General features: G+C 33.3%; 4 protein-coding genes across 8 annotated transcripts in view; all 4 read left to right on the forward strand.

Moving 5' to 3' along the window:
• Positions 1 to 4,808: 4,808 nt before the first annotated feature.
• On the forward strand, positions 4,809 to 14,385 carry LOC124542002 (26S proteasome non-ATPase regulatory subunit 13). The gene is made up of 10 exons (XM_047119954.1): positions 4,809 to 4,960; positions 5,034 to 5,147; positions 5,861 to 5,996; positions 6,311 to 6,459; positions 7,060 to 7,219; positions 8,492 to 8,598; positions 9,456 to 9,534; positions 11,477 to 11,617; positions 13,517 to 13,668; positions 14,289 to 14,385. The coding sequence occupies exons 1-10, from the start codon at positions 4,845 to 4,847 to the stop codon at positions 14,290 to 14,292; spliced, it is 1,158 nt and encodes a 385-aa protein (XP_046975910.1). The 5' UTR covers positions 4,809 to 4,844; the 3' UTR covers positions 14,293 to 14,385.
• A 2,110-nt stretch (positions 14,386 to 16,495) lies between these two features.
• On the forward strand, positions 16,496 to 50,051 carry LOC124541897 (protein bric-a-brac 2). Of its 5 annotated transcripts, none has more exons than XM_047119815.1 (12): positions 16,820 to 16,985; positions 21,079 to 21,415; positions 21,817 to 21,989; positions 22,969 to 23,078; positions 25,410 to 25,517; positions 26,615 to 26,775; positions 27,427 to 27,472; positions 41,649 to 41,788; positions 42,489 to 42,596; positions 43,818 to 44,029; positions 44,835 to 44,896; positions 49,947 to 50,051. In XM_047119815.1, the coding sequence occupies exons 2-12, from the start codon at positions 21,356 to 21,358 to the stop codon at positions 49,961 to 49,963; spliced, it is 1,197 nt and encodes a 398-aa protein (XP_046975771.1). In that variant the 5' UTR covers positions 16,820 to 16,985; positions 21,079 to 21,355; the 3' UTR covers positions 49,964 to 50,051. The 5 variants fall into 5 exon arrangements, with proteins under 5 accessions (XP_046975768.1, XP_046975771.1, XP_046975770.1 ...); XM_047119814.1 differs by having other exon boundaries at positions 44,835 to 44,892; XM_047119812.1 differs by lacking the exons at positions 16,820 to 16,985; positions 41,649 to 41,788; positions 42,489 to 42,596; ... (1 more) ...; positions 44,835 to 44,896; positions 49,947 to 50,051 and adding exons at positions 16,496 to 16,643; positions 27,915 to 28,500; positions 29,767 to 31,053.
• A 17,311-nt stretch (positions 50,052 to 67,362) lies between these two features.
• LOC124541938 (protein ALP1-like) lies at positions 67,363 to 70,292 on the forward strand. Its single transcript, XM_047119877.1, has 2 exons — positions 67,363 to 67,869; positions 68,792 to 70,292. Exons 1-2 carry the CDS (start codon positions 67,574 to 67,576, stop codon positions 69,675 to 69,677), a joined length of 1,182 nt encoding a protein of 393 aa, XP_046975833.1. The 5' UTR covers positions 67,363 to 67,573; the 3' UTR covers positions 69,678 to 70,292.
• A 329-nt stretch (positions 70,293 to 70,621) lies between these two features.
• LOC124541944 (ets DNA-binding protein pokkuri) overlaps positions 70,622 to 72,089 on the forward strand; it is a 10,074-nt gene continuing 8,606 nt past the window's right edge. Inside the window, exon 1 of the mRNA XM_047119883.1 lies at positions 70,622 to 70,781. The gene's annotated coding sequence lies outside the window, so the exon portion shown is untranslated. The remainder of the gene's footprint in view (positions 70,782 to 72,089) is intronic.

The following is a 72,089-nucleotide window of genomic DNA, read 5'->3' on the forward strand; positions in this document are numbered from 1 at the left end:
CTGACAAACTTACTTAGTATTGGTGTGTTCCGGTTAAAAAGGTTGAGTGAGCCAGTGGAGTCATACGCAAAACGGACATCAAATCTTAGTTTCGAAAGAAACGCCATCCTATCTATCTATATTATAAAAAAAAACTGTTTTGTTATTTTTTAAAATAACATTTCATTGAATTTGTATGGAATTTATTATATGTTATAAGTACCTAATTAACTTATTTTAATTTTCGTTGATGTCTTGTGATGGTAGTGTGTGTCTTGTGATCAGTTATGGGGATATAAGTACTTATATATTCTTGTTTCGTTTTTTTTTTTTAATCCAGTGACAATAAAAAATAAAATAAATCTTACTTTGTAACGTATATAATTTAACATTCAGATATTTTTTAATATATTTTTTTTTCTGCCAACGAATGCTTTAATCATTATTCCATAATAAGGGTTGTAAAACTAATAGAATATTAAATAATTAATACCGAATTATAAAAAGTTCCTATAATTCATTGTTGTTTTAAATTATTCAGTTTAAAAAATAGATTATCACTGATCTTTTATTTATGTCTCATTTAAGGTTTTATATATTGTTTTTAGTATGGCTAAGTTTTATTAAAATCGCTAAATAATTGAATCTACTACATCACTTAAATCACATAATTATTGAAAGATTAATTTATATAACTTTCATACAACCTTTTTAATTATATATCAATGAAAATACAACCGAATTCGAATTCTGTATTTCCAAATTTAATTTCAAAGTGTAAAATACATTTAAAAAAAAAAACAAAAGTTTCAAAAATAAGGACATAATGAGTTCACTTATTTTATATACAATATGCATGTAAGGTAGGCTTTAATTAATTATACCTACTTTTATAGGAAAGATTCCTAATCTAATGTTCTGACCTATTTCGAAAATAGACACATGAAAGAATTTTAAAATGATCTAAGCTAAGTATAATAATCATTTACTTAATACTTTATATATTAAATTAATTTAAATTTGAATATTTAGTCATTCATTATTGTAGGCATAAATTGTTAGGTTTAAGTCAATATAAAATGAAAGAAAAATTTAATAGGTATGTAGGCATAAAATCGTTGGCGAATTAACTAAATGTCACATAAGTGAATAAATAATGATTTTTTTATATAATAATATACAATGTACTTAATAAGCAATAAATATAAAATAATAATAATTTGCTTTATTTTGAATTTATATTAAAGGTCATATGTTAATAACTTTCATTTGGTACGAAAGCTGTTCAATTTTTTTATGTCTAATAAAAAAACGTAATTCGAAAAATTAATAAGAAGGAATCAATTTATTTACATTAATTTAATTTCGTTTACAAAACTGATTTCCAAAAGAAAAAATCGTTTCAAAGTTTGTGCTTTTGATGAACGCTAGTGGTTCATTTTGTAAACGTGGACAAAAATAAAAAAAAAAATTAAACCCACTTACGTCATTCTGAGTCACGTGGCAATTGTCTTTGGAATTCCAAAAATTTACAATATTATGACGATTTTATATCTTTTCACATTGCAATTGTCATTTGTCTGTGGTCTTTCGTAATGGCGGAATAACGCACAAAATGGTCGTATTGGCATTCGGAATATGAAGTAATAAAACTATTTTTATGTTGTGTTGAGTATCATAAACTAGAAAGTTTTTGTAACTAATCATTACTCTATAAATTAATCGTATATGTTTGGTAGTTTAATTTCTATATACTTAATATGCCATAGGCTAAAAAACCTTAAATAATACTACACAATATACGAAAAAGAATTCAGAGAGCCCCAAGTAGCTTTAACCTAAACATAACTAAAGTAAAAAAAAAAAAAAAAATATCGCATTATTGTTTTCAATATCTTAGCTGTCGTGTTAAAGTACAATTTAAACAAAAATATTTAAATTACAAAATAAAAACTAAATAATCCCTAGAGCACTTACATAACTGAAAATAATAATATAAAATTAAAGTAAATTAAAAATAAATAATTATAGGTACAGAAAAAAATTATAGTATTCTTTTTTTAATTACTACACCTAAAAAGTAATTTAGTTTAGTTACAATTAATCAAATTAAACTGGTGAATTTTTTATATTCTAACTTTAAATCATAGCCAGAATTAATAAAAAGTATTATTAAAACCATAGATTAAATACATTAATAGTTACAGATTACTGTCATTATAAACAGCTGGCGACTTTTAAAACTTGAGCTTTTACAGTAAAGTATTATGACAGTCAACCTTTTTAATGCAATTTTTAAATGTAGTTGAGGTAACTAATTAATTTGTAATAATTTTCAGTTATTTTATTTAATTCGAAACAAATATAGTAATCATTCGTTCATACATTCATTTATTGAATTTTGGCATAATGTTTTATACTCTATCATTAATCTAGTCATTCTTCAGCCCTCATTCATTCCATGCATTATATAATTAATTCTAATTAATAGATTAGAACAATTGTATGTAATTAATACAGACTATCACTATTTAAGATGGTTTAGAACGGTAAATTAAGTACCTATATAAGTTTCAAGAAACTATTTAATCATTTGGCCTCAATAAATATTACTTAGAAATTTGAATAGTGTAAAAATAACATGTCATAGTTAAATTTAACTACACTTAGTCTAGAACATATCTCCATATATATTTCTGTTATTAATAAGGATTCTGCATAATTTGGAATTTTACATACAGTGTATTATAAATTAAAAAAAAGAAAATAGTAGCAGAGCGTTGTATAAACTTCTTGGTAGGTACCACTTGTCAGTTGTTTTATTTATAAATTAAAATATTTTAATTTCATATTTCCTATTATATAATAATTAATATTTGAATAAAAATATTATTAAAAAAATATTTTTAAAAGGTTATTATAAGATGTATAATAACGTCTGAACGTCGTATTACAGAATGAAATTGAGTTTGAAGCCTCATTTCGCAATATCCAGTGTATAAAACGGTAAGATCTATAGTTACTCTTTTTGCCAAATAAAATACTTATAAAGATAACTTGACTTAAAGGAATTGTTTTTAAAGTCTATGGCGGAAGTGATCGATCATAAGTTTGACCATTTTTGCGATTGCATTTCTGTTCTAAATTTAAATTTATGTTTTTTTTTTCATTTATAACAACTAGGATGGGCAAAACACAAATCTGAATTGAATAGAAATATTTACAGAGACAAACAAAATATTTTTAATTTTAATGTTTGTAAATAGAAAATAAATACAATACAGAAATAAAAATATTGATACTTAATACATAGCATATTGAAAAAAGGAAACAGAAAATTTGTCAATATAAGGATTTATGTAAAAATCTGTACAAATTTAAAAAAAAAATTTAAAAAATCATCCTTCAAAACTACACCCGTTTCGAACCAAATATAACATTCTGTTACATAGTATGCGTTATTAAATACATATAATATTTATATATTATCATATGCCAAGTAAAAGCTGCAAACAAAGTTGATTATTGAAAATCAATCGGATGTGTGAAACTGGTTTAATAAGACTTGACTCACACTTATTAAAATATAACACATTTACATAAAGTGCATATTTTTAGTGGGTCTAAAAACGACCCTAATATCATATAGGGGTTAATAATTAGTAAGTCAAAGAACTGTCAAATTACATGGTTACCGATTTTTTTTTATTCGATAGGCAAAGAAAACAAAACTGCAGGCTTCCGCAGATAGTCTAATATATCAACGCAATTAAAATACTTATTCGATATATCTCGTTGATGGATATATTCCATATTAAATACCATAACAAGGAGTTATTAACCCGGAAATAGGATAACTAACGAGCAATTATCGAGGACCTAAAAATAGTAAAGTTATATGTACATTACATTCGTCTTAATTTTCTTGACGATAGCGATGTATTCTCGTCTGTGTTGCCACCATTCATCACTCATTCCACTGTCAAACTAAAGAGTAATTCTCAGTATTACTGTGTTCCGGTTTGAAGAAAAAAATGTTCTTCAAGCAAAAAAGACATTCCCAAGGTTGTTTGTCATTCGCAAAGTCAGGAACGGTTAATATTTCTTACAGTGACTATTGTTAATATAGCTAAGTATCCAAATTTATAAGAAAATACTAAAATACTGCGATGTGCTTGTAAACGTATATATTAGGTAATTACAAAGGGTCGAGAGGCCCAGAGACATAGCCTAGAGGCCCGACATGTTAATCCAACCCTCGCACCACCCCCTTCACCCCATTATTCGTAATGTTTTGCATAACGGGTGAGTAAGCCAGAGTATAACATCTTAGATCACAGGGTTGGCAGTGAATCGACTAACTAACGTATGAACCAATTACAATGCCAGTGTATGAGCACAGAAGCGATAATTTAACACTAAATAGCCTGTTTGCATTCCTGCTAAAAATATCTACTTAATAAATATGCATACCCTACGACATTTTGTTTTAAGATATTTCTGAACTTACTTTTCATTTATTTTTATGACAGAACATTTATTTGCAATTGCAGTACGAAAATACAATCATTTGCTATTGCGTACTGTAAGATTAAAACTTTTGAAAGAATGTGGATCGTAAAATAAATGAAGTAAAATAATTTCATTTGGTAACGTTTTATGTAGAGCTTAATAATTGAAAGAGCAATAGTACTGCCATCTAGTGTTTCATCTGTGTCAATAATTCGCTTCTATTCGACGCAAGATGTCGTTGAAAACAGGCTGAATGGATAATACCTTTGCATAGTAATTTAAAAAGTCATAGCGATGACACTTTATTTTATTTACAGCTAACTTCAGATCATTACGCGAAACAATTTTGAAACATGGCCTCCGTAAAGTTTGCGGTAGTTGATGTAAATGATTTCCTTTCTAAAAAACAAACTGCTGAGCCTGAATTGGCTGCAGACTGGGCTAAGTTAGAAGAGCTATACAATAAGAAGTAAGTATCTCTTCCGTTTCGTGTACACTCGTATTTGTTTCATGTGATGATTGTACTATGTCATTGTTTTCAGATTATGGCACCAACTTACGCTAAAACTACTGGAATTAGTGAAACATCCTTCATTACAGGCCGGCGACAATCTAATACAGCTATACAATAACTTTTTAACTATATTCGAAAACAAGTAAGTAATTTGCAAGTCATAAAATATATAACAACGTAAACGCTTCAAAACTTCTAATTGTTACTTACAAACAATTCAAATCGCTTAGTAATTTGTACAATATTCTACAAATTATATGTGCAAGAACTCTCAAATTCTTTTATCGTATACATTTCTTGAAAATACCATTTATTCAAGAGACAAAACTAACCCTTTTGTACTTGTCTTGCTTTGGACATTAGTTATAGAACTTTACAAGTAGTAAAAGACCAAAGATTGTCAAAAGTGTGTGAAATTGTTATATGTTATTATTGATTTGTATAATATCATTTGCAAAGATATGCTGTTCATGATTAAACTAATATACTAAAAAGCATGATATATGTATAGTATACTCCAGACAACAGAAGGAGTTGTTAATAGCTCAACTATATTGCAATGCAAACAGTTCTTGATTAATATATATTTATTAATACAACACCATTCCTATTAACTACTGATTAACACTTAAATTTTACAACCAAATTTCTGCTATCAATTTTGCCAATATAATTATTACCATTATTTCCAAAGTCATAACAAATATTATAGATTATGTAAGATCTCCATCAATATCATGTTAATTTGATGCCAATCCTTATTTATCTTTACCGAACTGAGTTTGAAATATATATATAAGAAGGAATTTGTATGTAAAGTACAGATTAACAATTATACAATGTGATTTTTTTCAGAATCAATCCATTGTCACTCGTTGAAATAGTAGCGCACATCGTCCAGCAATACACAGATAAGAAGGAAGCTATTGCATTCCTGCAGAAAGTGGAGACTAAGGTTAAGATGAACGATGAGGCACTGGCTCTGTGTAAGGTAATACAAATGACTTAGAAATCTAATTATATTGCATTTATGTTGGCTTTAAAAGGACTTATGAATCATCATTCATCTTTAGTCCATAATACTTCAAATATATTCAGTTTTAAAATATCTTTATTTTGAACATGAGTAACAGGCTTATTTGTGTAAGAAGTATAAGATGCTTATCCAATTACACTTCGGAAGTTTAATGATAGATCTATGAATTTATTTTATTGATGAATACAACCAAAACGCAGGTCTCGTTAAATACAACTGAAACAGTTCAAGTTTTAATTACTTATGTGTAAAATAAACTATATTTTCAGGTATTACAAGGGCAGATATATTTGGAAAACCTAAATGATCTCGACGCAACAGAGAAGATTATCGAGGATCTAGAGAACACATTGGAGGATGCTGACGGAGTTACCCCGGTCCATGGCAGATTTTACAAACTCGCTTCCGAGTACTATAGGTATTTGTAGTAAATTTGTGTTGATGACTTTGTTTTTGCCTTGATATTAATTGATGATAATAAATATTCGAAAACATCAATAATCTATAATACACTAGTTTTCGCCCGCGGTTTCGCTCGCTTTTTAGGGTGTTGGTTGTCATGTGTTAGGCAAAAAAAGTAGCCTGTGTGCTTTCTTGGAGCTCAAGTTTGCTTCATACTAAATTCATCAAATTCGGTTTAGCGATTTGGTAGTGAAAGAGCGACAGAGATAAGACAGACAGACAGAGTTTTTTCCATATTTATATTAATAGTATAGATTATGCTAATGAAGTGAGGAAAAATAATGATGCATGTTAAATGACATTCAAAACCAAAACAGAGTGAGTGTGTACACCTATTTTCATCGGTACGCTACTCCGAGGTCCTGGATTCGATTCCCGACCGAGTTGATGTAGAAAATTCATTAATTCTCTACATTGTCTTGGGTCCGGATGCTTGTGGTGCGTTTCTTCTGATCTTCCATAACACAAGTGCTTCAGCTACTTACATTGGGATCAGAATAATGTATGTGATGTTGTCCAATATTTGTTTATTAAATAAGCTAATGTTGGTATACAGGGTGCGCGGGCCGACGGCGCGCTACTACCGCGCGGCGCTCCGTTACGTGGGGTGCGCGGGCGGAGGCGCCGAGCTGCGCGTAGACGAGCGCCGCGCATGCGCACTGCGCCTCGCCCTCGCAGCCGTGCTCGCGCCCACCGTCTACGACCTCGGAGAACTGGTAACACCCCCCCCCCCATATACCATTACTCGGTGGTAGGGCTTTGTGCAAGCCCGTCTGGGTAGGTACCACCCACTCATCAGTTATTCTACCGCCAAATAACAGTACTCAGTATTGTTGTGCGTTGAAGGGTGAGTGAGCCAGTGTAACAGGCACAAGGGACATAGCGTCTTAGTTCCCAAGGTTGATGGCGCATTGACGATGTAAGGGATAGTTAATAATTCTTACAGCGTCAATGTCTATGGGCGATGGTGACCACTTACCATCAGGTGGCCCATATGCTCGTCCGCCAAACTATAACATAAAAAAAAAAAAATACCTACGACCCCTCCCCTCCATAGATATTTATAACTTTGTGTTTTTAAATATATTACGTGAAGCTACCACAGGTTCGGAATGTAAGTTCTACCAGAAGAGAAGACCCTGCAAGAAACTCAGTAGTTACTCTTTTTTGTGGAAGGCTCAATTGTTAATAAAGAGTAATCACTGAGTATATTCTGAACCGGTAGTAGTTACACTTAAAATAGTTGTTAAATAACGATCGATTGTCGCTGTATATATCGATAACGGTAATGTTTTGATTTAAAGTGACGTCATAAAGTGTAAAAACAATAGGGAAGATGCAATATATTTATTTTTGTATTTATTTTAAAGAACTCCATATAACATAGACCACAAGTATATTAAAAATCTAAAACATTGTAATTTACATAAGAAAGTGTGGTTTCAAAATGTCAATTCAAATTTTCGCCCGAAAACGGATCTTAATTTCGTATGACGTCACTTCTGTCTGTCACTGGTCCATTGATCGTACTTGTCCTCACTGGCTTTCATACTTATGCACTTTTTCTCGACCTTTGGGAAAATTTTTTGGAAAAATTTAAAACGGACTATCTATACTCCGAAAAAAAGCTTTTTTGACGTATGTTTTGTGTCAATGTGACCTTCTGACACAAAACTGAGATAAAAGTGGTTTCAAGCTGAAAAGAGGACTCTGGATTCTGCTCTGACAAACCCAACTTCCTTTTTATTCGAAAAACGCAATTAATTTTCGTTTCAATGTTTACTTTTTAACAACTATAACCTCAAATAATTAGTCATAACAGGAGTGACGTCACTGAAGGCCAATTAGTGTCTTAGATATTGAATCACACCAACTGTTTAATCAATATAAAAGCCAGCGTCTACTACAATACAAAATATCTTGACAATGTTTAGAAATATTCTACACCATACTATATCTTATATCATTAAATTATATATGTACTGCAGCTAGCCCATCCAATCCTGGAGTCTCTCGAAGGAACACCTGATGCCTGGGCATGCGAGTTGGTTCGGGCCGTCGCTTCTGGAGACGTCCTCGCATTTGAAAAGATACGGTAATAACTATTGACAATTATGACTATATTTTTTTGCATATTACAAATATTATAAAGTTAAATATGCTGAGAGGTGTTTTGGTTAAATTACAACTGTTATTAATCAGTCAATACGAGGAGAAAAGCCAAATATAGCAAACAAAAAACAGCCTGTAAATTCCCACTGCTGGGCTAAAGACCTCCTCTCCCTTTGAGGAGAAGGTTTGCAACATATTCCACAACGCTGTTCCAATGCGGGTTGGTGGAATACACATGTGGCAGAATTTCTATCAAATTTGTCACATGCAGGTTTCCTCACGATGTATTCCTTCACCGCTGAGCACGAGATGAATTTTAAACACAAATTAAGCACATGAATTAGTGTTGTTTGTCTGTGTTTGAACCCGCAATCATCGGTTAAGATGCACGCGTTCTAACCAAAGAACTATCTCGACTCTTAAATATAGCAAAATATAGCATCTGACAGCAAATTGACGCAATACCATTAGTAGGGAGCTTGATTAATCTATGATATTCACTAATGTTTGTGTTGTTCTAGGTTAAGGATTAACAAGGAAATTACTACTACTATGCTAGTCTTCAAAATTTAATTGAGTTTGTTTCCTCAACTGTTCCGATCAATCTCTTTCGTGTCATCTCCATCCTACGTGACATTGGCGAAATAATCTGTGCCCTATCGGCACAACTAAAAGCCATTAAACCAAGAATTGAATTGAATTAATCATAAATTCTTAGCAGTGCACAATATAGCAGTTTGTTTATCTTTATTCCTATTTCAATTGGAACTGGCTATATGCAAGCGTTAGTTTATATGTTTAATATTTCATTGTTTTTAAATTTCTTATATATATTTCCAGCGCTCAATCTCCTCACCAAGAGTTACACCGGGCTGATCGTCAGTTGAGGCAAAAGATTGCGATTCTGTGCCTTATGGAGGTAACATATTGATTCACTAGCCCTATCTTATTTCACAAATACTGACAACAAAATTAACAATGGCTTTCCTCGCTACCAAATTTTTGTGCAAGCTCGTTTGGTTATGACCAGCTTATTGGATATTGTAATACAATTCAGCAATGTTCAGTTATGTTGTGTACAATAGCTATTTGACAATGCTATACTAATAAAGTGTCAATTTTTGTAATCAGTATATATTATGAGTTTAAAAATGGTTATTTTTTTTAAAGAAACTTGAAAATAATACCTAATTAATTCAAAAATCTTTTAAACATTTGTCACGTGACACAAAACGCACCTGATTGGCCGGGCTTATGATGAAGTCACTTTCTTTGTTAACCTTGCTTTTATATATGTACCACAGATTAAAATACAGACAAGTGACGTCACCGACCCCATTGAAGCGCCATATTGTCCAAGTAGCGTTTTTCGCTCTATTTAAATATGGAATTTTTAATATGATATTTTTCGGCAAATATGTACTAGAAATAAAAAATCTACTTTTGCTGGGTTCCTTAAACTCTAAATAATATTAAATGAATTTTAAAAACCTACCAAATAGCCTATTCTCAGTCAAAAGAAATAGTTTTGAAGTGTTTTGTGCGCCATTCCTGAGCGCTCTCTAGTAGGCAGTTAAGTTAAATCAAGTCATGGTGCTTTTCTGCTTGCTAGCTTATTTATTTATTTATTAAATAAATATAGCACCCACTTACTACAAAAAATTACAATTTTTCTAACCAAAAGTTGTAAGAGGTTCTACAGGCCTTATCGCTAAGCAGTGATCTCTTCCAGGCAACCTTTGGGCAGAGGATCATAATATATACATAACATTTACGTGTATGTGTGTACAGAGATTTCACTTATGTCTAGAACACTCTGTAGTACTCTTTGTTAAGATTAGTTGTCGTAACAGAAATTCTGTCAAAACTTTGACATTTTTTTTTTTTATAGTATAGGTTGGTGGACGAGCTTATGGGCCACCTGATGGTAAGTGGTCACCAACACCCATAGACAATGACGCTGTAAGAAATATTAACTATTCCTTACATCGTCAATGTGCCACCAACCTTGGGAACTAAGATGTTATGTCCCTTGTGCCTGTAGTTACACTGGCTCACTCACCCTTCAGACCGGAACACAACAATACTGAGTACTGTTATTTGGCGGTAGAATAACTGATGAGTGGGTGGTACCTACCCAGACGGGCTAGCACAAAGCCCTACCACCAAGTAAATATAAATAAAATAAAATAAAAATAAATTTATTGACATGAAAATTTAACATAGTCGCAAAACATCCAGTGGTCCCGCACTAGGCAAGCCTGTGTTGCGGGTACCAGCTACCGGTTACAATTTCAAGTTATTAACAGAAGCTCGGACTATATTCTACGATCCCATATCTAATTATATAATAATACAACATATATATATATAAGAAATAGAAAAATATGTAATACCGAAAGAAATAAAAACAATAATAGAAACAAAAATAAATATTATATCCGTATTTTAATCATAATATAAAAAAATACACACACACACACACATGCACACATACTTTTATAGCAACCATGGGCTTTTTCAGCAATACGATTATTCTTTGAAATTTATTATAATATCTTATACTTATGTTCAAAATTTTGTTTAATAACGAATAAGTTTGTAAATGTACAATTCATATCAGTCTTGCTTCGTCAAAAATGTTCTGTATACCTACTGTATTTTTGCTGTGCATTTTTTCTTTTCTTCAGGAACTTACTTACTGTCCTTAGTTTACCATAACTGATAAGCATTAAAAATGTAAATCCGAAATTGGCTTCTGTTTGGACAATGTATTTTTCTTTTATTAATTACTTTTGTATAAGCTGTGGATTTTGTTACAAATAAATAAATAAATAAATAAATAATGTCTATGTTCACAGATGGCCTTCAACCGTACGTCAGCCCAGCGTCGTTTGACATTCAGCGAGATCGCAAGGGAGGCTCGCGTGCCTCCCGCCGACGTGGAACTGTTGGTGATGAAAGCTCTTGCTGATAAGCTGATCCGGGGTCACATTGATCAGGTACATTGATATAGGGGGTTTTGACCAAATATTTATGGTGTAAAGCAATCGAGAACTTAAAGATAATGTATAGTCTATATTTAAACTACTTTTATGAGAAAAACAATAAATAAACAACATTTGTGGAATAGGCTATTTGACAATGCGAAAAATAAATTGTGAATTATTGTAATCAGTGTATATTATGAGTTTAAAAATGGTTATTTACTAATGAAACTTGAAAATAATACTTTGTTTATTCAAAAATCAACGCTCCCGATTGGCCGGGCTTATGATGAAGTCACTTTCTTGTAAACCTTGCTTTTCTACTATATGTACCACAGATTAAAATACAGCAGTGACGTCACCGACCCCATCGCAGCGCCATATTGTCCAAGTTGCGTTTTCGCGTGTTATTTAAATATGGAATTTTTAATACGATATTTTTCGGCAAATAGGCACTAGAACTATAAAAACACAATTTTTACGGGGTTCCTTAACTTCTACTAAATAATATAAAATGGATTTTAAAAACCAGTCAAATAGCCTATTAGTATTAATTACTCATATCCCATAGAAAAAAAGAAAAATGCTAATAAAATTGTTAAAAGATACCAAGTTTAATTCGTACACATTACATTATGTTTATATGTTTGAGCTTTATAGATAGAAAAAATGAGAGAGAAAAAATGAAATGAAAACTTCAAACTACCTAAATAGGAAACTGATTTAATACAAATTTTAATGTTATGTCTGTGGTTGCATTTCTTGTATGTTATTTATTTATTTATGTACCAACAGAGTATACAGAAAATTATATAAATGAAAAATGTATACAAAGGGATAACTTATCTCTAACAAGAGATCTCTTCCAGAAACCCTGAATCTAGTGGAGGTTATTTGTAATACATATTTATGGTGTAGGTACAATATCAATTAGTTTTATATTATAAAATTCAAGAGGACTTAACGATAAATGAATATATTACACACTAAATACATATAAATACATAAATATATACCATTATCTATAACATATATATATATACCTACATCCAATTGTTACCTGTCATATTTTGTCAATTTTTTTACAAAACATCAGTTGCCGACCTCTTATCTAGAGTTTTAATAATCTGTAATATTCTATTAAGTTACTATCCAAACTTTGTAAGTTAAATTAAAGTGGATGTAATTAGTTGAATGGATTATTGCTGTCTTATAAATAAAGTTATATTAATCAGGGTAGTGCACAAAATGACCAAACTATTAGAAAGTCGCATGTATTGGATACGTAAATTTAATTAATGTTTTATTTCTTCTTCGATTAGAATGGACTATACGAAAATTGGTCTTATCCCTTAAATAGTAATCTATATATTTAAATAGAGGATATAGAAAGTTGAGTGATTAGAATTTTGAGTTTAAATTAAATGAAATGGTGAGGTATAAAATAATCCACTTAAATATACTATTGTAATGTTAACTATGTATACTAGTTTAAATAATATAGAATGTAAAAACAGCTGAGATTCCAGTAGCTATTGTCATGATACATAGAAATTTAATCACTACATTAAAGTATCCAAAGTAAAGTAAAGTAACAGCCTGTAAATTTCCCACTGCCTGAGATAAGGCCTCCTCTTCCATTAAGGAGAGAGATTGGAACATATTCCACCACACTGTTCCAATGCGGGTTGGTGGAATGCACATGTGACAGAATTAGACACATGCAGGTTTCCTCACGATGTTTTCCTTCACCGCCGAGCACGAGATGAATTATAAACACAAATTAAGCACATATATATAGTGGTGCTTGCCTGGGTTTGAACCTGTAATCATCGGTTAAGATGCACGCGTTCTAACCACTGGATAGCACTGGAAAGCATATATTAATGACTCCTCTCGTGTGCGCGTGCGCAGGTGCAAGAAACGGTGACGGTGACGTGGGTGCGTGCGCGTGCGCTGGGCCGTGCGGGTGCGGGTGCGCTGGCGCAGCGCCTCGACGCGTGGTGCGCGGCCGCCAGCGACGCCGCGCTGCTACTCAACCGCGCTGCGCCCGACCTGCTCACGCTGTACGTAACGCGATTTGTGAAGACTTTGACCCCCCCCCATTCACGCCAAATTGCGTCGTTACCTAATACTTCTAACGGCTGCCTATATAGTTTTTGTCAAAAAATCTCGCTATTGGTTCAATCAATGGAGTAGTAATAAAGTAGTGGCTAGATACAGCTAGATACATACAACATTATACATATGTATGCATATAAATAGCATAAATTTATATATAAATAATAAATATCATATATTAACGTATCTATAAATATCATAAAATTATAACCATCCAGATCAGGACAATCCAGAAAATACTTTCCGAGCTAATAGAAAATACTACATTTATTGCCCCATATGTAAGATGCTGTATGTATCTTGCGGTATCCAGCCACAACTATATTACTTCTCCATAGATCGAACCAATAGTGAGATTTTTTGACAAAAACATCTTAGTTGATTTTCTACAGTTGGTTAATCCTGTTCTTGTATATCAGGGATTGGAGTCAAGGCTTAATTTAATCTTGCTTTATATCAAATTTAGTTGAGTGGTTTGGCTGTGAAAGAGCAAACAAGACCCAGAAATAGTTCCTTTCTCATTTATAATACATAAGGAAATAATATCTTATATTACTTTTTTTAGGTAACCACACAAAAGCATGCAGAGATCTAGAAGACCTGAAGTAAATGGTGTTATATTAAATGTATGTCTGAAAGTAAATAAATTTAATTTAAATTTCTATGTATTTTCATTTTTCTATGACCTTTCTATGAGTTTTCATAATAAAAAGTTATATTAACTTTTGGCTTTACTTGATGAATACTTTAGATCCCTAAGAATAAAAACATAATTAAAAAGTGTTAGAAATATGTTATGGTTTTATAGTATATATAGCACTATTTTCTAAAAAATATGTTGATATACTCATTTTGAAACACTTGTTAAAGCTGTTTTTCTGCAACTATTACTGATTAGAAATACATGGATACTGAAAATTGTACATTTATTTAACTAACTTTTTATTTGAAAAGAACTATATCTAACTATCCAATTTTTATTTGGTGGTAGAACTATGTAACTAATAAATAGATCAATGGGAATATGTAACATTTATCTTGCTAATTCTACTTCAGAACTAGCTAGAATTATGTACAATATAGGTAAACATATTATAAATAAGCATCAGTAAATAACATAGTATAATTATTGAAGTATATAAATATTTTTGAAATCTACCAGATCAAAATAGTCGACTAAGTGACTCAGCTCTTAAAATGAGAGTAAAAAAAACTGCAATCTCAGTAGAAACTATTTATTCATCTGAGGGTAAGTAAGCCAGTGTAACTACAGACACAAAGGATATAACATCTTAGCTCTCTAAGTTGGTAGGTGGCAGCCACCACATACAATCCAATGGCTCTTTTGCCAGTCCACCTATCTATAAAATAAAATAAAAGGCAGTCGGATCTTGCATGTGTGAAAAATAATTTTATAAGACGCAGCTTTTTTGACCACACCAAGTACACAGACAGAGTAATGTTTTAATTTAAACAATTTGTGTGAATTGAAAATGATTGAGGAGTGATATCTCCTTGCATTTTTAAACCTACAAAACAAGCCTGGAGATTTTTTCACACCTCCTGTAAATGTAGTATTTTATATTGGCTCGGAAAGTATCATCTGGACAGTCCTGATCTCGGGAATGGTATGAAATTATTTCACTGACCAGTACAGTGCCTTAGAGGATCCCAACTGTTCTTATTAAAAAGTAAAATATTTGATAGACTAGTTTTTATTTACAAATTAAAGTTTCCCTCAAATGATAATTATTTTATTTCAAAGAATTCCTTTAATGCCCTATAACTAAGTATATATAAACAAAAATAAATATTTCGATAAATATTGAATAGACAATGCATTGTCCTTTCCATTTTAGAAGTAATTAGTTAATTCATAAAAGCAAAAGTTTTATATATAATACTGTAATAATAAATTTAATTACAAGATTGCAAAAGGTGAACCTGTATGTCAGATGCAAATCTGTTACATATGTTTATATACCACTTCTCTAAAGGAAAGGAGGTCTAAAATTAAAGATGTATTTATTATTTACTGTCTTCGGAGCAATTTTTTATGCAAATATATTAGATTTGATCAAAGAGACTTTCCCAGGGTCGAAGGTACATTATTGACTATAATGTAAATACTATCATCTTAAAAGTCATTGAGCGGTCTTGTGCGATTTACGTGCGAATTATTGGAATATAAAATATAATATAGTAAAAATCTATATAAAAAACCATAGGGACTCCCATAAATTCATCAATAAAAAAAAATCTCAATGCTATCGTATTTACATAACGAACATGCCTTAAATGTTCATTATAGAGCCAAAATGGATATTGTTATCAAACATTTTTCTATAAAATGAAAAATATCATTGTAACCTCAGTTCTCGTAACTAAGTGATTTATCTTGTATTTTATAGGTAAATATGAAACTGTAATATGCGAGAAACTGTAATATTCCGTACTAAAAACTTAATGCACTAAAGAAATTAACTATTGCTCTATGTTTTTGCATGAAAAAAAGTGAAAATTAAAAAATAAAAACTATTTTTTTCAATTCGTAATAATTCGGATCCGACAGCTTCATGAATGTTGCCAGAAAAGAAAATTATGTATTATCTTTTATCGATTTGTAATCGATACAAGATAATACATGTATAACTTTATTTTATTTATTTCTGTTTTGTTATATTTACCATACAATAAAGTATTGTAATTCACCACATTTCTTTTATAATTTTATGGCAACTATGAATATTTCAGACGTCACATTTACAGACGTGAAATAGCTGAGTGCATGATTAAAAATGCTATTGTAAAATGTAAATGGCGACCGTGTGACGGATGGTTGCTTGCCGTCAAAATGCATTCGCAATATTATAAAAATGTTAAAAAATCTAAACAATATATCTAAATATTACTTTATATGGTGAGTAAACATTAACTTAGGCACATAATTAGTGAATTACGTAATGATTAATGTATTTGTTGTATTCTCGAGGCTATTACCCATCTCACTCGTTTATTATGATTCTTTTCTGTCATTATTTACAATCGACGACGTATATGCATCTCTTTCATTCACAGTTTTCTTGCAATAGGTTTTTCATTTTTAAGTGTCCGCGCGACTGAGACCGCGGGAGGAAAGCAGGGTCTGTTGGAAAATATGAACAAATTTGTGCTCTTAAAAATTATTGATTTTTCATAGTTAAAAAACATCAGACGCCGCTAATTGCATACGTGATGTGGTTCCGCGCGGTCGCTCACTCCTGTGAGTATATGTCTATTTTAGCATATTTGTCTTATTAGAGGTTGTGGTCGTGAAAAGTCACATTTTTCAGCACATGATAGACGACCATTTCGTTGGCTTGTGTTGTTCGCGTTGCATTAGACCCTTTCTCGGTATCTAAACATAGAATTGAGTAATTGTTTAAATATTGATTTTTTTTATTGGGGGCTTGCATGTGTGAGTCAATCGCTCATGCACGAATGTTTATAACATTAGTTGGGGCCTGCGATATACTATTTTGGGATCGGCCAAATGTTGGCTTTGTGCTCATGTTTTAACCATTATGCTTTCGTATAGCGCTCAAGAGTGCATGGAGTTATTCGTTAATCTGAAGGATATTACAGTGCCCTTTGTGCTTCTAATTTTTCATGTGTTATAAATGAATAATTGATGATAAATATGGATACCGATTTACCTGTCCGGTGAGTTTCGTCCTTGTCGTTATATTTTTTTAGTTGTTAACTCTTTATCGGTCAAATGACCAAACCTAATGTTTACAGCGTCGTGGAACGTAAAAACTCTGATAAGATTATTTCGAACACACCTCAGGTTTTTGTATTTTTCGTCTCTACATATTGTGATTTTCCGACTCTATATAAGTTTAAATTACTTACGTATAAGGTAAATTTATATCAATAAGAACTTTAAGATAGATAAGCATTGAATGTTAGGCATTGAATAGATCGCAGATATTAGATATCGTTTGTTAAAGTCGCATGATTCACAAATCACGAGCGGTGGAGCATGTTCAACATCTTCGAGAAATTTAAGTCGGCAATTTGATTCTTTTACTATCTCACGTTGACATCATATTCTTAGAAACATAATGGATAAAATATATAAATCTATAGATATACATATTATGCTTGTGTAATATTTTTATGTCTGTTCAAATAACGATGTAATTATATTAAAATATTTTAAGTGCGTTGACGCAAAATTTGTAATACAACTTCAGTTTTGCTAGTTAAGGCTAATTAGAATCCATTATTATGATAATAATGTATGTGAAGTTTCAAATCACGTGTAACATTGTTTATATACTGGCTTGTCGATCATACACCGTTTTTAACCACTTTCCAAAATTGAGGTTACGTATTCGACCTATTTTTATTGAAACTCTTTTAGATATTTTAAAAAATATAATTAGAACTTTTTTTTAAATTACATAGAAACACTGGTAGTCATTTAAACAGTTTCGCTAATTATTTCTGACCTCTGTAGCTAATCGATGTTGATCCGTTTATTTTTAATTATATACCAAATAATTACTTCTGTATATAAAAATGTCATGCAGAGTATTTTTTCTTTATGATGTCGTAAAATAAATATATTTTTGTTATTACAACAAAAGGTATGAAATATGACGTAGAACTGTATTATCTTTGCTTTTTATGATTTATTATGAATATGATATTTATTATTATTACGCTTTAGAAATATTTAGCTTCGGTCTGTATTATGGGGATTAGAGCATCATTTCATATCATACGACAGTGATACCTTTTTTGCTTTAGTTATAGAGCTTAAAAAAATACGTTTCATTAGTTCATCATTAAATTAAATACCATTAACCATTATAAATTGTAATTATAATGAAAATATTTAAAGTTTGCCAGTTGTAAAAATACCAATTTTGTTTTTTTTTGACATTGAATTGATGAATTGAATATTAAATTAATTGAAATCAGATGATAAATGATATATATAATTAATAAGAAAAGGCGTGTGACCATATCGTATAGCACGATGGTCTCACAATTGTCTTAAGAGGTCATTTAGCAACACGTTAAACCGTAATAAAACGAAACGTATTTCTGAGAAAAAATACTGGCCTCAAAATGTTTCCAAATATAAACGATTCATACCGCGCTCAGGCTACAGACCCCCGCGCGGACTATTTCGGGCGCGCCCCTAGGGTCGTTGGCCGATGCCCTGCCAGACCCCCCGCTAGGGAGTTTTTTTGCTTATCTTATAGATATCGCTCCCTTCTGATGCTTCAAGAGTTTCATTCGATATGTCTACTTCGATTTTACATTTCTGCCCAATACTTCATCACTGAAGAATTGCTCAAAATAATTCGTACGGTTAATTTGCAGATTATGAAATTGTTTCTAGTACTGAATTTCTGAAACTCGGCTTATATAAACATCTGTTTTAAAATATAATTTGAATCTATCATCAAATTGAGTCTCATTTTAACGAGAGACGGATGTCAAATGTCCAATTTTGATTGGATCTTATTTTAGATGAGGCGATTTAATCTGCGCAAACATGTAATCTTATATTTAAATTAAGAACAGTTTGATTTATTACATACAATAATTTAGAATTGCATTTTTTCCCCTTTAATTACGGTATATTTTGTTCTTCTTACAAATTTTCCTATTGGAATATTGTGAAGAAATTATATTCCATTTCATTTCCGTAACCATTATAATGATGGTTAAGATTTGTGGATGTTTTTTGATGAGAGTTACGAATGCCCATTTCTTTCTTAAGAAATTCAAGATAAAAAACTTAATAAACTGGTAGTTAATACGAATACTCGATAGGGTTTCGTTTTTCTTTGAAAACATACTGTTCGTTCCAATACCCCTTAAAGGGGTGTTAAAATTTCCGAAAAATATTCCTCAACAGTTGATAACTTTTACAAAAAACCGATAATTTAAGACTCCATTAACATTACGGATGCGATGAAAATCAGTACGATAACAGTTGACTTAATAAATTTATATGAAATACATATAATAAAGGTTTTTAATTTCTATTGAGGTAAAAGAATGTACTTATACAATATTACAGTGGAAAAATTACGCAGTCTACTAAGCTGAAATACTCCCTGAGCTGTGTAATAAGGTCGTTTCAATTAATTTATTAGTCCAGTATATTTCTATATTGATCTCTAATTGGTTCTAAATATATATAGTTTGCTGAAAATTATTAATTTGATATAAATCGCCGTTTATATTTGTATAAGGTCGTAACTGCATATGTGTACGTATACCATTAAATAATAACATTACATGACGTTGATAATATAAAAAGTATGTTATATCTGATTCATTTCGACGTCCTCTTTCGACCGAGATGTATCTGTGACATTTATCTTAAATATTTAGACCAAAATGTATTAGTAATTTGTAACGGCACCAATCTTATCCAGGTATTCGTAAACCGTACTCAAGCACATACATACATATACCAAGATTATAGGTCTACATTTATTTAAATGTAGACCTGAAACATGTTTATTATCGAAATATGTTAATTCATTTGTACATTAAATGTCATGTCATTCATAATTAACACTTAATTAAAATTACAATAATGATGTTTAATAAAAATGTAACGAAAGATCGCTTATGTACGAAAAATTGTATACACAGCTATGTATAGTCAAAAGTCGCCGTTGGGGTCAGACCATCCCTCGTTTTACGACGGCTGATATTGATTTTTTATGTTCAAGCGCCTTTTTATTTGTAACTTTTACTGTGGGGGAATTTTCCGACGTACGTATTGCTATCCTGCTCTAACTTATAACGAAATAATTACGTAGTCGATGTAGAAATGTTTGTCGTTTTCAGGAACGCGAATTCTTTATATACGTATTTTCAAATGTAAGAATGAATGATAATAATCTAATAATGAAAGATCAATGAAATACAAAATATTGTGTCTTAAATTAATATTTTTATTCGTAAAAAAATATTTGATATCGATTTAATATTTTAAAACGTAATCGATTTTTAGATAATGGCAATTAAAAAATAAAAAAAAAATAGTAACGCGCGAATTTTTGTTTAATTCAACCTTAACATCTCAATAAGATATTTAAGATGTTTATTTATGTATAATATAAATATTTGTTACGATTTTACTTATACTAGGGATTTAGTGTAGACTCATAAAGATATACTAATTTCGTTTATGAAAATTTTGTAATAATAATTCACGTGATATAACTTAATATTGAAAGATCTATGCTGTTTTGTTTTGTGTAACTTTATTTCCGTTAAGTGTTCGCATGTGACTTTATCAAAGTTTATTAATAATATATTATTCTTGTTTTCAGGTTTCCAAAATAAACCGACATTCTTGCAAGTTCCAGTATTCTAAAAATATATAGTCTAGTCCTAAAGTTTCTACTTGAATTTAAAGTATTCTCTGTACTTAAACTTACTTTTAGTAAATATCTGTGATAAACAAACCTTTTTGGTGGACCTTATTAAACAAAGCGTGCAATTTTTTTTTTACAAATGGACTGATAAAATATTGGCCAAAGAGTACTTAGTTATGTATATTAATAGTTAGATTATATTATTGTATAAAAGTTAGTGTTCGACGATAATATGGCGTTACCTCCACAACAATTCTGTGTCCGGTGGAACTCTTACCACACAAATTTACAGGTAAGCAAAAAAATAATAATATTATAAAATTAATATTTTATCTATCCCAGCTTGGGTTGTCTGGAAGAGATGGCTAATTAGCCATAAGTCTGCCCATTGTCTGGAAGAAACGGCTAATTAGCCATAAGCCATTGTACAACACTCGTAATCAACAATATTTTTTTATTTTTGCATTATACTAATTTTCTTTTTTTAATCCTAAGCTTTCAATATTTTTGTTTGTGGTGTAAAATAAAGTATATTTCATGATTTTTGCATTATACTAATTTTCTTTTTTTAATCCTAATCTTTCAATATTTTTGTGTGTGGTGTACAATAAAGTATATTTCATTCATGTAATTCAAAATTAAATTTCAAACTTGTTATATAAATTTAGAATTAAACAAATGTTTTCTTTACAGGCAGTATTCCCACGCTTGCTCTTAACCGAGCAGTTTGCAGATGTAACTCTTGCTTGTGAGTCGAGGCAGCTAAGGTGCCACAAGTTAGTGCTCTCGGCATGTTCTGCGTACCTCGAACGGCTGCTACTACAGAATCCATGCAAACATCCCATTGTCCTCATGAGGGATATGAGGTGAGATTTTTAATCTTTTAATTGATTTTTTTATTTGTAACAGAAAGATATATAAACAGTTTATATACTAAAAAAGAGAAATAGGTATATCTATATGCAATTTAATACAAATATATGATTTATTCTATATCTTGGTGTAAAACAAATAAATATAGTTTCAAATTTGCCGAGATGTTAACTTCAAAAGTAAACTTAATTAAAATTAAACAGTACAACTTTTTACAAAACCTAATCTCAATAGATAAATGATTATTAATTTATGATTATTTAAATGTTACCCAAACATATATAGTCAGTGAAAGGAAAAAGATCTCAAGTACCAAAATTGTGCATTTGGGAAATATACTGAATCACCTTTTGGCCACTTAAGCCTTTCTTTCCAATTGGCATTCCAATATATATGTAAACAGATTAATAAGGAATCACTTCTTATAGAGGAGTTATAAATTAACCATAAAGTTAATTATAAATGTACAAGATCTGGCTTATTATGGAAACTCAGATCACATAGAAATTTTCAATAGAATCATTATTAGTATTAGTATTATTAGTGGTTCTCTTCTATACATATATGTAATAAAATTGGAGTGTCTGTTTGTAATATTAACATAACTGTATTTTACTATATGCATGTGTATGATATATGTAAAATAAAATATAATATGTATATACCCCTATGGGTACTATTTAACTATTTTTTTTTACGATTTTTGTCAGTCTGTCTGTTGGTTTGTTCTGGCTAATCTCTAGAACGGCTAGACTGATTATAATATGACTTTCACTGGTAGATAGCTTAGAAGTCGGTTAATAATATGTATCTATGAATATTCTTCATGTATACCCAAAGTTTTTTTTTTTACGATTTTTGTTTGTCTATATGTTTGTTCCAGTTAATATTTGGAACGGCTGGACCGATTTTAATAGGACTTTCACTGGTATAAAAAATATATGTCTATATTCTCATGTGTTTTGTGTACAGGTTTAGCGAGATGCAAGCCCTCGTGGACTTCATGTATAAAGGGGAAGTGAACGTCACACAGGACGAGTTACCCAGTCTACTGAAGTCAGCTGAGGCGTTGCAGATAAGAGGTATGTCTTTAGAATAAATTACTGCTTGTAATATATTGTAATTGGTAAGACCATCATAGTATGAGATGGCCCAGTGGTTAGAACGCATGCATCTTAACTGATGACTGCGGGTTCAAACCCAGGCAAGCATCGCTGAATATTTATGTGATTAATTTGTCATTAATTTATCTCGTGAAGGATAACATCGTGAGGAAACCTGCATGTGATTAATTTCATCTAAATTTTGCCACATGTGTATTCTATTATCCCGCATTGGAACAGCGTGGTGGAATATGTTGCAAACCTTCTCCTCAAAGGAGGTCTTAGTCTAGCAGTGGATAATTTACAGGTTATTGTTGTAATAGTACGACACAACTAAGATGTAGCATCGGCAAATTCAATAAAACCGATTACTGCCGATTCACACAACCAATAGAAACAGCTCCCTATCGCGCCACTCGACGCTATCCGTCGCTATAGACTCTCGCGTCAGCTCGACCCGAGACAGCGAGAGCGTGTAAAGCGACGCGTCGAATTGACGAATATATTAGGTCATATGATATCACAAGTTATTACGTTTGTGTAAAGATCATATTCGCATGAGAAATGAATATTGATGATTTGGGATGGCGTACTTAATTCGGATGTGATCGGTTTTACGAAAGTTGCCGATGCGATGTAAGCCGTTTTTTTTCGAATTGTGTATTGCTGTTGGCTCTATTGGCCTCTACAGGGGCCCCCTGTGGGGTAGGCGAGCTAAAATACTCAAGCCTAGTGATGGGAGCCCACTGAAGGGCTGATAATACGCGCATCCTAAGGGCGCCTCCTATGACCTCCTCCAGTGTAACTACAGGCACAAGGGACATAACAACTTAGTTCCCAAGGTTGGTGGCGCATTGACGATGTAAGGAATAGTTAATATTTCTTACAGCGTCATTGTCTATGGGTGATGGTGACCACTTACCATCAGGTGGCCCATCTGCTCGTCCGCCAACCTATACCATAAAAAAAAAATGAGGCCGGACTTCGGCTTAGGACGCCGTCGTCGACTCCAGGGAGGAATGACGTGTGCATTCAACGTCGTGCGCCTAGGCGCCGACGTGTCGGTAAATAGGGACCTCGATCCCGCCGGCGGGGTATGGTATAGTTTGGCGGACGAGCATATGGGCCACCTGATGGTAAGTGGTCACCATCGCCCATAGACAATGACGTTGTAAGAAATATTAACTATTCCTTAAATCGTCAATGTGCCACCAACCTTCGGAACTAAGATGTTATGTCCCTTGTGCCTGTAGTTACACTGGCTCACTCACCCTTCAGACCGGAACACAACAATACTGAATACTGTTATTTGGCGGTAGAATAACTGATGAGTGGGTGGTACCTACCCAGACGGGCTTGCACAAAGCCCTACCACCAAGTTGTGTGTTGTCTGTACCTATTTGGCAGAGTCGGTTTTAAAGGTCTGGAGGCCCCCGGGCCACAAAGCAGTGGGGGCCCTAGACAAACAGAAGCGTGAACAACCATAAATATATTATCATGAATTAATAACTTTTTCATTTCAAACACTAAGCTAATATTAAATAATAACATTATTACAATTTGACTATATACTCGGTATTTGTTAACTTGCTGAAAAATGTGGCCCCCACTAATGTGGAGGCCCCAGGGCGGTTGCCCCGGTTGACCTCCCCTAAATACGGCCCTGCTATTTGGGTAGTGTTGTCGGCAGTGAGTGTCGACGGGATCGGATCGTGTTTAATTTAAAATTCTTGTCCAGCTCTACCGAATTTTAGTTTGCCTCGAAGAAAATTAATATTTTTTAAATTTAAATTTATTTTTAGTCAATTAATTATTACAATTGACACCCCCTTCAATTATTTATTACAATTGGGACGCCTACGGATCGGATAGGGTAGTGTGAGTCGTGTCGTGCTGTGCGTTTATATGTATGTACAGTACGACACAACTTAGATGTCGCATCGGCAAAATTCGTAAAACCGATCACATCCGAATTAAGTACGCCATCCCAAATTATCAATATTTATTTCTCATGCGAATATGATCTTTGCACAAATCTAATAACTTGTAATATCATACGACCTAATATATTCGTCAATTTGACGCGTCGATTTACATGCACTTGCTTTCTCTGATGCGTGAATCTATAGCGACGAATAGCGTCGAATGGCGCGATAGGGAGCTATTTCTATTGGTCGTGTAAATCGACAGTGATCGGTTTTATTTTCATTCCATTTAATTTTCCGATGCTACATCTAATTTGTGTCGTACTATATATATGTATGTATGTATGTATGTCATGGTGTGGTGTTGAGTGAGGTTGTGTGTCAGGGCTGTGCTCGGGCGAGGGGGGCGCGGGCGCGGGCGGGGCGGAGTCCCGCGACTACACGCTGGCCAGCGACGCGCTACTGGCGCACGCGCAACGCGAAGCCCCCAACGGTCAGTGCTGAGTCATACGTCACATCCCTAGCTATAGTTATATTATTTGTCATGTACATATATACATATATATCTATACTAATGTTATAAATTTCGTTGATTCGAATTTGATGAAATTTGATGTGAAGCGAGTCGAGATGGCCAAGTGGTTAGAACGCGTGCATTTTATCCGATGATTGCGGGTTCAAACCCAGGCAAGCACCGCTGATTCATGTGCTTAATTTGTCTTTTTAATTCATCTCGTGCTCAGCGGTGAAGGAAAACATCGTGATGCCGATGATGAACTGCCACATGTGTATTCTATTATCCCGCACTGGAACTGCGTGGCGGAATATGTTGCAAACCTTTTCCTCAAAGGGAGAGGAGGCCTTTAGCCCAGCGGTGGGAATTTACAGGCTGTTGTTGTTGTTGTTTTGTTGATGTGAAGCAAATTTCATCAACAAAACGCGAGCGAAACCGCGGGCGGTAGCTATTGTTCTATACATTTTATATTATGCAGAATGGTGCCATCGTCATTAGACAAGTACATTGTACAGTCAGAGTAAGAAAACCTTCGTCAGTTTCAAATTCATTCCTTTATCAAGTCGTACACTCTTAGTACCTTTTGAATCTAAACGTCAAATCATTGCGACGTAATATGTCATTCTCGATCGGTAAAGCAGTTCTTCACACGAAAATAGATCTTAAGGTGACGAACCTTTTCTACCCCGACTGTACATATATACAAATATATTTATATTAATATTATAAATGTGAAAGTAACTCTGTCTGCCTGTCTCTTTCACGACCAAACCGCTAAAGCGAATTTGATGAAATTTGGTGAAGCAAATTTGAACTCCAAAGAAGGATATGAGTTATATTAACATATTCTATACATCTTACTCTATGCAGAACAACGGTGTCATCACAATTAATAAAACGACGATTAATACTCGTAATATATATAAGATTGATAAAACTATCGAAAGAACATAGTATCATATAATATATGACAGCACAGGCACATTGTATGAGCACCTAATCTTACTCATTAACTATTAATTTCACTTAAAATTAAAATTTTAGCTAAAATACTAATCTAGCGTCAAAATCCTCAGTCCAACAAAACCAACAGCAGAAACCGTCGAACGCAACAAACGGCCCGAAGAAGAGGAAATCGGAGGAGAGAGAGAAGAATCCGGAAGTTAAAGAGGAGACCGTGGAAGAGGATGGACTTTATTACGGCGAACTGGACAACGACCACTTGGAATATAACGAGGTTTGTTTTTTGGTCCTCGTGACCGGATATCGTAGGTCTTGCCAGTTACATTACATAATGTGATGGTAAATGCTACTACTTGGTGGTAGGGATTTTGTGCAAGTGTGGGTAGGTACCACCCACTCATCAGTTATTCCGCAAATACAGTATTTGACGACCTCCATGGTCGAGTGGTGTGTACACCGGTTTTCATGGGTACGCCACTCTCAGGTCCCGGGTTCGATTCCCGGCCGAGTCGATGTAGATTACCATTAGTTTTCTATGTTGTCTTGGGTCTGGGTGTTTGTGGTACCGTCGTTACTTCTGATTTCCATAACACAAGTGCTTCAGCTACTTACATTGGGATCAGAGTAAAGTATGTGATGTTGTATATATTGTATATTTTTATATTTTTGTGTTCCGGTCTGAAGGGTGAGTGAGCCAGTGTAACTACACGCACAAGGGACATAACATCTTAGTTCCCAAGGTTGGTGGCAAATTGACGATGTAAGGGATGGTTAATGTTTCTTACATCGTCATTGTTTATGGGCGGTGGTGAATAAAATATGTTGTTTGCTTGTAGTTTGAGACCTTGATGCACATGTTAGTTATGTCAATGGCTGGCATTGTCTATGGTCAAAAATTTAACTTATTTTTCTTGTTTTTTTCCAGGACGACGAATCTGGCAAACCGGGCAGCAGTTTGGGGCAGACATCAGGTGAGCATATAATATAGTACTATGTTTATATATAAAAAAAAACAATTTTTTTTTTAACATTCAATGTTTATTTGCAATGTGACTTTCGTTTTGTCACTTGCTTAGAAACATTCTTTTTTTAAATTTTATTATTATTTTTTTAATTTCGCGTTTCAACCGCGTGTGATGCGAAGATCATATTGTGAATGGGCATTGTGAAAATAAAAAAAAAAAACAAAAATGAATGTCTGTAAGGTAGGCCGAGTTTCGATATTTGAAAATTGGTAGATTTTTTTTATTTTTCGGTAGATTTTGAACCATGAATGTTGTAAAAAAATTTGTTCTATTATTTTTTTTGGTTATGGTATATCTTACAGACATGTCATTTGTCGGCTGTGTTTTGAGCATTCATGGTTCACAAATGATTTATTTTTTCACATATTATTGTGTTTTTTGTTTTTAGGGCAGAGGTATATACGCGTTAAGCCTGAGAGCGAACTCTTTTTTCATAATAAACTCCAAAATCTGGCAAACTCGGAGTACATGAGCCGCTTATCCAAAATGAATCCGACAGAAATACAGAATGAGTTTTCCAAATACGGCCTCCAGAATATGACAGAGGATTTCCAGAAAAACGAGAATGACTTCTACAAATCTTGGCTGGAACAGAACGGCGAATTGGAAGTTTCCCTTCTGAAAGCAAATCAAACCAAGAAATCGAAGAACGATGTCAAGAATCAGAAATCAGAAGTCGAGCTGATACCCAGGACGAAAGATAATAAGGAGATTTACCCGAAAATCGGGGAGAAATTGGTCCGTAAACGCGGCAGGCCGCCGATATTTAAGGATAAAAACGTCGATATAGGCGAGACGGTTCTGAAGGCGGACTTGGATCAGTTCCTCGAAGGCAAGGAGGTCAGTTCGTCGGGTTTGTCCAGGAAGGATCTGGAGAGAGTGATGATGGGGAAGTTTAACCCGAATAGACGTTACTCGAACGAGGCCATGTGGGCCGCTCTGATGGATGTCAAGAAAGGAGGCAGTATATATAGGTAAGTGCTGTCTCTTTTTTATTTGTTATATTCTTATATTGTAGAAAGGGATGGAAGTATGTAACAGTATTGACCGCTAGATGACCTATTTAGAACAGTATAGTGTTAGTACTTATTACCAGTATTAGATGTTTGGTATTTGAAATGATGTAGATGTAGGGTTTTTGCCATCGCGACACTTAAATATTAGTGGTCACCATCCCCATAAAAATATTAACAACAAACGCAGCTAAAGCCATGGCAATAAATTGATTTAGTTCTCCTGTGTTTTGTAGTTGGAATACTCACAGATTATGCAATCAAAGATATCCTACTACTATTATAAAGGCGAAAGTTTGTATGTATGGATGTTTGTTACTCTTTCACGTAAAAACTACTGAATGGATTTGAATGAAACTTTACCACAATATAGCTTATACATCAGAATAACACATAGGCTACAATTTTTGAGGTTTCTAATGTGAGGTCGTAAAAAACACATTTTTGCGCTTACATTGCAAACGCTGACTGAATCCTACAAGATAGATCGAAACAATGTACTACAGTATTGTACAACTTAAAAAGTTCTACAAAAAAGTCCGTGATGGTATATGTTTATCTCTTAGGAATAACCCACAATAACCATTTTTTATCCTTTACTTTGTGCGAGAAATAATGGCTTATTTACGAAGCGATTTTAAGCGATTACTAGACTAGACGGGACGAACCTGAAGTCCACGCGAACGAAGTCGCGGGCAAAGGCTAGTAAAGATATATTTCTACAACAAGTTAAAAGTATTACCTTGGTCGTAGTACTTGGTGATATTCTAACTTAGTGTTGTTGTGTATCAGTTTAAATTGTGAGTGAATGAAAATTCTATTTCCACTGAACCTAACATCATAGCTCTCATGGTTAGTGGCGCAATGGCGATCTAAACAATGATTAATACTTCTTAAAGCGCCAATATATTTAGGTGATGCATATATAAGACAGGTTACCCAGTCTGCTAGTACAAAAAAAATAACCTGTCAATTTCCCACTACTGGGGTAATGCCTCCTCTCCCTTTGATGAGATGGTTTGTAATATATTCCACGCTGTTCCAATCCGGGTTGGTGGAATACACATGTGGCAGAATTTCTTTGAAATTAGATACATGCAGGTTTCCTCAGAATGTTTTCCCTCATCGATATGAATTATAAATACAAATTAAGCAAATGAATATTCAGTGGTGCTTGCCTGGGTTCGAACCAAAATATAAATAAATATAGAAACTATTTTCTTTCAGAGCGGCTCAAACGCACAAAGTTCCCAGGAAATCACTCCGTAACTGGATGAAGAGGTGTCACATTAAATCATCCTTCCCGATGCCGCAGCAACTGAAACAGTTTGTCGAGAACAGTAAGAAGCAACGGGAATACAAGCACGACATACCCGACAAACCGGACACGGTCAGTTTCAATCCGGACATAGATTTCGGTAAACATTTCCTAACATGTAACACGGTTTCCAGCGACGACGAGAAAGTCGAGAATAATTGTAATGACAACACTGCGATCAATATGTCGTTACACGAATGAATTCGAAATTTGATTTTTTTTTTTTTGCACTAGCAACATTATATTTGTGTTGCAATTGTATGAAATGTCTGATGTTTTTGTCGGAGTGTAGAATGTTATTGCTTACATACAGAGAGACGAGATATATATGAAAAAAAAAACAATTATATATATATATATATATATGTTAATTAAAAATTATCTGAAAACTTTACTGCCAAAGATTAAGCAAAGATTTTATTAAAAAAGAAAAATCGGTTTAAAGAAGTATTTAATTTTTCTTTTATCATTTATTTTGCAATATTAATACCCAAAGATTTGTATTCCTATTTATAATTAAAAAAAAAAAGAAATTTGATTTTTAATTCTTACGCGAACTCCGTGTATTATTTTATTTTTGTTTTATTTATTTGTTATTATTAATTACGATAGTGTAATAGTTAATTATTGTAGGAAATGAGAAAAAAAAAAACTATTGGCCTTTTCGAAAATTCGTGTGCTTGTGGACTTTGTCCGAGATATAAAAAAAAGACTTAATGAAATTTTAGAATAACATTTTTTGTAAGTTACAATTTTGATGTAATAGCAATTCTATTATATATGACCTTTTTTATTTCAATTTAAAAAAAAAATTGGCTAAGACTGTAATTTGATATGATGAAAACTTCATTGGGTAATTATGCACAGTGTAGAGGTGCCAGTTATTTTCCCCCCTATTATGGTTGTTTACCATAAATTGGGTCGTTTCGATATTTTGAAAATATATAAAAAAAAATACAATGAATTTTTTTCGAATGAACTATAGTATATAAGAGATTTATAATATTATATATATATATGTATAAAGATTTGCTATTACATATATATGCTTAATTATATATAAGGTTAATTTATTTGTTATATCCAATATTGTATTGTACTTAAATGATGTTTTTTTTTTTTAATGGAAGATTCATCAATTCTTATAATAGTATCTGTGGCGAATATAATCGGATTTTTGATTGATTATTATAAATAAAAAAGCAACTGTTACATCTACATATAAATTTTAAATAACTGTATTGATAAATTCTAGAAATTTCTAGAAAAAAGTCTAGTATTTGTACATGGTAATACATGGCAATGTAAATACAGATGGTGACCACTTACCATTTAGCGAGTTTGTTCATTAATCTTACCGTCTATAAGCTCTGATCGTCGGCGTAATTACTTAACATAGTTACATCATTAGTAGTTATAAATTAATAATTATTTATATTAAGATCAAAATTTTGAATACTATATCAAATCAAATCAAAGTATACTTTATTCAAGTGAGCTTTTACAAGCACTTTTGAATCGTCATTTAACAATTAAGTGAAGCTACCACCAGTTCGGAAATAATAAATTAAAGTACATTATTTTCACCTAATTTAACATATGTTTGAATTATTGTATATGTTGTATATTATTTATAATAATCAACCTTAAATTCGAGCAATTAAGGCCTAAATTTCTATGTTCCTACACTGTAACTAGTTTTCAACGATTGTATATATAATACATATGTGATATCACTCATGTCATATTAAAACACAGATATACATATAATTATTATGTTTTTTAGCTTCTTTTTAAGTTTACATTTAAAAAAATTGACTATATAAATGTTTATTAATTATTATGTTATATATTATGAGATGATGAAACAAGTGTCTTGCTAGTAATTTAAATTGTAAAGCTTATTCATTACATAGTATAAAACAAAGTCGCTTACCGCTGTCTGTCCATAAGTATGCTTAGAACTTTGAAATGACGACCTCCGTGGTCGAGTGGCATGTACACCGGTTTTCATGGGTACGCCACTCCGAGGTCCCGGTTTCGATTCCCGGCCGAGTGGATGTAGAAAATACATTAGTTTTCTATGTTGTCTTGGGTCTGGGTGTGTGTGGTACCGTCGTTACTACTGATTTTCCATAACACAAGTGCTTTAGCTACTTACATTGGGATCAGAGTAATGTATGTGATATTGGATTTTGATACAGTTTTTAATAGATATACTATAAAATAGATTTCAATATATCGAAAAATAATGCGTTAATTTGCAAACATATTTCACAGTTAACAATATTTCGACAGTTTGCAATCTGACGAGGTAGATTGTATACTAACGAATTTTGTAATCTTACGGTGACATATATATAAAGACCCTTACAGGATCTATGACCGAAATTTTATACCACTATTATTTATATACAAATAAAATGTTTATCTATTTTAACCGGCAACTATCAGTTCATTGACGGCCATTTTGTTTTGTTGGCGTTTCCTGTTAAAAGTATGAGGCGCCATCTTTGTTTCGATTTAAATTTTATAGTCTATATTTGATGTTTATAATATGCAGAGTGATATCACATTATGTATTTAAATGATTAGTCTGATATATGATTCGGTTTATTTAATACGTTTCCGAGGCGCGTGTGACGTGAACGTTCTAAATTTGAAATGTTAAAACAGTGTTACCAGGTATAAATATCTGGTGATTATTAATTTTTTTATTTCATACGCGCCTCTAATCCAAAAAGTGCCTATTAGTATATAATAAAATAAACATAATATTTAGTATATAAGATTGTAGATATAATTATTGTATCAGTGTTGTATGCAGTATTATGTTGGTTTCATTTGCAATTAATTATTTAGATATATATATTGTATATTTATATTATGTTGTCGGTACTTAATAATAGATGATTTGATCGTCGATTTTTTTTTATTAAAACGATTTCGTAATTCGCCTTCTATTTTAATCTTATTCGTAAATGATGTAGAACGAAATTATGTATTATCCAGTAATTGAATTTAGTTTTCTGTTATATACAATAACAGCCTGTATAATTTCTCACTATTGGGATAACGCCTCCTCTCCCTTTGAGGAGAACGTTTTGAACATTTTCCACCACGCTGTGACTGTCCAATGCAGGTTGCAATACACATGTGGCAGAATTTCTATGAAATTAGACACAAGCAGGTTTCCTCGCGATGTTTTCCTTCGCCGTCGAGCACGAGATGAATTATAAATACAAATGAAGTACATGAATATTCAGTGTGCTTGAACCCGCAATCATCGGTTAAGATGCACACGTTCTAACAAAACAAATATTCGTTTTCTCTGATTGGCTCTTGGATTAGCTATTATATATGTATTTCTGTTATTCTACATCTAAATATCAAAAATGGCGTGGGACGTTTGATATATATATTTGTGATTAAAGTATATGACGGTATGAAATTGTCATAAACATATATTCGTTTTATTTCGTTTACATTATTTACGAATCTGATTGAAATTTGATTAATAATTTCGTTTCAAATTGTCCAATGTTGCCAATTTTTATATAACTGTCAAAATTTGTCTGAATATTTTAAATTGAAAATGGCGTAACATTTGTCAGTGTCAATTTTTAACACATTTTGACGTTTAAATTTGTTAATCTATTCTGTAACAAACTCAGCTCGGAAAGCACGCTGTGTCAAAGTGATACGAATATTATATGCGAAAGTAACTCAGACAGAGTAATGTGTGTGTCTGTTGATCTTTCACAGTCAAAATAGTGAACCGTATTCGATGTAATTCGAACAGCTAGATTGAAATCTAAGGAGAGATAAAGGTGGTTTTAAATGGGAGCGAAGCCGTAGGCGATAACAAGGCTTTTATTTCACGAATTGAGTTCTTACAGAATACCACAAATAGTATAGTACGACACATATAGATCACATCGGCAAAATTCGTAAAACCGATCACATCCGAATTAAGTACGCTATCCCAAAGTATCAATATTTATTTCTCATGTGAATATGATCTTTACACAATAATAATTTGTAATATCATACGACCTAATGTATTCGTCAATTCGACGCGTCGCTTTACACGCACTCGCTGTCTCGGGTCGAGCTGACGCGAGAGTCTACAGCGACGGATAGCGTCGAGTGGCGCGATAGGGAGCTGTTTCTATTGATCGTGTAAATAGTGTAGTAGTGATCGGTTCTATTGAATTTGCCGATGCTACATCTAAGTTGTGTTGTACTATACCAGATATCATTATTGTGGATTTTTCATCAGTTTTTCATTTAAAATGGCAACGCTTTATATTTCAATTACACGAATTAGGTGATACTTTATTTGTATTAGTGAAACTTGTAATTTCGAATCAATGTTGCCAGTTTAAAAAATATTCGTTTACACGATAAGCTTTTTCAATTGAGTGTATTCTTTAGAGTTTGTAATGAATGATGATTTGAAAATGTTATTATGCGTCAGTAAATCTGTGGATTATGATTTGTAGGTATCGGGGTTTGACATTTGGATACGCGAACCGCATCAAGTTTCTGAATTAACTAATGTAGAAACTAATTTCATTGGTAGGGGGTGTTAAGATAAATCATCCCTTAAAATTCGAATTTCAAACAGTTCATTTAACTACTTTAGATTCACAACAAAAATTGCCGCCATTTTTTCACCACAGATTATTAAGATCTCGAACAATGACGTCACGTCAGTTCAAGGTCAAATCTTGTTATCTGTCCTGTTTTCTAATGTCAGACCTCGTTACCCATTTAAAAATAATGTCAAAATCTTCATAAAGCTGTGAGGATGTGTAAAATCATATAAAATAGTATTATTATGTATAGTTGGTTAGTATAGTTATCTTGTTCAACCAGTGTTTTCTTCCGACCACTAAGTAAGATGTCCGCCCGATTATGATGAATATTATTATTAATCATTGTATCAGTTATATATGACGGTTTAATAAAATAAATATATACACACAGTTGTGTTTTTTCTGTTGAATTTGTGTTCCTGATACCCTGGTGGTTTATTTGTTCTACCACCGACCTCTTGCGCTTTGGAATCAGTGCAATTAATGGGATGGTACAGCATCTTATCCCATGGTTGGTAAGTATGTTCCAGGACTCCAAAGTATTTGAGAAGGTGATCACTTTCAAACCGGTTTGTGGTTTATTGGTGATGTCAGAAATTTCTACTATATATTTCTAACAGGGCTGTTTTGTATAATATCACTGACCAATTTTCGTCTATAAACAGTCGACATAAAAAATATTCATGAATACAGCACGCTTATGTAGTGTTTTTTTATGTGAATGCAAGTAAATAAAAAATTGTCGGTACATGTTTTTATGCTGACTGTACTGTTTTAACACCGTCGAATGTACCGTCAACATACAATATTTGGTAATATAAAACAGAGTCTCTATTTTTCATGTGTCAAAAGTACTGAAAAATATATGTTTTTCCCATCTACATAAATACTTAGACGTTCGTAATGGATTCAACTCAATTGAGAATTGAACAATGAAAAAAGTATTTAAATGTTCTTATTACTTTTTTTATTATGTATATCGATAATTTAAATCAAATATGCAACCTAACACATTCGATATTTTGAAATGGTTTTTCGAAAATTCATTTTTTTTAAAACTGTACAAAAAATGTTTGGATACAGTCTTGGATATATATTAACAAAAATAAGACAGAATTATTCTCTCGCCTGGGTTTTATTAATAGAAGCGGAGATCAACCTAAAAAAAGAAAATTAAATGTGCATTATTAGTTGCCATATTCGGCCGTAAAATATTATTTTTGACTATTATGGTATACATAAAATTCACTTGTATAACGGATTATGTTTCAACGTCAAAATTATCATTAATTTAATTAGAGCGGCTTTTCCTCGCTTTTTACTCAGCGCAACCCCGTCCCCTCCTGTAGGAAGCCAGGAAAAGAAACGCCCTGTCAAAATGACACTGACAGATATAGTGTTGCCATTATCCGTAACGAAGAACTCCCACAATAAAAAAAAAACTAAAGGGCCGTTTCTTATCCTCGCTTGTTGCAGGTGTGCGGACATCGACCGAAATAGTGACGCGACACTTTATCGATATGGACCACGGGATACCTCTGAACATACACGCGAGGCCGCGTCTGGTTGGACGCCGGCCGAACGCTATTGTCAATATCGAAACGGACGTCTTTCAAGAGAAATCTTACAAGCAGTACTCGTCACAGCATCTACGGGATGCACTCATAGCGGTGAAGAAGGGATACAGTGTCTACGCGGCTTCGAATAAATACGGCGTGCCAAGGAAAACTTTGCGCAATTGGATGGAGAAATACGACATTAAGAGTCAGTTTTCCAAAGGTCGCCGTGGAACGAGGTCGAATCAAATATTGGATCCGCTGGATTTGATGTCCGAGACCAGGTCTGAAAGGTTTGAAGGCAGCTTGTAAGGTACTGTGTAAGAAAAGTAATATATTACAAATATAAACCTAACTATTATATACGTGAAGGTTCAATTTCCAATGATTATGGAAGGTTGGTATGTTTATTCCCTTATTTCTGGATATGTATAGTTAATTTTATATAAATTTCGTCATTGTAAAATATTAAAATAAGAATTAGTTGTCAGTTCCGATTTAAAGCATACAAAGTTATGACTTTAAATAGGGTGGGGGGAGGTAGTACTTAAAGTTGAAATTCCGAAAAATCTTTCTTAGGGAGAGTCATCACCCCTTATCTCAATTTTATTTAGGGTGCGCGCAGCGTGTCTTCTCCTTCCATACTTCTCTATGGGTCGTCATCTCACAAGTAACATTCTTTCTAACCATATCGTCTTTCACACAATCCATCCATCGTTTCCTCGGTCGTCCTCAACCTCTATATCCATTTACATCCACGCTCAAGGCCTTCCTCACAATATGTTCCTCATTCCTGCGCATTACATGACCATACCATGATAGCCGCCTATCTTCTCGATATATATATATCTATCTACATCCATGCTTAAAACCTTCCTTACAACATGGTCCTCGTTCCTCCTCATAATATGTCCATACCTTGAATAACATCAGATTCGTTTTGGAGATTTTTAGATGAGTTAGGTGATTTTTTCATGCAGGGCCGTGCAGTAGTTCGTATATTTATACAGTTTTATTGGAACGAAGCTAGATTTCCATCTAGTTTTATTATAACGATCAACAATAATATGAGTTACTTTAAACGAATAATAATATCAAAAACTAAATTAAACGTCAGGTTTTCTGTGACTCGGAAATAGTATGTCTGTAGCCAAAAAATAAAGCAGCCTGTGACTGGCGATCGCGCGCTCTTTCACGAATCAAGGTAATGCATTAGGCGGTAAAAATATGTATATATTATATGTTATCTTTGTATAAATTTAAATTTGTCACTACTCTTGGCTCATCTTTATCTCCCATATTTTCGTCACCTAAACTTAAAGTTAAATAATATTTATAATAATTAATTGTATATAAAAAATGTGAAAGTATTCGCACAAGTATATTTTAATGATGTAACATTAATTAATTTTTATCTATGCAACGATTTATTTCAAAAATATATTTCATGATAGAGTCAATATGTCAACGCTATATTTTAAGGTCAGTTCGTGTATAATAAATCTAGATACAATCTGTCAGTCTATTTCAACCACAAGAGGAGAAATGTCAAATCGACATTTGTCAGCAAATTGACGCGATGCCATTGGTCGAGAGCTCGAATACTCTATGATATTCACTATGGATTTGCAAACATTGGCGCTTTGAACGGATGAATTTTGGACGTAAAATTAAAGTGGATATGTCACCGTAAAATTGTAAATATCGATAGATTATAATCTATCTTACGAGATTGTGAACTGTGGAAAGATTGTGAACCGTACATACTGTTTACAATTTAACGCATTATTTTCGGTAGATTATAATCTATCAAAGTAAATTATAGTTACATTATGAAAAGTCTACCCTAACCTAACCGAAATATTATGAATTATCGAAATTGTTTATATTTTATTGCAAGTTGAATAAACGTTCACAATCTTTCGACGGTTTACAATTGTGCGAAATAGATTATAATCTAACGGTATTCACAATTTTACGGTGAAAGATATAAGACGTTTAGTTGAATACTTATATTATAAATAAATATATATTCATCAAGATATGTTTGTAGTGTACGATATAACTGAGCTATTAGCAAAATAATTGTATCTATGGTTTGATTATTTATGTCGTTTGAAATAGACTAAATTGGAAACTTAAAAAAATTGCAAACAGTTAGCAATGTTATTGATTTGGAGTTAGTTGTGAAGCTAATACAGTCATTAAAATCAATTATATTCTTACAAATAGTATATAATTTGTATGATTCCAGAAGCAAATTTGTAGTACCCAGACTAGATATATCGATTAGTGGGGTGAAAGAGAAATGTACAGTCGGTGTAAGAAAAGGTTCGTCACCATAAGATCTATTTTCGTGTGCTCAGTATTAGTGAACTGCTTTACCGGTCGAGAATACATGACACTGACAGACACATTTTGACAATTCAGTAGAAGATGTCATATCTAATTTAAATTTGTAATGACTAATTATCCCATTAAAAAGATTTCATGTTGATATAAAATTAGACGTAGTCCAAAGATGTTACACTATTTGAACCAAGTTATCATACTGTGTTAGTTTAATTTTAATATGCAGTTGTCAGTTTAGTGCTTTAGTTACAAAAGGTACTAAGAGTGTACGACTTAACGACGAAAGTTTTCTTTCTGTAACTGTACTTAAACGTTTTTGCATTTATAATAATATTTGTGTAATTTATACATCTATCTAGTTCCTTATATACGTTTCTAATTAGGATTATTTAATTGGTTTCAGTAATATAATAGTGAAATTTTTAAACGCTAAATTTTACTTCATCGCTAGTCTTGATATTTTGGAGAATAATACGATTTTGTTACTGAATCGATAACCGAAATTTAATGATATTACTTGATGGTTTATTGGCCGGTATAGGTAGGTCCGATCTTATCACACTACCGCAAAACAGCAATCCTTATGTCATGTTTGAAGGTAGTCTCTCTATAGGAAGGATCATACCATATTTGTTCCCATTGTTGGTGGTAATTGATATAATGAAACGATTACTGTTTATTACAGTGCCAATGTCAACGGTAATGGTATTAACCACCAGGAAATTTATTTGCAAGGCTACCTACCTATTTTAAATTAAATAAATTTCTTTGGTAGGCCTAGGTAGGTTGGTATTTAGTATGGCGTGGTGTGGCAACACCAATTCTGTTAAAATTATCATAAAACATATATAAAGAATTTAATTTATATTTAAGGTCTTATATAGAATACCTAATCTTAATAATGTCTAGTCTAAAACTTAAAGATTTCTAAATGTGTCAAAGAAAATAGTTATTTAAATTTAATGTTAAGATGTAAATTATTACATTGATAGTTTTTAAAGTATTTTGAATATATCTAATAAATGTCGTGATTTTTTTATATATGGCAATATTTATAGTAATTGACAGCCGTTCTTCTTAAGTGTCAAAACGTTTTTTCTTTTTTTTGTATTTAGTTCCTAATAAACCAAAGTATGTAGTTAAAAAGTCCAAAGGTTGTTATGATTTGTTTAATTTTGTTGATTATTTATAATATAAGAATTGTGATTAGATTAATTAAGTTATGTATTCATTATTTAAGTGATATAATATTTTTAAAAGGGTAAATAAAAGTATTTGAAATAAAGGTCTTATTTTATTCTGCCTCAAAATTATTTAATTTTTTTTTTCAATAATCTGTAGCAATGGAAAAAAAAGATTTATGTTACTGAATACACAATACACTGGAGGAGATTGGTTGCTTAGGGTTTTGTACAAGACCCAATCGTCTTCTTATTTATATATTTTACAAGGTCGTCTCACGTCTGGGTGAGTCCCCCAAATCTTCTACGATAGAAGATAGAAGTGCTGTCTATATTTTACCGCCAAAAGCAATATTTTGTATTATCATATTCCGGTTTGAAGCGAATGAGCCATTGGTACATGGAAAATCAGATAAACTGTGCCTAATGCTAGTGGTGGATTGGCGATGTAAGGATTCGTTAATATTACTTACGGTAAAATTATCATCAACGGTGTTAACATCAGTGAGCCCATTAGCGATTCCTTACAGTGTTAATTTCTATCTAGCGTAGAAAAAGAAGTGAAGTAACAGCCTGTAAATTTCCCACTACTGGGCTAAGGCCTCTCCCACTAAGGAGAGGGTTTGGAACATATTTCACCAAGCTGTTCCAATGCGGGCTTGTCGAATGCACATGTGGCAGAATTTCGATGCAATTAGACACATGCAGGTTTCCTCACGATGTTTTCCTTCACCGCCGAGGACGAGATGAATTATAAACACAATTAGGCCCATATATATGGTGGTGCTTGCCTGGGTTTGAACCCGAAGTCATCGGTTAAGATGCACGCATTCTAACCACTGGGCCATCTCAGCTATCTAGCGTATGGTGCTTTCATTTTTTTTATTGGAAGCTTTTTTGATATAGCAAAGATTTCTCTTTTCTCATCTCCCAAATTATCCCGCCTTAGGCACTAACATTGAGAACTATTATAAATCCAGCGCTGCAAATATCAATAGCTTGATAAATATTTAAGTACTTTAATTATGTTATATTATTTTTAACTGCATATTATATGTATATTATTTTTGACATGGGAAATAGTTTAAGAGGGCGACTTGTAACTTGTCTAAACAATGTCGATTTATTGAATGGGAACGTGGTATCGGTTATACATTTTTGCGTGTGTGTATACCGATATGCTCATTGTATTTTTACTTTATGCGAATGCAATCAATTTGTTTCAGTTTATTTTACTAATATTGTAACGAACGAAAGATTTAATAGATGGGTCTTTTTTAATCATACGCTGAACGAATCTGAATGAAATCGTTGTCAAGGGAGTTCCTCAAGGACAAACTTTTGGTCTTGTTTTATTTTTTGTATACATCATTGGTATACATAAGTAGGTATTAAATTAGGACACGTTTTCAGGAATAAAAACAAATGCTCTAATTGATAATAGTGGATGGGATACAGAAGGTAATAAATTCGCTGTATGGGGAAGAAAGTATGGTCGTTATATTGATGGCGATAAGTTTGATTATTCCTTATTCATTACATTTATAACACCTACTCAGGAATTTAAATAATCATAATTTGTAATAAAATAAACATTGTAAAATAAGATGTAAAGATGTCTATCTCGAGCAACTTGACATTAAAATGACAGTTTTGCGTTTTGCTAATCATATTTTTTATAAGGCGCCAAAAGAAGTATACCTTAAATGATATCATTCAGATATTTTTGATTGAGCTGAGATGGCCCAATGGTTAGAACGCGTGCATCTGAATCGATGATTGCGGGTTCAAAATCCTGGCAAGCACCACTATATATATGTGCTTAATTTGTGTTTATAATTCATTTCGTGCTCGGCCGTGAAAGAAAACATCGTGAGGAATCTGCATGTGTCTAATGTCATCAAAATTCTGCCACATGTGCATTCCACCAACCCGCATTGAAACAGCATGGTGGAATATGTTCCAAACCCTCTCCTTAATGGAGGCCTTATCCCAGCAGTGGGAAGTTTACAGGCTGTTACTATCCTATAATATAATTCATAGGTATTCCCTTAACAATCTGGCACAGGTGTTTAGATCTTTGGGTATAATTATTTTCCAGAATTCGCAATCGCCAACGTCCAGTGTCAATACGAATGCAGTGATACGGAACCAGATGAAAGAACGACTCGGGCGACGGGTGACCACACTTACGACACTCGGGACGAACCGCCCGCCTTCATCATACATCAGATACCAGCGGTAAGTTGTATAAAAGAAGATCGCTTATCGCTGTCTGTTCCTATGTATGCTTAGATCTTTCAAATTACGCAACGGATTTTGATGCGGTTTTCTTTGATATATAGAGTGATTCCAGCTGAAGGTTCTTGTATATAATACATGGACAATATAGTAAAGAAATACTGATAATATTAGAAGTTTCTAATGTGATGTCATGAATAAACAAGAAATATTTTATTTTAGTGTTTTTTATGAATTTGGTAGATGGACATGCAAAAGGATGGCAAAGTCTAGACCGAAAAGAGTTTTGATGCAGGATGTGTACCAGGGTTTCCGAGACATTGTTGACATCAACGCTAAATTCCAGACAGATGCTACTGCAAATTTATTGACTGTGTAAAAGTTTTACATTGTTCTGGCCTAGCCAGGATCTTCGCTCTTAAAGTCTAGTCAATAGACCTACGAGACTGTAATTGATGAATGACTGATGAAATAACTCTTGGTTTTTTTATTATATAGGTAAGTGGTCACCATTACCCATAGACAATGACGCTGTAAGAAATATTAACCATTCCTTACATCGTCAATGTGCCACCAACCTTGGGAACTAAGATGTTACGTCCCTTGTGCCTGTAGTTACTAGGTGTTTTAAAAACCTTAAATGAAGCTCGATGAGCGTGAAGTATTTATAAGTAATTAATTAAATTTATATATTTTCCAGTCCTCTAACTCCCAGGGCCCCTTCGTGGAAGTCCGACCAGGCCTGATGACCCTCGCGCCGGGCTGCGTCCCCGCAGTCAATGTTATACATATTGGTGATAGATCGCAGGTAATATTCGATGTTATACAATTTTAGAATTATTGTTGAATATTTATTTTTAGATGATAATGAGATGATGAACGAGATGGCCCAGTGGTTAGAACGCGTGCATCTTAACCGATGATTGCGGGTTCAAACCCATGCAAGCACCGCTGTTTCATGTGCTTAATTTGTCTTTATAATTCATCTCGTGCTCAGCGGTGAAGGAAAACATCGTGAGGAAACCTGCATGTGACAAATTTCATAGAAATTCTGCCACACGTGCATTCCACCAACCCGCATTGGAACAGCGTGATGGAATATGTTCCAAACCTTCTCCTCAAAGGGAGAGGAGGCCTTTAGCCCAGCAGTGGGAATTTACAGGCTGTTGTTGTTGTTGTTGTTTTATTTTTAACAAGCAGTTTTTAACAGCAGCGTTTGTCATTTTAACTGTCTAAAACTGTCAGTCTCGGGATACTGCGTAGCGCAACTTCTTACCTAAAACTATGATATACCATAACCTTCTTCGAAACTATTAAAGTTATAAATTTCGGGATATTTACCATGTTTTTTATTTTTGGTCTGTGTAGCTCGATATTTCGACATTGTCTACGAATGTCTTGTTCTTCGAAACTGACTACACCTATTAAAAGTTTTACGTAAATTGGTATATTTTGTTTAGCTATACATTGCAAAATATATCCATTAAATTGATTCATCAAGGTTTTTTTGGGTACTAATATGAAAAGGCGATGAAAACAAGAGGCGAAATGCCAGTGGTTCGTGGTAAGCGTAAAGTGAATTTCTAAGTGCTTAAGTTATCTTTATAATGCAATTCTGATTCGATTGTGAAAGTATATGTCAAACCTAAATTTTCCAATGCTGGTCTAAAGCCTCCTTTCGTTTTCAGAAGCTTTGGAACTTATTCCACCACGCTGTTTTAGTGCGGGTTTGTGGTAATACACATGTGGCAGAATTTCTATGAGATTAGACACATGCAGGTTTCCTCACGATGGTTTCCTTCAACGCCGAGCACGAGATGAATTATAAAGACAAATTAAGCACATGAATATTCAGTGGTGCTTGTCTGGGTTTGATCTCGGAATCATCAGTTAAGATGCTCAATCTAATCACTGGGCCATCTCGGCTCTTAACTTCACTCTTCAAACCAGATAATATTGCTTGACAGTCGAATAGGTGGTACCAACTAAAGAGTAAGCTGGTATTAGACTATGTTCAAAAATCCCACAGATAACAAACAACACAGTTGTCAACAACAACGCAAGCAATACAAGTGTGCCTTCGAATTTGGGCACACCGAACGTCAGCCAGGATTACTCCAGTATGAACAAGAGGATACGACGCAGCGAGGTGGTGCTCCGGCAAGCGGCCGACTGCGTGTCTCGGGGTTCCACGTTCCAAACCGTATCGGAACAGTTCAACATACCCATATCTACAATACGGTGAGCATCTTTATTATTGTATCAATAAATCCTTCTTGGGGCAATTTATGCGTTTTTATAATAAAATTCCATAGACATTTTTGACTTTGCTGTTTAATAAATTTGAATTTGTAAAAAATACATTGGTAAAGAATTATTCAGTAAAAGATAAGCAGACGAAAAAAAAAGCGTGGAATTAACACTTGCTGACTTCCAGGCATATATGATTTTATTTAACTAATATGACTGTATTTTTAAAAGTTGAAAAATACTATCTACTGAGTTTCTTGCCGGTTCTTCTCGGTAGAATCTACATTGCGAATCGGTCCTCAGTTAATATAGTAGTTAAATGAAAATTCTGGGTAGCGTGAGTGAGCCAGTGTAACTACAGGCACAATTGACATAATATCTTAGTTCCCAAGGTTGGTGGCACATTGACGATGTTAGGAATAGTTAATATTTCTTAGCTGATGATCGGTCAGGTGATGGTGACCACTTACCATCAGGTGGCCCATATGCTCGTCCGCCAACCTATACCATAAAACAAAAAAAAATTCAAAAGTGCCTGTAAAAGCCTACTTTTATAAAGTATATTTTGATTTTTTTTTAACTACTAATGCTATGTCTTCGGCCTTGGTACATTGGCTCATATTAATGGCAAGATATTAACCACTGCTTGGAGGTTTATATGGTGAGTGGTACCTCAAGATAAGTGGTAATTAAGATAATACTCGCAGTAGGTGATATTTGCCAGATATTAACGTTAAGCTTTAAGGTCACTCATATAAAACATGTATATTGTAAATATATATAATTTCATCTTCAGTTTCTTCATGGCGCGAAAAGGCATCCTACCGCGCAGGCGCCGTGGACGCAGTACTCATGTAGGTAATTTTTCTTTTACATACACTAAAACATAGTCAAGTCATATTCTCTTTTGGGCTCTTAAATCATTTCGCTACTGTTCAAAAATATTGACAACAGACGTATGCTCAATATTTCTTATATTAACACGTTAGCTACTAATTTCTATGGTACGGGGCGTTTAAGACCTCGTATCAAAACTTTCGTAATAAAGTACGGGGCTTATTAGATCCCATGACGGTCAAGAAACTAAAACTAGATGTGATGTGATCGAATTTTATTTCTTCAGTGCGGTACATGGTCAAAAAGACCCCGTATTAATAAGACACCTCACGTACATGCATCACATATATATATATATATATCACTTTCCTACAATGTATCACATAGACGTTATCTTATAACATATTTATCTATGTTAATCTTAGCCGCATCATGAAACATACGAGGCGTATTAGACCTCGTTCCGCTTTGAACACATTAAAGACTTTTTAGAACTTTAATAGAACTGGGGCAATATTAAAAATATATTACTACCTACCCAGGCCGATTTGAATAGACTAAAAGGAGTTTTATTATTATTATTACTACAGCTTTATTTAATTCCACACAAAATTATAATTTAACAAAATATATATAACGGAGCAGGCATGTCCGAGCGCGTTTTTAAAAAGCATGACGTCAGCATAGCTGACGTCACGAGTGTCAGAGTTTCGATCTTTAACCATCTTCGGTGGTATGAAATAAAACTCAGGAAATAATCCTCTCTGATTTATTCCAATATGAGACGGTCCGTTCGCTCCGACGGCTCGACCAAGTCTGTCGATACCGGCGGGCGCTTGATCTTTTATAACAAAAATAGGTGGGTAGACTTATTCACTCAAGTTAACAGTTGTTTACAAACATTAAAATATTTCAGAGTAATTTAACATTTCAAAATTCACAATAAAAATTATTCATTTAACAATGAAACAGTTTCAAATTATTAAAATAATCATAAAATAATAATTTCTGGACACGTGATTTCTTAAATACGTGGTTTCGCGCCGACACGGCCATTCTGACAGGCGGTGCGCGCTCAGCACCTGCCTAAGTTGTGCGATTGGAAATCTGTGAATCAAAAATATTTTTGAAGCAGGTATCTGTAAGCAACACATCATGTTGACCTTTGATAATTGTTTTGTAAAACAGTACACAAAGAAATCTCTCATGCACCTTTATTATAATAAATATGGGCAGATTTTACGCATACTATGCTCATAACTGTGTCAAAATAACTGTTAAAGGTTCTCGTAGATCTGTGGTGTATACATGTCTAACCACGGTCCACAAGGTCTCCCTACGGTATCTCATGGTTCTCTGTGGATACATCAAGGATCCGTGGGTAGCTCGAGGGTAACACGTGGTTAGCTCAGAGGTATCACTCTCCAGACTATGGTATATACATGGCTACTAAAGGTTCTCGTAGATCTGTGGTGTATACATGTCTAACCACGGTCCACAAGGTCTCCCTACGGTATCTCATGGTTCTCTGTGGATACATCAAGGATCCGCGGGTAGCTCAAGGGTAACACGTGGTTAGCTCAGAGGTATCACTCTCCAGATTACGGTATATAAATGGCTACCACGGCTCCACAACGCCTCCCAACGGTATCTCATGGTTCACTTTTGGATACATCAAGGATCCGTGAGTAGTACGAGGGTAACACGTGGTTAGCTCAGAGGTATCACTCTCAAACCAGAGTGTACGTGTGTAGTTATGGTTGCATGAGGAATCTCAATGGTAATTAATATTCAAAATTTATTTTTTTTTTTTTTTTTTTTTTTTTTGTTATTGCTCTTTTTTATTTCTTTAGATTTTAAGAGGTAAGATAAGTAAATTTTGCCTCACAGTTTTATGCGATGATTAGTTCTCGTCGATTCTGACCACTCGCACTGACTGACCAGCTCGTGATATGGATGGCAACTCCCGCTATCACGGCCATTCTGCGGGACGGTGCGCGCTCTGCACCGGTCGCGTTTCTGGCTGTGGTGCTCGGCGAAGCTGATTACGAGCGCCCACTGCCGACCACCTTCTCCGCTGTCGTAATTTTTATGAAACCTGTAAATCTCGAAAGGCACACTTATCATAAGTCATATCAAGTAATAGTGGTTACGTGGACTCTTAATCTTTATGTTGAAAATAATTAATTTTAGTTTTCTGAGAATAGAAAAGATGACTGTTATATTTCGAACAAGAGTCATTCGTTGCTGCAGTTGTGTTATTAGTGCCATTCAGCGGGATGGTGCGTGCTCTGCACCAGTCGCATTTCTTGGTCGCCCGGCTGCGGTGCACGACGAAGCTGATCACGAGCGCCCTCTGCCGACCGCTCTCTTCACTGTCGTTATTCTTATGAAACCTGTAAATCTCGAAAGGCACACTTAATTAGTCATATAAAGTAATAGTGGTTACGTGGACTCTTAATCTTTATGCTGAAAATAATTAATTTTAGTTTCTGAAAATAGAAGCGATGACTGTTATATTCCGAACAAGAGTAATTCGTTGCTGCAGTTATGTTATTAGTGCTGCAATGTCCTTTGTTTGGTTGTTGATGTCGATGAGGTTTAAAAAGTTCAGATGGAATGCAATGTTTTCCTTGTGTAATAAGTGAGTGGTGCAACTCCATTTGCACGATGCATTGTACGGTCTCATAGTTCTTCATTTTTATTCACTCGTTTTTGAGGGTAGTAATAATTCTTTCCACTTGGCCATTTGCTCGGCTGTTTCCTGACTTGGTTATCTTAGTGTGTCTCATTTCCCCGTGATACCCATGTAGATCACTTGTTGATTTTTCAATTAGATGAAGCTATTCTCATATGGCACCTGAGATCCCTTTAGATGTTCCACACATATGAACAGCATGGCAACTGCGGATGCCCTTGAAGCGTATTGTTCTTAATTGTAGGAAGTAGCCGCCTCAAGTGTTGACGAAGTGGGTACTCCCACACTAGTCGGCCTTGGAGCTGATGAATGATTTATTGGATCCGTGGCCTCCGGTCCTCCCACATAGACCCATTACGCCGAAGTTGCTCGTAGATGTACCAGGCAGTTAGTGTGAAGTGCTTAGAGATCTTCTTATCACTTCGCAATATGGTTCTGTCTTGTAGCGATCCTTATGTGACAGGTGGAACCGATGTGATGAGGACGTAGCAGAGATCGGAGCTTGTTCCAATCCCACTTCTGATAACGGAGCAGGCATGTCCGAGCGCGTTTTTAAAAAGCATGACGTCAGCATAGCTGACGTCACGAGTGTCAGAGTTTCGATCTTTAACCATCTTCGGTGGTATGAAATAAAACTCAGGAAATAATCCTCTCTGATTTATTCCAATATGAGACGGTCCGTTCGCTCCGACGGCTCGACCAAGTCTGTCGATACCGGCGGGCGCTTGATCTTTTATAACAAAAATAGGTGGGTAGACTTATTCACTCAAGTTAACAGTTGTTTACAAACATTAAAATATTTCAGAGTAATTTAACATTTCAAAATTCACAATAAAAATTATTCATTTAACAATGAAACAGTTTCAAATTATTAAAATAATCATAAAATAATAATTTCTGGACACGTGATTTCTTAAATACGTGGTTTCGCGCCGACATATATAATACACAACATGCAGATTAGTCAAGTATAAGAAAAATATAACAATCTGATTTAATTATGGAGCATTTTGGGTGCTATTGTATCGTTGTGTGGACTTCTATGGGTAAAAGCCTCCTCCAAGGAATTCCATCTCTCAATCCCTGGCAGTAACCATCAATTCCTGGCCAGCCGCTGTCGTTAGAGGAATTAGGAATCATTTATTTATCTACACCAATATTATAAAGAGGAAAACTTTGTTTGTTTGGTTGTAATGAATAGGCTCAAAAACTACTGGACCGATTTTAAAAATTCTTTCACCATTCGAAAGCTAAATTAATCCCGCATAACATAGGCTAAATTTTATTTTGACAAAAAATAGGGTTCCGTAAGATATTTTGGATTTTTCGGACAACAAAAGGAAAAAATCTACCAAAAAAGTTGATTTTTTGCGCATGATGCCTAAACTATAAAAGATAGAACTATAAAATGTTCTAACTCCGGTCCTTAGAGGGCATAATGGCCTCCGACCCTAAGAACCTCATCAGATTCGTGGCTGATGTTGGTCTGGCTGAGGTGTTGTGATCACGAATTTGAGGTTTATCACAATAGATCCAAGCGCCGGTTGCAGTAATTCTTCAAATGTGACCGTGCCTCAGCAGTAGGGATATTAGAAGACTGATTATGAACCGTTATCTACGCGGGCGAAGCCGCGGGCGACCGCTAGTTTAAATATATAATCCACTCTGGAGGTGTTTGGATCGTGCCCACGTATCACTAACTTAGTTTTAAGAATTGTTGTAATTAATTGCTTTGTTTTTATTTTTCTATTTATATTTATGGTTTTTTGTTTAAAAATATAAAAAATAAATAAATATATATATATATATATATTAAATTATAATAATATAATATTAAATATAATGCTAAAAAACTATTGAAATTAAATTAGATTTTAAAATTGTTATTGATAAATATTATTATCTAAAAAAAATGTAATTATTTATTATTGTATTGTATTTTAAAATTAGTAAAGTTAAAAATAATATGTTTTACTAACGCTATATGGGTTAGTCCTGAAATAAAAAGTTTTATTATTATTATATTATTATTATTAAATATTTTATTGATCATCACAAAGTTTGATAGAAAAGACTAAAAATAATGCCTGAAATCAACCAGAAAAGCATAAAAAAATTAATAAAGAATTAACAATATATGCAAATATATAAATCTAAATAAAAAAACATATACATATATATACAAAATAAATATTGATCAATACTGTATATCGTAAATACATATACATATATAATATAACATAATAATAATAGTGCATAATATAAGTCATAAGAGCTAGGGGCTTTCTGATAATATATACTAAATTTAAAGGAATGTTTAATATTTTTCAGAGTATTTTTTTTTTTTTTAATTTTTTTTCTGTATTTTTGTAGATGGCTCGAGCCTGTAGTCCCGAAGAACCTCCTTTTCACATGCAACACTTCAAACTACCGGATATGTTAGCCTTGAGAGCTGATGATGAACCCAATACTTAGAAATAAAAAAAAAATTAGCTATGGCTGTATATTCGCTTGTCTTTACCTAGATACGAATAACTTGTCTATGGTGAGATATGTGCGTCTCATAGAGTATCTGACTGTATGAAATGATAATTACTATTTATATAAAGTATTTGTTAGTATTTTTGATCTGTCCCTTGTTTATGGTTTATAAATATACTGACAACTGTTTATTGAAATGTAACGAACATAGTAACAGTTGGATATCCCATATGGCAATGTTATTTTTTTTTAATTGACAATGATTAAACTTTCGTTACAATGATGTAAAATTACATGTTTACTTATCTCAATGATGTTCTAGTAAACAGATATGTTATTAACGCGCAAAAAGTGAAGACTAGAAAACGTCCTAATTGGGACGTATGCCTTTAGTCGTTTTACGTAGTAAAACGATTTGCGTAATTAAAACATCTAGTTATGCCTTTTACTTATTGTTTTTATCAAGCTATCCTTTTTACTTGTAACGAAATGTAAAATAAACGGTCCCCGGCGCGGCACACTTTTTTCTGTTGTTTAGTATGGATATTACATATCTGTTTATTAGAATATCATTGACATATCTAAAAAAATCTTTGTGAAAAAAATATTTTGTCGTTAAAATTTCGTTTTGACAGAAAAATGCGCGGCAAATGAAAGTAGCGTAGATAACTAATTAAAGAATGACATTGACATTTAAAAAAAAAGGATATATCTTTTTTTATTTGGATATTTTGTTGCTTGTCACAACTATCATAAAATTAAAGAAATTGAGTTTTTTATGATTCCTATGAATGATTTATGCATTCAAATTGTCAAGGGCATACAAATGTTACATCTGCCCCATCTTCACATTCGGGCACTTATATATGTAAACTAGTTTAAGATATATTATGATATCTTTGAAGATATATTTTAATAACTGGCTGAATAATGTTTCACTACAAAACTGTAGGAAAATAATCTTTACGAAAGTATTTTATGTATAATTTGACTTTAATGTATATTTTTATTTATCTTACAGATCATATTCATTTCCGATTATTTATTTAAGCGATAATACAAAAAAGTAAAGGCGCAGTCACACTAACGTTACATATTAAGGTCACAAGCCAAAACAGTGTTACTTAAAAAAAAAATCACTGTATTAAATCTAAATGAATAAATTAATAATATTTAGTACAAATATAATGAAACATATACTTTTTAGTTAATAATGACATTTAAAATGTACAATTAATTATGACAATGACGTTTGCATACTGCGTAGATATAGTCTTGATACTTTTGTTGTAATCCTCGCGCGATAAGAATGGGATGAAGCCTTATTATGATGGCATACAGAATCATTATCATAGATCAATAAATCAATATCGCGTCAATAATCAATATATTTGATCTGTTTGTGTCAAAAGTTGATCTTATTTACATATAGTCTGCTATGCGTAAATAAAATCAAATTAAAATATACTTTATTCCAGTAGGCTTTAACAAGCACTTTTGAATCGTCATTTTACAATTAAGTGAAGCTACCACCGGTTCGGAATGTAGATTCTACCGAGAAGAACCGGCAAGAAACTCAGTAGTTCTCTTTTCCAACCATTAAAAATATATATGTTAGTTAAATACAATGATATACATATGTATGTATTATATCCTGCCTGGAAATCAATCAATCAAGTATAAATCTTGTATTGAATAAAAAGCCGTCTTTACCAGTTTATTTTTTAAAAATGATTTGAATTTATGAATTGACAAAATACATCATCAAATATACATACATATACATATCCATATTAAAAACAAATAACAATACATCCTATCGTCTTGTGACATAAGTGCTGACCAACTTAATGCGTCTCAGATCCATAAGGTCGTATCCCATTCTCATCCCGCTTGGATTATACTACAATTATCATTTTTTGTCACTGGCAATATTATTGGTCTGTAGACGCAGTACTAAATGCCAAAGCTACAAAAACTACAAATTAAGTTTATTATTACTAACCTATAATGTGTATAATATATATGAAAAATGTCATATATTTAGTCTGTTCTGACAGTTGGTTAAGTATATATCTGTTCACACACGGAGACGTACCGCTCTATGTTAAATTTTTATTGAATTTGTTTTACCTGTGTGTTGTGTTGTGTCAAGATGACCCAGTATTTAGAACGCGTGCATCTTAACCGATGATTGCGGGTTCAAACCCAGGCAAGCACCGCTGATTCATGTGCTTAATTTGTCTTTATAATTCATCTCGTGCTCAGCGGCGAAGGAAAACATCGTGAGGAAACCTGCATGTGACAAATTTGATAGAAATTCTGCCACATGTGTATTCCAACCCGCATTGGAACAGCGTGGTGGATTATGTTCCAAACCTTCTCCTCAAAGGGAGAGGAGGCCTTTAGCCCAGCAGTGGGAATTTACAGGCTGTTGTTGTTGCTATTTTGCTGACCCTACTCTGAGTCGTCTCACACACACACACACATATTGTGAGGAGTACTATAATCCACTCTTATTAATAAATGTCAACAATTATACATGGAGTAGCGTGTCTTCGTGAGTGGGTACTTATAGTTTACATCACAAAAATGTACAGTCAACATAAATGGATACAACCCCACAGGGTTTAAATTTAATATATTGGTCTAAAAAACAAAATATTTTTTTTAAACTCTCAAGCAAGTCTTGAGAGAGTTAATATTATGTATTTTCAATAGAATTTCAATAAAAGGTGATGTTGATTATACTTTAAGATTAAAAATGATGATTTTCGTTAAGAAACTAGTTTTAAGTCATAACTATTAACTAAATAGAACTAGATTTTTCTGGAATATTCTAGAAATAAAAGTTTTTTTTATGTTTATCTCGCTTGGTCGCGTAGATGTGACCGATCACTAATAATTGTATTCAATGAATTAAATGTAAATATGGAATCTCATATGTAAATAGGATTCGTTGTTTTGTCTCGCTCGCACACATATAGGATGCATGCTATCTCTTTCGTGTGTGTAATTTTAGATTGTATTAATATGCCTTTAAGATTAGCCTTTTACAGTCTGTAGTTTCTGTCTGTCTGTTCAGACTACTCGAAAACAATAAATAGATGTATATGATGTTTGTATCATATATCGTTAGATTAATATATGATATCTATTTAGAGATATAAATGTATGTTTGTATATAATATCATCGTACTATTGAATCGATTTTGATGATCCTTTCCATAATTTTCCGTTAAATTTTAGGAATTATGTGATATTATCAAGTAGAGAAAAGGTAATATTATAGTGTTTGTTTTTTCTCTCTTTCTAGCTTATGCGTAGACTGATATATGTGGGCGAGACAGAATTTAATTTAATTCGAATATGCTTCATGGAGGCAACTATATTTTATTAACTTACTAATAGTAATAGTTTTCTACAAAACGAAATAAGTATTGTTATTTTTACAAAGCTTATTGTAGTAATTAGGATTTTCTTATCTCATTATTTTTCTAACGCTACATCATAGTACTGTACGAACAGTAAAACTCCGCAAATATAGTACGACACAACTTAGATGTAGCATCGGCAAATTCAATAATACCGTTTACTAACGATTCACTCAACCAATAGAGACAGCTCCCTATCGCGCCACTCGACGCTATTCGTCGCTGTAGACTCTCGCGTCAGCTCGACCCGAGACAGCGAGTGCGTGTAAAGCGACGCGTCGAATTGACGAATATATCAGGTCGTATGATATTACAAGTTATTGCGTTTGTGTAAAGATCGTATTCACATCAGAAATAAATATTGATAATTTGGCATAGCGCACTTAATTCGGATGTGATCGGTTTAACGAATTTTGCCGACGCTACATCTAATTTGTGTCGTACTATACCATTTAATATCAGAGCGTTATTGCTACATTGATATTTAATTATAGTATCGTATACCATTTCTTACTGAGTGTGTGAAACGATTAAAAAAACTCAGCGGGTTTTGTAGATAAAAGTCAAAAATATCTTGATATGTATGAAACTGGCTTGTCAAAACTTGAAAAAGCAAATATAAGGCCCTAATGACCGATCAAAATGGAAAATTACCAAATTGGGTAGATCAAAAAATCAAAATCAAAATAAACTTTATTCAAGTGGGCTTTTACAAGCACTTTTGAATCGTCATTTAACAATTAAGTGAAGCTACCACCGGTTCGGAAAGTAGATTCTACCGAGAAGAACCGCCAAGAAACTCAGTAGTTACTCTTTTTCAACATTTAAAAAATTACAGTCATGTTAGTTAATGCAATTATTTAAATTCAAAAAACAGTCAACAGATATTAATACCGCTCTGATTGAAATGAGAAAGAAAGAATTTGACTAGCGGAGGTCTGGGTACAGCTTAAATAATATAACAGTCACAAAAATATTTAACAGTTTAAGGCTTAAAACTCAGAACACTTAACTGTTTTGATAATTGTATTTTTATTATTAATAAACAGACTTATGATTGCATTTTACAAGATCTAGATATAAATTATTAATAATCTATGGTCATAGACTATTTTTTTTTAACTAGCAACTATTTTTAAGTATTTTTGTTATGATTCGTTTTTAAATCAGTATTATGTTTTGAACAATTTTTTTTCTAATCATTTATTTAATTATTTTAAGATTGATTTTGTAAATATATTTTTTTATTAGAAAAAAATAAATTAACCAATGTTGCATTATGAATTATGCATTTAAGATATTTTATTTAATTCAATGAAAAAAAATCAAAATAAACTTTATTCAAGTAGGCCTTTATAAGCACTTTCGAATCGCCATTTAACGATTAAGTGAAGCTACCACCGATTCGGAAAGTAGATTCTACCGAGAAGAACCGGCAAGAAACTCAGTAGTTAGTCTTTTTCAAAATTATCATAATAAATATATGGAAATTAGAAATAATTAATAAATAATCTTTTCGGTTTAAATAACTAAATGATTATTTCATAATTATAATTAAATTACATTACATTATGAAGTAAAGTAATATTCTGTTCATATCCCATAGTTGGGCTCACTGGCCATATTTTGTGGAGACGTTTTCGGTTCTTCCACACTGCTCCATATTACATTATTACAAATAAGGCTCGTGCAGGTTTCCTAACGCCCTTTTCTTAATTAAACATGTAGCAATTCTGTGGTATTACCTGGGTTTGAACCTGCTATCCACTAAGGCATTGAGTTTATTATATATTTTCATGGTAAGCATCAGCTGATTGGCCTTTGATACCATTCGAAGGTTAGACAAATTGGTTATTTTATTTCTTTCGATTTATCATTAAGTATGTGTACATATTATGTTATATGACATCGCGCCGGTAGTTTCAATATGATATATATTATAATTATATAGAATATAGTTTTTCAAGAATATACGTGCAGTAGTCGTCAAGTGCGTAGGGAGATGTAATAAAATATTTTGTGTAAAATCTTTGTTTTATTTGCGTTAACCCTTTTAAATAATACAAACTTAATAGCTTATTAAATCTACATAAATGAGTGTTACGAGAGTAACCTCTGCCTTCAATACGGTGTTATGGCTTCGCCGTTTCCAGATGGTAGTGAACGGCGTCGAGGTTGGAGTTGAGTCCCCCTATGTTGCAGAAGTCCACAGCGAGGGTGGTAGGGGTTGCCTTATGATGCCTGCTCCGCTTGCCCCGAACAGTGGCGAGCGCAAAATTGCCCCCCCCCATAATTCGGAGGGCAGCCAGGGCATCCCTGCTCAGGTGGTGTACGTCCTGAGCATGGATGCCCAGAGAGGGATTCTCCACCGCTGTCGCTGATGTCACTCTCCTGGGGTAATTTAACCATATTCTGCACAACCATCAAGTTGGGGGGGGGGGGCATTGGGCCTTCGGAACCCTCACTTACCGGACGAAACGCGGTAGCATAGCTACCACTTTACGCCGATTTTAAGTTAGAGAGTGGTACTTCCCCTAGCGTGCCGGCCCATTCGGCTGTAACCCGAAGGTATAACTGTAACTACAGGCACAAGGGACATAACATCTTAGTTCCCAAGGTTGGTGGCACATTGACGATGTAAGGAATAGTTAATATTTCTTACAGCGTCATTGTCTATCGGTGATGGTGACTTAAGTTATCGTATATTTCGTTATATTTTATACATGGTTTTAATTTTAACTGGATTAGCAGAGTTTCGTCTTAATTAAAAAGAAAATTGAAAGTTGTCTTTTTGTTTAGCTTTCTCATGGAGTTGTGACTTCGTAGTTAAGACGAGATCCAGATTTATCTTAACTGAAAAATCTGGATTAAAATCTCGACAAGCAATTGGATTAATTTGTCTTTACAAAACATTTTCTTCTCGACGGTGAAGGAAAACAGAGGCATACATAATGTGGGTCAGGTAGTTTTGCTATTACGAAACGTATCGGACAATCTTATTTTTTTTCCACATATAATAAAATTGGGGTGTCTGTTTGTAATATTAAAATAGCCCTTTTTTACTCAATGTTTATAAATACGGTACATATACCAAAATAAGACTTTTTAAAGTTTTTGTCTTTGTCTCTAATTGTTTCGGCTAATCTCTGGAGCGGCTGGACCGATTATGACAGGACTTTCACTGGCAGATAACTGATATAATAGGGAGTAACTTAGGCTGCAATAACATTTTTTTTGTTATATTCAAACGCGTGCAAGTTCGCGGGCGCAGCTAGTTTGTTATAAGATGCAAATAAAGACTTTCGGTGTACATGATCTCTCTTGCCCAAGGAGTTCAGGCAGGCTTTTCCGCCACGCTTAACTACACAATAAAAGGGGCTCTTGCGACCGTGGAATGAGTCGTGATGATGGTAAGAGACATTGGCTTCCTGGAAACGAGGACGGGCCCTTCTGTAGGGCGCTACATGCGTTAACACTTTTCGCTGCCGCTGCGGAAAAAGCTGAAACAAAAAAAGATCTAAATATTCGTGCTTATATCAATTTTTTGTCTCATTTACTGTCGAACCACTAGGCCCTTGGAGTAGTGGTGCAAAAAAGCTTCAAAATCAAAATTAAAATAAACTTTATTCAAGTGGGCTTTTACAAGCACTTTTGAATTGTCATATCACAATTAAGTGAAGCTACCACCGATTCGGAAAGTAGATTCTACCGAGAAGAACCGGCAAGAAACTTAGTAATTACTCTTTTCATCATTTAAAAATTACAATCATATTATTTAAATACAATGATATATGTGTGTAATGTATCCTGCCTGAAAGTCAACAGGTATTAATTCCAAGCTTTTTTATCATCTACAAAATCTTGTATCAAATGATATGCCTTTTTTACCAATGTATTTCTTATATTCATCAAAAGTACCAACTACCACCATATGCCTTTACTGGTGACAGGAGGGCTGGTTTGCTTTTTCAGAGGATCGGAATTGCGATTCAACGGGGAAATGCTGCTAGCATTCTTGCCACTGTTCCACGCGGTCTAGATTTATACAGTAACTAGTTTTAATTCATATATATTTGTTTATATTTAAGCATTTAATGTCATGGATTCTTATGTTAATAAAGATTTTAAAACTAAAGATTTTTTGGTTGTATGCATCCATTACTATTAACAGTAGCTTTATTATATCCCAAGGTAGGCTGGTTGCCATCAATAAAAACTACGTAACCCTGTATCTACTAATAGTAGGAAAAAGACAGATCATTAATAATTTAAACTACCTCGCTTAAACAATTAAACCTCTCTTTCTAACACTTTTAATTTGACATTTGGAAGAAGACGGCATCACTACATAGTATAAAACAAAGTCGCTTTCTCTGCCCTATGTATGCTTAAATCTTTAAAACTACGCAACGGATTTGGATGTGGTTTTTTTTTTAATAGATAGAGTGATTCGAGAGGAAGGTTTTTGAGTACAATACATGGACAATATAGTAAAGAAACACTGATAAGTTTAGAAGTTTCTAATGTGATGTCGTAAATAAACAAATAGTCCAGGAATTTTAGAACCAGAAATCTTAAATATATCGGAAAATATCAACAATAGGGGGAAAAGTTTGGTATAAAAAAGATGGTAAATTTTGTTCTATAAAAAAAGATTTCTTTGGTTTTTAACGTAAAACTTACCATTTCCGAGATATATGCATAAAAACGTTCCAAGATGGCGGCTAACGCTCGCGGTTTCGGGCGACAGAAACTCGGTTTTATACTTGGGGGGCACCCCCCGACATAATCCAATCGAAAAATCACGTAGAAGGATTTTATGCAGAGCGGATATCTAAAAATCTTGGACTAATATTTATTATTCTGTAGTATATTTAGTATCAGTATTGCACCCGTGCGAAGCCGGGTCGGGTCGCTAGTTTAACATAATTGGATTCACACAACGTTTACAACGTGACCAGATGAAAATGTTAATTATTATAAACGGATGCCTTTTTATTACACTGCCTTTCCGTTTAGCAGGGTTATGCTTTTTCGTTTGAACTTTATTGTACTAATATCCGCTCCGGCTTATTTCGTAGGTGTGACAAACGATCTAATTGATAAGTTATTAATTTAACTATATCAACAACAACAACAGCCTGTAAATTCCCACTGCTGGGCTAAAGGTCTCCTCTCCCTTTGAGGAGAAGGTTTGGAACATATTTCACCACGCTGTTCCAATGTGGTGGAATACACATGTGGCAGAACTTCTATGAAATTTGTGACATGCAGGTTTCCTCACGATGTTTTCCTTCACCGCCGAGCACGAGATGAATTATAAAAACAAATTAAGCACATGAATCAGCGGTGCTTGCCTGGGTTTGAACACGCAATCATCGGTTAAGATGCACGCGTTCTAACCACTGGGCCATCTCGACTCAGTCTATTAAAGTTATTCATTTCGGGATATTTACCATGTTTTTTATTTTTGTTCGGTGGAGCTCGATATTTCGACATTATCTACGAATGTCTTGTTCACGAGACTAGAGAGAAAGATAAAAAACATGGTAAATATCCCGAAATGAATAACTTTGATAATAAAAATAACCATGTTAATTTAAAACTTATTAAAGTAGCTTATGTCCTTCTTTAGAGTTCAAATTTGCTTCATACCAAATTTCATCAAATTCGGTTCAGCGGTTTTGTCGTGAAAGAGCGACAGACAGACAGAGTTACTTTCACATTTATTATATTAATATATATAAGATTTTTTTATTGGTATAAGTTGATGATTAAATGTCTCACATGGTCACCACCGCCCATCACATCACTGATCATCACAAAGTTTATGGGACAAAGGGCGTTGGGAGGGACTAAAAATAATGCCTGAAGTCAACCAGAATAGTATAAAAATATAATAAATAATTAACAATATATGCACATATTTATATAAATTGAAATAAAATAAGCTTATACATACATATATACAAAATAAATGTTGATCAATACTGCCTATCGTAAAAACATATGCATGTATAATATAACATAATAATAATAGAGCATACAAGAAGTCATAAGAGCTAGGGGCTTTCTGACAATATATACTAAATTTAGAGGAGTTCATTTATTTATTTATTACATATGACACAAAAGACAGGTAATAACTGATAAATATCTAAATAATAATTTACAAAGTTCGAAGATTAGTTACACCCTAATATTTGTGTACACATCAAGCAAGAATACATGAATTCACATTTATCAAAGGCTGAAGCTTTTACAAGTAAAAATAAAAAAATCACACGAATATTAAATTTTTGGAGAAATCAGGCAATAAGTATAAAAAAATAGCAGAAATAGAATTATAAATAATATTACATAACAATGTCAAATATATTACATACTAAGTCTTAAAGATTGAATTGGCGCCAATGATGTTCTAGTAAACAGATATTTTATTAACGCGCAAAAAGTGAAGACTAGAAAACGTCCTAATTGGGACGTTTGCCTTTAGTCGTTTTACGTAGTAATACGTTATAATACATCATAATTACATAGTAATACGTTTTGCGTAATTAAAAAATCTAGTTATCCCTTTTACTTATTGTTTTTTATCAAGATATCCTTTTTACTTGTAACGAAATGTAAAATAAACGGTCCCCGGCGCGGCACACTTTTTCTGTTGTTTAGTATGGGTATAACATATCTGTTCATTGGAATATCATTGATTGGCGCGTTAGAAATATTAACCATTCCTTACATCGCCAATTCACCACCAACCTCGTCATCGGTCGTGAAAGAGCGACAGACAAACAGTAAAATTCACATTTATAATATTAGTATAGTTAGAACGCGTGCATCTTAACCGATGATTGCGGGTTCAAACCCAAACAAGCACCACTATATATATGTGTGCTTAATTGTGTTTATAATTCATCTCGTGCTCCGCGGTGAAGAAAAACATCGTGAGGAAACCTGCATGTGTCTAATTTCATAGAAATTCTGCCACATGTGCATTCCACCAACCTGCATTGGAACAGCTCTTCTTTATGGAAGAGGAGGCCTTATCTCAGCAGTGGGAAATTTACAGGCAGTTACTTTACTTTTTTTTTACTAGTATAAATTTTTACTGACCATCATCAGGTCTTTTCTTTACCGTTGTTAGTTTGTAAATGGAACCCCGGACGCCATATTTGAATTTCAATAAACACAAAATTCAAACATTTCCGTCCGTCAATTTTTTTTTTACATCGGCGGCATTTTTCTACTAATCTTCGACAGGAAATAAGTGACACTAACGAAATGTTTCCAAAAAAAAAAACGTCACTCTAAACCAATTGAAAAGAAATTCATTCATAATTAGATACTAATTGAAAAAATAAATCCATAATACATTATGATATATTTTTCACTTTGACGTACATCGCTTGTTTTTAAAGAAATTTAATATCGAACACTCCATACAAATTCTTCGATGTATTATTTAAAATAAACATCGTCGTTATTTAGGACTTTTACGATTCAAATTTTGTATCTATTATAAAATATATTCATTCGAAAATGAACTTTATTTTAATAGTGATAGAGGTTAAAATTAAATACAGTTGTGGTATTGGACAAGTTTATTCTAACAAAAGATGAATCCGTTTTAAAAGATGTCTCGCCACGTGCAAAGGAAGGTCTGTGCCGATTAAAAAAAAAAAAGCAGGCGCGTTCAACGTTTTTATTTCCTTTGAGGTCTTAATTTAAAATTCAACGTTTTATTAATTTTTTTTTTGAGATCTTATAATGAATTAAAAATAAAGGTAATTTGTATTATATTAACTTATATACTTTTTAAATTGAAAAGTGTTAAGACGAATTTTAAAACGAAAATGAGGTTTCTCTAAAGAGTATTTACTCTTACACAGTTATTTAACTAATAATTATTTAATTATTCTGTTCATATTGATTGCGAGCTCCTTCAACTTATCGAACTTGTCTAACTTTTGATGGGTGGTAGTGGTGGTGGTAGATTCTACCTCCAAACAGCAATACTCAGTTTCCATGTTTGGTGGAGCGTTGGAGATATAAAGTCATTCCATATATCTCCATATATCATATATGTGCGACACGCCTTAAGCATGCTTGAGATTGATTTTGTCAACTTTTTAAACTTTTCTTATACAAAATTCCTGAACAACCATGAATAGAAACAAAAATGCAAAGAAATTTGGAAGTATTCAGAAAAATAAAGATAGTTTTCTACCGTATTTCGGTATCGTTATATCGTTTTCCAAAAAAAAATATTGAAAAATACGTGCGAAGTCGGGCGTGTTGCTAGTATACAATAAATAACGGTTATATAAAAATAGAACAAATTGTGAATTACGTTTAGAACATCTGCTTTTTTTTGCAATGGCGGCTCGCCCGCCAAAATTTGACAGCTAACCTAAACGGATGTTACTAATTTCTTGTTTTGTCCCAAAATAAGCTGTTCCCCGGACACGCCTGCTTGTCACGCAAGATTAAAACATGCTTTAGCCTGCAATTTTGTTTTCGGGAATTTATTTTACACACTATTAATTTAAAATTCGAATTTAGAAGATAAAACGTAATCATACCACAAGTATCAAATATTGGGCCGTCAATTTCCCACTGCTGAGTTAAGGACTCCTCTGCCTTTGAGGAGAAGGTTTGAAACATATTCACATGTGGCAAAATTTCTATGAAATTTGACACATGCAGGTTTCCTCACAATGTTTTCCTTCACCGCCGAGCACGAGATAAATTATAAACACAAATTAAGAACATGAAAATATTTTATACACTAACGATTTAAAATTCGAATTTAGAAAATAATAATGTAATCATAAGACAGGTATAAAGCATTCATTTGTCACAATTTTTTTTTAAATATTATCTATGTTGTACAGTGTACAACATAGATAATATTTAAAATGCCTATGGAGTCAATATATACAGCCTATTTTTTATTAATTTTACTGTTTATTAATATAATATTAATATTCCATTTAATGTTTTATTATCGATTAAAGAAACAACACATAGACGAACATTTTACACTCACTAATATTAAATAGAGACGATTCTTTGCATCACAAAAGTTTTTTTTTTTATGTTATCGGTTTTTTTTTATCCGGACGTGCGCCGGCGCAGGTCCTACGAGATTTAGGACCGGAAGGAGGTTTTATATGAATGGTCAGACTAATCTCTTTACGTGTGTAAATAAAGTAGTTTTTATTTTCATTCTTGTGTCGTCCTAAATGACATTGTTTTGTTGGGATGTCAAGGTATACAGTTGTTATGTTTATTTTTTTTTATTTTAAATTAAATTCCTTTTTCAAAAATTGTATATTGTTAAAGAATATATATTTTTATTTAAACTAAATGTATTATTATAATTACATAGTATAAAGGAAGTCGCTTGCTGTCTGACCCTATGTGTGCTTAAATCTTTAGAATTACGCAACGGATTTTGATGCGGTTTTTAATAGATAGAGTGATACGACAGGAAGGTTTTTGTATATAATACATGGACGATATGGTAAAGAAACAAGAAAATTTCTGTAGTATATTTAGTATCAGTGTTGCACCCGTGCGAAGCCGGGGCGAGTCACTAGTATTAATTAAAAAAGCATTTGGTATAATTTATAGTTTTATTATTATTATTTTTTTTTTTCAAAAAAAGAACTGCTCTTACGTAATAAATCCTGAGATATCCTGAATCAAATGTGTAACATTTCTGTAACTTAATGAACTCCTAAACGGCTGGATCGATTTTTATGTAAAATTTGTGAATGTGTTTTAGTGTTAGATGATTCAGTTTGAACCCATGTAATAGATATTCTAATTGCACGCAAAGTCAGGAGGGGTAGATAGTCATAAAAATAGATCTGAGCGAAATTAAGCTTAGACCACACTAAGAGTAGGAAGTTGTAAATTTAAAAAAAAAGGTGAATATTCATCTCCTGTTTACTGTCCACTTCCGTTTCCGGAGGATCCTTTATGTAATGGCCGGCGTCCGTCTGTCTGTTCGTCTTTGAATTTTAGGGTTCCGTAAATCGTTGATCTCATAAATTATCTGAAAATCTTCATCATTACACAGTATAAAACAAAGTAACTTACTGTCTGTTTCTATGTATGCTTAGATCTTTAGAATTACGCAACGGATTTTGATGCGGTTTTTTTTAAAAGATAGAGTGATTCGAGAGGTTTTTGTATATAATAAATGGAAAATATAGTGAATATTGTAGGATATTCTACAGTATATTGAGTATCAGAATAGTGTAAATAAATTATATGTTAAATAAGTAATATTGTATATATACTAATATTATAAATGTGAAAATTGCTACGTCTGATACCTCTTCGCTCTCAGACCGCTGAGCCTGTTGAGATAAAATTTGGTTAGGAGATAGTTTAAGCCCCGGGGAAGGATATAGACTTTAATTAACACCTTTAGGTTATATTGTTGATAATGGTGATTGTGCTATTGGTAAAGACTTTAAAAAAGGTAGATGGTAAAGCCGCAGGTACAGTTTGTTATTATGAAGTTAAGAATAAGGTAAAGAGGTTCTTGCGGGTTTATGAATAAATCATTTTTTCTAATAATGATTTTTTTTTATGTAATAGGTTGGCGGACGACCATATGTGCCACCTGATGGTAAGTGGTCACCGTCAACCATAGACAATGACGCTGTAAGAAATATTAACTATTCCTTACATCGTCAATGCGCCACCAACCTTAGGAACTAAGATGCTATGTCCCTTGTGCCTGTAGTTACACTAAAACCCGGAATACAACAATACTGAGTACTGTTGTTTAGCGGTAGAATATTTGATGAGTGGGTGGTACCTACCAAGGCGGGCTTGCACAAAGATCTACCACCAAGAAAAATAACAAGATTATTATTAATGAATGTATATTTTGACTTAAAATAAATGGTTATTAATAAAAAACGGTTCGACGTTAATACCAAAATAAATTTATATATTTTTTTTGGTATTATATTTTAAGCTGACAAAAGGGATTCTATTTGCGGGTTATTTATCTAAAAAAAAAGCAATGATACTAATAAATTATATCATCTTTATATAACTAAAGAAGTTTCCTTTCTAATATATAATAAAAAAAACACTTAAACAATATACAATTAACGTGAAATTATGTAAGAAATAATAACTACGGAACCCATATACGGATCTCCTCTCGCTCTTGTCCAACATCCTGTAGATACAATGCGCTTTGTGCATACGAAGCTCACAATAGACATCCTAATAGCTCGCTTCTATAGATCTTTCTACTGAACGTGAGCTGTCAATGTCAAAATAACACCCCCCCCCTATTTCAAAATGACATTTTGGATTTATCAAAAAATACAAATTTACTTTAAATGACATTTTTCGGACGATGATAATCAATTAATTCCAAGTTAAATTTTACTGCCATCTCTGTGTAACAATAGCCTGTAAATTTCCCAACGCTGGGCTAAGACTTCCTTCCCCGTTTGAGGACAAGGGACATTCCACCACGCTGCTCAAATGTGGTTTGGTGGATTTATATGTTGGCAAAATTTCGTTGATATTATATAGGTACAGGTTTCCTCACGATGTTTTCCTTCACCGCCGAGCTCGATGATTTATAAACACCAATAAAACACATGAAAATTCAGAGGTGCTTATCTGGGCTTGAACCCGCAATCATCCATTAAGATGCACGCGTTTTTAACACTGGGCCATCTCGACTCTGTGTAACGATTTAGCGAAACGTACTGTTGTTGTTTTCGAGTTATATTTTTGTGTGACAGTAACTCTGTCTGTGTGTCGCTCTTTCACGACCAAACCGCTGAACCGAATTTGATGAAATTTCATGTGAAGCAAGCTTGAACTCAGACTACTTTTTACCTAACTCATAACAACCAACCGCCTAAAACACGAGCGAAGTGGCGGGCAACAACTAGTATATAACAAATGATTTTCCAATAATGGAACTCAAAATGTTTTGGGTATAAATATATGTACAGTATATTCCGGTTTTCGATTGTAAAAATGTTGTTAAACGTGTAGAAACTCTTTGCTCAATACCTTCTTCGTTGTAAACCTATTTAAAGCTGTAAAGTCATCTATTGTCTGTATTCATAAGCGGTAATATTCTCGTGAGAAATGTTACACGAAATACGTTTGGCGTTTCAAAGAATTAAAAATGTAAAAAATAACGGAAATCATCACTACTTAATAGTTAGTTTAATTATTAAAAATATACGCTTCGAATTCATTGCCTGGAAAATGAATATTATATATTTTTTAATTAAAATGTTACGAATGAATAATTTAGAAATATTTTCCTATTATAAATGCGAAAGTTTATGATGGATGTATGTGTGTTTGTTCCTCTTTCAGGAAAAAACTACTTAACGGATTTGGACGAAATTTTACAGTAATTTAGGTTATACATTAGATCAACACATAGTCTAAAATTTATAATGTTTTTATGTTATTTTGCTGATATAGCCCAGTGGTATGAACGCGTGCATCTTAACCGATGATTTCGAGTTCAAACCCAGGCAAGCACCACTATATATATGTGCTTAATTTGTGTTTATAATTTATCACGTGCGTGGTGAAGGAAAACATCGTGAGGAAACCTGCATGGGTCTAAATCGAAATTCTGCCACATGTGCATTCCACTAACCCGCATTGGAACATCGTGGTGGAATATGTTCCTAGCCCTCTCCTTAATGGGAGAGGAGGTACTGCTGTTAGAAATGAAAATATAATTTATACAAACTGATAAAAGTTTTTATGTCATTTACAGAATTCAATGTAAAGCGACCACCGATTCTGAATGTAGATTCTACCGAAGAACCGATAAGATACTTAATTATATAGTTTATTTCGATCACATATATTAACTTTTATGGTATATACATCCTTACCGGATGTCAACGAACCCTTTGTATCATTATCATAATCTTGTATTTAGTGATACCTATGCCTCATTCATCATTTGTATATGACTACTAGTCGCCCGCAATTTGCTCGCATTTTAGGGTGTCGGTTGTCACGTGTCAGGCAAAGAAGTAGCCTATGTCCTCTTGGAGTTCAAGTTTGCTTAATATCAAATTTCATCAAAATCGGTTCAGCGGTTTGGTCGTGAAAGAGCGCAAGACAGACAGAGTTTTTTATGGTATATATTGGCGGATGATTAAATTGGTCACATGATGGTAAGTGGTCAGCATAGACAATGGCGCTGTTAACCATTTCTTACATCGCCAATGTACCACCAACCTTGGGAACTAAGATGGTATGGCCCTTGTGCCTGTAGTGGTCAGTCACCCTCTAATCCGGAACACAATAATACTGAGTATTGCTTTTTGGTGGTAGAATATCTGTTGAATGGTATATAGATGGTCTGTACAAGACCTTACCACCAAGTAAATTTAATATTAGGTCAAGTTAAAAATAACTGTCAAATCTTATTATAACCAATACCGTGTCCAAGAAATGTATTGACTTAGTGAAACATTTAATTATATAGTTAAACCAACAATTTATTAACTGTTTCTATTTTAAAAATAAATCCATCCAATTTTAAAAATAGGTTAATTTAAAAGCCATAAAAGTTGTCTTTAAAACCTAACATCATACGTCAATTAAATAAATCACTTGAAAAAAAAAACATTCTAAATCTGTCGTCCGCCTTATCCGAAAATAAATTTGGCGGGAAACCGAAATAGCGGAAACCGCCCTTAATTATCGACTGGCGAAACCGGAGGACCGATATTACTGGCAATACATTACAATATAAACCTTCCAGCTTTCAAACACGGTCCAAAATAACAACAGCACGTGTACTGCACTTACGACGTTTTGAATAATGTTACGGAAACGATTACGCTAAGAACTCACGGAGCGGTTTTCAGCCCGCGCCCGCCGCGGTGGCGGAATGGAGTTTATTTTCAAAACTCACGAGACCGCAGTTTTGTGCGATAACGCAGCCGCCGCGGTTGCGATTATCACCCGCAAACGTAGCGGTTGATTATCGCAGGACGGGCGGTTGCAAGACGGGCGGTTAAACGATCAGTTCAGTTCCAGACCGTCATGGATACACACCAGAAACGAGCTGTTGCGTTATATTTACTTCACAGAAGAATTAAAAAAAGAAGGCCTAAAAGATTCTGGATACATCCACTAATTGCGGAAAGAAATCGTTATGGATTATTTGTTACTCTTATTAATGAGTTAAAGAAGGATGAGGAGAAGTTCTTTAATTATTTCCGAATGTCCATAAGTAGTTATTTAGAACTTAAAAAAAAAACAGAAACTGCTCTTCAAAAACAACATACTAATATGCGAGATCCCATATCACCAGAGGAAATGTTGGCAGTCACATTAAGGTATGTAAGTTTCTTTTAACAACTCGCACGCACGCACGCACATACGCACTCACACACGCACACACACACACATAAATGTTGTTCTTGGAAATCTTTACACAGCGCCATCTAGTCCCAAACTAAGCACGAGGCTTATACTATAGATACCAGACAACGGATACAACATACTTATATACTTTTTGCGTCAGGTGTTAATGAAACTAGTGGTAATATTTAAAAATTTTTTTTATTGAAAATACACATCATCTGACAAATTAGTATTGACTGAAGAAACTGATGGAATATTTTGTGGACTTTGGGTATTGCTTTCAGAAGTAGAATAGGTACGATAGCCGATATTTTCTTGACTGCCGATATTTTCTTGACTGTAATTATATGGTGGATATTGATAAGAAAATGCTGGAAGATTATTATCAAGATTATCAATAATTTGTAGAACTGCTATTTGAAATCGTCTTGTTTTTGCTTCATCAAAATTTTGCAATGAAGGCAGTATTCCTCGAAAAAATGACAAATGTCTATCTTCGCGTTGAGACAACATCTCTATTAATGCTTTGTCGGCGTCGTCTTTTCTTTTTCTTTTAACACCAGTTTGAGAAGATACTGAGGTGATAGGCGTAGCAAAAGCTTCTGATGTTGATGCAACAGTAGTAGTAGTGTTAGTAGTAGTAGTAGTTTGTTCAGTTGTAGCATCGCTCGTTAAGGTTGAGGAGGTATTTTCAATAGGTATATTTTTCTTCAAAAACTGTAACTGATCATCATAAATGTACTTTTTAGTTTTTTTAGCTCCCGATCCAGATTTTGTTTCCGTTTCAACTTTTTTGTTTGTTTTCATCCAGCAATCTTTAATATTTTTCCATTTTTTTATAATCATGTTACCTAAAAAAAAATATACGTAATTAAGTAAATTTATTTATTTCAGATACCTAGCAAGTGGGACTTCAATGCACGATTTGCACTACATATTCAGAATTGGGCACACAACTATATCAGCAATTATAAGAACGACATGTGAAAAATTATGGGAGGTGTTAATGTCTGAATGTTTTCCGGTAATCACTACAGAACTTTTAGAAGAAATCAGCCAAAAATTTTACAAGTACGCAAATTTTCCCCACTGTGTCGGAGCAATAGACGGCAAACATATAAGAATAACTAAACCAGATAACAGTGCTTCAATTTACTACAATTATAAGGATTTTTTTTCATTTGTATTAATGGCCGTAGTTGATGCGGATTACTGCTTCGTTTTTGTAGACATTGGAGCCCCGGGAAGTAATGCTGATTCAACCATTTTTAAAAATACTACTTTTTGCAATGCGCTTAATAGCAATTCTATCAAACTACCTAATGAAAAAATACTACCCGGATCTACTTTGCCACCTGTCCCGTATGTATTCGTAGCCGATGAGGCATTTGGTTTGCATCAACACATTATGAGACCTTATGGTGGTCAATTTTTGAGTGTACAAAAAAGGGTATTTAATTATCGCCTATCGAGAGCACGAAGATACGTAGAATGTGCATTTGGCATTTTATCAAACAAATGGCGAATTTTAAATCGTGCATTGGATGTATCAATACCTTTATCAATTAATATTGTGAAGGCATGTTGCATACTTCACAATTTTGTACGAAAACGAGACGGCCATCACATTAGAGAAGAAGATTTTACTCATAATCTTGAGAGTATACAAACACCTCCATCAATACGCAGTGGAAGACAAGCCAACAACATAAGAGATATTTTTCAACAATATTTTATGAGTGACAGCGGAGCTTTAAGCTGGCAATTGTCAAAAATTTAATAACGTTAATTATTATTCTTTTTACGACCCGCTACTACACAGCTCAATTATTAATTATTATTGTAGGTTAAAAATAAACTTATATAATACTAACCATATTTTTTTTTATTTGTCTCATCCAAATTTTCAAAATCTTTATTTAAAATACCGCAGATTTCTTCCCATGCTTTGAGTGTCAAGTTTTTGTACTTATATTCTTCTAAGCTCTTATCCCATATAACTGGCCTATCTTGAACCAAAGTAATTAGTAGATCGACTTCAATATCAGTATCCATTTTGTTGACAAACGTGCGCGTGCGTGCTTGAACGCGTCACTACGGAACAAGGAGTTATCACTGCCTACCAGCAAAATGGCGCGATTTCCCCCCCGCTGCCAACGCGGTCGCCCGCCAACCGACCGCAGAGCGCGCGGGTGCAAATCGCCGCGGCTGCGGGACCGCGACCCGCGCCCGCCGGTAGAAGATGAACCGCCAGTGCAGCGGGACCCGCAAACAACCGCGCACACCGCGGGCGTAAAACGCGTCGTGAAATGTGCTTTAATTTTTTACACATATATCTGCATTCTACAGAAGCTGCGGGCCCGCACCCGCGGCGGGTGCGGGTGAAAACCGCTCCGTGAGTTCTTAGCCTTAGTTTCAGAGCCACATGCTGACAGGATGCGTGAATTCATTATTGATTCTCAAAAACAATCTTCCATCTCGCTCTACTCATTGTCATTCTAAATATGCGAAAGAGTAATATACCGCGCCCGCATCCGGCTTCAAATAATAAAACCTACTTGATAAAAATCAGACAAAGCATTTTGAACTTACACCATATACAAATAAGATATAATTTTGCTTGCATTTATTTTCACTTCTGACGTTTTTTTTGTTTCGTTTCGCGTTGGCATCTTGCATTCATTGATGTTTTCGTTCGTACGTCATTCAATCGAGTTTAAGCAGCCGTCGCGTGTAGACGTGTGTCGGTTTCACAGTCATAGTTTCGTGCTTCGAGAATTTACTATTATAATTGTTTTGTTTAATTGATTGATGATTTGGGCTAGTGGTTACAGTGAAGTTAATATAAGCTAGGAAAAGGATTATTCGAGATTTATTTTTTAATGTAAGTATAATTTTTTATTTTAAAAAAATGTTATTAAAATTCGCCTTCGTAACTAAAAAGATTTAAATGGTACAAATAAAAGTACCTATTAATTATTTTATATTATACTATAATTTTATTTCAATATACATTAAAGTATTAAACATTAATGCAAATTATACTTAAGATTTTAAGACAGATAAAATGATAATAAATAATATAATCTATTATTTTTTGCTTGTGCTTTAAATCTAGAATGAAAAGTATTTAATACATATTTTTTTATTGTAATTCACGCAAACATCCAAATTATAGAGCCAGAATAACAATAGCAGATTAAATTAAATTGAGTTTATTCAGAAATGCAAATATGGAGAGATTTTATCGTCTTGTGAATTGTAATATACTTAATACACGCGGCATTCCTTAATATAACAGAGTGCATGTCTGTTTGTAAAAAAAATTTTGATTTTCGAATTTAAAAAAATAATAACACAACAGCTGTTTTTATGTATTTAATGAAATTCGAAATTCAAATTTTTCGTATTTAATCGTGAAACTAATACCGGTTTCCAATGTGTACTCACTGTGAGAGAAATTTCCGAGAAATTCCGACAAGAGATCTTGCATTTTTTCTTAATTTGTGGAATATATGAGTATCACCATTTATATTAGTTATGTATAATTATATATTTTATAGTATATTTTTTACATACATAAGTATTATTTATATGAATTGACGAATGTCAAAATGACAGTAGGATTTAAGTATTATAATTTAAAAAAAGTCCCAAACGTATAAATAAAAATAATTAAGAGCATAAAAAACATCATCAAAATCGGTTTATAAATGGCGAATATATATATATATACGGTCGAAATGAAAACACTTCTTTTTTTAAGTCGGTTAAAAAGCATGTGCATGTTTGTGTATAAAAATGAAATTATAAAACTTTTTAAATGTTTATAATGAAAAATGCAGACGAACGAAGCCACGGGCCGGGCTTGTTTGATAATAAATGTGTTTCCGTCTGTGTAATGTGTAGTCTGTGTAGGAAGCGGTAATGGCGGTCGATTGTTTTACGTTTCCCGCCATCTTACTAATCGTTTAACGACTTTCGCGCGTTTCCGCTGACGCCATAATTGAGGGAATTTCTTTGTACGTTGTTGTATTGTGTATTTCATGTATTTATTATTGTTTATTTTTTTTTAATATTAGAATAGTTATTTCAGATTTGGTTTAACACGACTGTTTAAAGAGTTTGTATATGTTTTTTTTTTTATAATCTGGCGTAAGTTTTAATTACCTGAAGAGATTTGGATGTCGAG

The sequence above is a fragment of the Vanessa cardui genome, chromosome 29, assembly GCF_905220365.1.
Source record: "Vanessa cardui chromosome 29, ilVanCard2.1, whole genome shotgun sequence".
Classification (NCBI taxonomy): Eukaryota; Metazoa; Arthropoda; class Insecta; order Lepidoptera; family Nymphalidae; genus Vanessa; species Vanessa cardui.

What these genes read in the sequence shown, in the direction of transcription:
- LOC124541938 (XM_047119877.1), top strand. Translation starts at nt 67,574, where the DNA reads ATGGATACACACCAGAAACGAGCTGTTGCGTTATATTTACTTCACAGA. An exon ending in ATGTTGGCAGTCACATTAAG is followed by an intron (nt 67,870 to 68,791) that starts GTATGTAAGTTT and finishes TATTTATTTCAG; the next exon opens with ATACCTAGCAAGTGGGACTT.
- LOC124542002 (XM_047119954.1), top strand. Translation starts at nt 4,845, where the DNA reads ATGGCCTCCGTAAAGTTTGCGGTAGTTGATGTAAATGATTTCCTTTCT. An exon ending in CTCGCTTCCGAGTACTATAG is followed by an intron (nt 6,460 to 7,059) that starts GTATTTGTAGTA and finishes GTTGGTATACAG; the next exon opens with GGTGCGCGGGCCGACGGCGC. An exon ending in TCTACGACCTCGGAGAACTG is followed by an intron (nt 7,220 to 8,491) that starts GTAACACCCCCC and finishes TATGTACTGCAG; the next exon opens with CTAGCCCATCCAATCCTGGA.
- LOC124541897 (XM_047119812.1), top strand. Translation starts at nt 21,356, where the DNA reads ATGGCGTTACCTCCACAACAATTCTGTGTCCGGTGGAACTCTTACCAC. An exon ending in CTTACCACACAAATTTACAG is followed by an intron (nt 21,416 to 21,816) that starts GTAAGCAAAAAA and finishes TTTTCTTTACAG; the next exon opens with GCAGTATTCCCACGCTTGCT. An exon ending in ACCACTTGGAATATAACGAG is followed by an intron (nt 26,776 to 27,426) that starts GTTTGTTTTTTG and finishes GTTTTTTTCCAG; the next exon opens with GACGACGAATCTGGCAAACC.